This window comes from Phyllobates terribilis, unplaced genomic scaffold (genome assembly GCF_046119375.1).
Source record: "Phyllobates terribilis strain yellow unplaced genomic scaffold, ASM4611937v1 Scaffold_5__5_contigs__length_657084704, whole genome shotgun sequence".
In the NCBI taxonomy this organism is placed as follows: domain Eukaryota; kingdom Metazoa; phylum Chordata; class Amphibia; order Anura; family Dendrobatidae; genus Phyllobates; species Phyllobates terribilis.
Window position 1 is genome coordinate 16,605,779 of NW_027362765.1, and position 61,784 is coordinate 16,667,562.

Consider the following 61,784-nt stretch of genomic DNA (forward strand, 5'->3'; position numbering starts at 1 on the left):
CCCAGGTGCACCAAACGATCCTCTTAGTGCTTACATGCACTAGAGAAACACTCCGGGTTACATCACAGAGACCAGACATCTCTGTGATACATACCTCCCATCGACTATGAGACTATTAGCCACCTTACACTATTTATGCATGTACATAAAGTTCTGTGAAAAAAAAGAACCCCATTCTATTATGTTATCAAAAACGCTGAAAAAGTTACCTGCGTTTTTGGTGTGTTTTTTTTACCACTCATTGCTTCCTATGGGTGAAAAAACGCTGAAAGAAATGACATGCTCTATTATACAAAAAAAAGGCTGCAAGGCACAAAATACGCAACAACAAAAAAAAACATGATGTGTGAGCAGAAAATTCTGATTTCTCATAGACTTTGCTGGTACTGCAAAAGGCAGCTGAAAATTTGCATCAAAATCTGCTGCAAAAAAACGCTGAAAAAAACATGATGTGTGAACATAGCCTAAGACTGTAATGCAATGAACCCTGCCTAAATGCCTGTGATACTCTTCGTACTCCGCCAGCACTGTTCCTTCTGCAGCAGAAATTCTCTCTATGCTATTTCCGGGTATAATGCACCAAACATGGCGTCACCGGATCTTATATAGACCCAATAACGCTATGCGGCCAGCCAATCACAGTAACACCACAACTAACATGGCTACAGCATTACCATGATTGGCAGGCAATCGGCGCATGTTTAGTGGCTGAAAATCATCTGCGAAACATGCGGGGCGGGGAATCGAACATGGCGCCTGAGTACCTGGATACTCGATCGAGTACTGAGCAGTGCCAAGTACGCTCGTACTTCACTACTCATCACTCTTCTTGATGTGTATAAAATTATAAGCCCCTCTAAGGTCAAGATTAGAAAACCATTTAACCCCCAAAAGTTGATTACAGTCACAGCTCTGCTCCATACCCACACGGCTCCGCTCTGTAAACACATAACTCCACTCCGTACACGTAGTATAGACACAGCTCCGCCCAGTACACATTGTACATGCGCGGCTCAGCTGCGTATGCATCACGCACGCGCGGCTCCGCTCCCTACGCCTCGTACACGCGCGGCTCCGCTCCCTACGCCTCGTACACGCGCGGCTCCGCTCCCTACGCCTCGTACACGCGCGGCTCCGCTCCCTACGCCTCGTACACGCGCGGCTCCGCTCCCTACGCCTCGTACACGCGCGGTTCCGCACGCCTCGTACACACGCGGCTCCGCTCCGTACACCTCGTACACGCGCGGCTCCGCTCCGTACGCCTCGTACACGCGCGGCTCCGCTCCGTACGCCTCGTACACGCGCGGCTCTGCTCCGTACGCCTCGTACACGCGCGGCTCCGCTCCGTACGCCTCGTACACGCGCGGCTCCGCTCCGTACGCCTCGTACACACACACGGCTCCGCTCCGTACGCCTCGTACACACGCGCCTCCGCTCCGTACGCCTCGTACACACACGGCTCCGCTCCGTACGCCTCGTACACGCGTGGCTCCGCTCCGTACACCTCGTACACGCGTGGCTCCGCTCCGTACACCTCGTACACGCGTGGCTCCGCTCCGTACACCTCGTACACGCGCGGCTCCGCTCCGTACACCTCGTACACGCGCGGCTCCGCTCCGTACACCTCGTACACGCGCGGCTCCGCTCCGTACACCTCGTACACGCGCGGCTCCGCTCCGTACACCTCGTACACGCGCGGCTCCGCTCCGTACACCTCGTACACGCGCGGCTCCGCTCCGTACACCTCGCACACGCGCGGCTCCGCTCCGTACACCTCGCACACGCGCGGCTCCGCTCCGTACACCTCGCACACGCGCGGCTCCGCTCCGTACACCTCGCACACGCGCGGCTCCGCTCCGTACACCTCGCACACGCGCGGCTCCGCTCCGTACACCTCGCACACGCGCGGCTCCGCTCCGTACACCTCGCACACGCGCGGCTCCGCTCCGTACACCTCGCACACGCGCGGCTCCGCTCCGTACACCTCGTACACGCGCGGCTCCGCTCCGTACACCTCGTACACGCGCGGCTCCGCTCCGTACACCTCGTACACGCGCGGCTCCGCTCCGTACACCTCGTACACGCGCGGCTCCGCTCCGTACACCTCGTACACGCGCGGCTCCGCTCCGTACACCTCGTACACACACACGGCTCCGCTCCGTACACCTCGTACACGCGCGGCTCCGCTCCGTACACCTCGTACACGCGCGGCTCCGCTCCGTACACCTCGTACACGCGCGGCTCCGCTCCGTACACCTCGTACACGCGCGGCTCCGCTCCGTACACCTCGTACACGCGCGGCTCCGCTCCGTACACCTCGTACACGCGCGGCTCCGCTCCGTACACCTCGCACACGCGCGGCTCCGCTCCGTACACCTCGCACACACGCGGCTCCGCTCCGTACACCTCGCACACGCGGCTCCGCTCCGTACACCTCGTACACACGCGGCTCCGCTCCGTACACCTCGTACACGCGCGGCTCCGCTCCGTACACCTCGTACACGCGCGGCTCCGCTCCGTACACCTCGTACACGCGCGGCTCTGCTCCGTACACCTCGTACACACACACGGCTCCGCTCCGTACACCTCGTACACACGCGCCTCCGCTCCGTACGCCTCGTACACACACGGCTCCGCTCCGTACGCCTCGTACACACACGGCTCCGCTCCGTACACCTCGTACACACGTGGCTCCGCTCCGTACGCCTCGTACACACACGGCTCCGCTCCGTACACCTCGTACATACGCGGCTCCGCTCCGTACACCTCGTACACGCGCGGCTCTGCTCCGTACACCTCGTACACGCGCGGCTCTGCTCCGTACACCTCGTACACGCGCGGCTCTGCTCCGTACACCTCGTACACACACACGGCTCCGCTCCGTACACCTCGTACACACACACGGCTCCGCTCCGTACACCTCGTACACACGCGCCTCCGCTCCGTACGCCTCGTACACACGCGGCTCCGCTCCGTACACCTCGTACACACGTGGCTCCGCTCCGTACACCTCGTACACACGCGGCTCCGCTCCGTACACCTCGTACATACGTGGCTCTGCTCCGTACACCTCGTACACACACGGCTCTGCTCCGTACACCTCGTACACACACGGCTCCGCTCCGCACACCTCGTACACACGCGGCTCTGCTACATCCACACTGTAAACCCCTCCTGACCCCACACATAAACTTCAGCTCATCCAGCACCATGACAACCAGCACAGCAGAGTCCTGCATCCACTGAGGCCCCTGATCATGTGACCCCTGACTCCTCCCCTCCTGTGACCTCATCACAGGTCCTGTGTGCACAGAACAGCCATATATGTGGTGGCGGCTCTGCAGGTAGAGGTATGTGGAGATCCCGTTATTCTCTCTGTGTATTATTTATTCCTCTTCCTTCTATATCGCCACCAAACTCCGCAGCGCATTGGTGAGGTGATTTATACGCAATTCGTGCTCCTCTGTGAAATTAAATATGCTAATTGTCTCTTCAGAGAGGACTAGAACTCTAGTGCCACCTATTGGAAGGAGCGATCCTAAGGCTATGTGCCCACGATGCAGAAATGCTCCAGATTTTTCCTGAGCGTTTCTGCATCTCCTTGGCAGAAAAAACGCATGCTTAGGCTGCGTGCCCACGATGCGCAGCGTAAACGCTTGGGAAACGCTTGGTAAACCTTCCCCCATGGTCTCCAATGCAATTCCGCACTGTCAATGCCCATGCTGCGTATTTTTCCGCAGCGTTTATGCTGCGCTCAAAAATCCGCAGCATGTCCATTAATTTTGCGGACACGCAGCGTAATCGCCGCCATTGACTTGCATTACAACGCGCCAATTCCTCAAGACTGCATCTGTACTTGCGTAATTGGCGCATTCTAATGTGCGGATGGTACCCAAGTCTGGAGGAGAGGAGACTCTCATCCAGACCTGGGTACCTTACAATCTGTAAAGAAAAGAATTGAAAATAAAAAATAAAGCTTATACTCACCTTCCGGTGTCTTCCCGGTGTTTTGTCCACGCCGTCCGGTCTCTTGCAATGCTCGCGCTGTTGTGAAGGACCTGCCATGACGTCACTGAGTCATGTGACCCATCACATGACTCAATGACGTCACCGCAGGTCCTTCACACCACCGCGAGCATTGCAAGACACCGGACGCAGCAGAGATAACACCGGGAAGACACCGGAAGGTGAGTATAATCTTTTTTTTTTATTTTTTACCATTCTTATTCTTCTTTTTAACTATTACTTGGTCACACTATATAAATCCATGCCGGTTGCATGGATTTATATAGGGTGAACAAGTTGTCAAGCACTTTTCCAAGTGATGCTAAAATCGCTTGGGAAAGCGCTTGATAACCCGCATGCAGAAATGCATGCAAAGACGCTTGACAAACGCATCTACCTGGCGGGAAAAACGCATGTAAAAAACGCATGCGTTTTTCCTGCCAGGGAGAAGCGTAAAAAATATGCAGCATTTCTGCATCCTGGGCACTTAGCCTTATTGTACATGCGGATTGTACATGCGTTTTTCCTGCCAGGGACAAGCGGAAGTGAAGCGTTCTTCACATGCATTTCCGCATGCGGGTTGACAAGCGCTTTCCAAGCGATTTTAGCATCACATGGAAAGTGCTTGACAACTTGGTCACACTATATAAATCCATGCAAACGGCGTGGATTTATATAGTGTGACCTTAAAGAATGGTTAAAAATAAAAAATAAATCTATACTTACCTTCCGATGGCCCCCGGAGTCTTTATTCGATCCGTCCTGGCTTGCCGGCAGCTCGCAGTACACTACACTGAAGGACCTGCCGTCACATGACTATGATGTCAGCGCAGGTCCTTCAGTCCACAGCGATCTGCCGGCAAGTGAAGACAAGGACACCGGGGGCCATAAGAAGGTAAATATAATATTTATTTTTTATTTTATTATTTTTTTCACAGGTTCTATGGTACCCGGGTCCGGAGGAGAGTCTCCTGTCCTCCACACCTGGGTACCATCCGCACATAGAAACGCATATTATCCGTGTGTGCAAATGTGCTGACAGGGATAATATGCGGTTCAATGCAAGGATATGGCGGCAATTACGCTGCGTGTCCGCAAAATTAATGGATATGCTGCGTGTTTTTCCGTAATGATAATCCGCAGCGGAAATTTCCGCAGCATGTGCACAGCACATGTGGATTATTATTGGGGGACATGGAAGGCCTTCTACCATGCGTTTTTTAAGCGTTTCTGCAGCGCTTTTGCCGCTGCGGAAACGCTTAAAAAACGCTTCGTGGGCACACAGCCTACTAGTCAACATCGACCCTTTAACGAGCCTTGCCACATGATTGCTACTTCCAATAGGTGGCACTAGAGATCTAGTCCTTTTCTTCTCTAAAGAGACAATTTGCATATTTTTCCCTGAGGAGCATGAGTCTCCTCACTCTGACATGCCAGATATGACATGTCACTCTCCACTTGGAGAAACCTTGCACCTTAGACCCCAGTCCAGAGCCTCTCACCTAGCCAAATCAGATCTCATACTTTGCCCTGATGAGGGGAAACACCGTGTCTGTAAATTGTGATTCTGGTTTGGCTTTTATCCTCAGTCATGTAGCAAGGCTCGTTAAACAGTTGATATTTACTTTTAGGATCGCTGCTTCCAATACGAAGAGACAATTTACATCTGTGCAGTGATTGCAGTTTCCTCTTTGCCTCCAGATAGTAATGTCCTCCCCTTTGTGCGTACACACTGTAATAATTCTCCGTATATGCCCCCTTTGAACACCACATAATGATATTGCCCCTTTTAAACAACATGTGGTCATAATTCCTTCTATGAGCCCCTAATAGTATAATATTATAATAGTATTAGTGCCCCTTGTGTGCCTTTACAATTGTGATAGTAAAGCCACCTATGTGCCTCCATATATTATATATGACACCCAGAAAATGAGAAAATTGATATTCATCTTTTCATCGGTAATTCCTCTACATACAGTGGGTACGGAAAGTATTCAGACCCCTTTAAGTTTTTCACTCTTTGTTTCATTGCAGCCATTTGGTAAATTCTAAAAAGTTAATTTTTTTTCTCATTAAAGTACACTCTGCACCCCATCTTGACTGAAAAAAAAAACAGAAATGTGGAAATTTTTGCAAATTTTTAAAAAAAGAAAAACTGAAATATCACATCGTCCTAAGTATTCAGACCCTTTGCTCAGTATTGAGTAGAAGCACCCTTTTGAGCTAGTACAGCCATGAGTCTTCTTGGGAATGATGCAACAAGTTTTTCACACCTGGATTTGGGGATCCTCTGCCATTCTTCCTTGCAGATCCTCTCCAGTTCCGTCAGGTTGGATGGTGAACGTTGGTGGACAGCCATTTTCAGGTCTCTCCAGAGATGCTCAATTGGGTGTAGGTCAGGGCTCTGGCTGGGCCAGTCAAGAATGGTCACAGAGTTGTTCTGAAGCCACTCCTTTGTTATTTTAGCAGTGTGCTTAGGGTCATTGTCTTGTTGGAAGGTGAACCTTCGGCCAAGTCTGAGGTCCAGAACACTCTGGAAGAGGTTTTCATCCAAGATATCTCTGTACTTGCATTAATGTTTCCTTCAGTTGCAACCAGTCGTCCTGTCCCTGCACCTGAAAAACACCCCCATAGTATGATGCTGCCACCACCATGTTCCACTGTTTGGATTGTATTGGGCAGGTGATGAGCAGTGCCTGATTTTCTCCACACATACCACTTAGAATTATCACCAAAAAGTTCTATTTTCGTCTCATCAGACCAGAGAATCTTATTTCTCATAATCTGGGAGTCCTTCATGTGTTTTTGAGCAAACTCTATGCGGGCTTTCATATGTCTTGCACTGAGGAGAGGCTTCCGTCGGGCCTACTTTGCCATAAAGGCCCGACTGGTGGAGGGCTGCAGTGATAGTTGACTTTGTGGAACTTTTTCCCATCTCCATACTGCATCTCTGGAGCTCAGCCACAGTGATCTTGGAATTCTTCTTTACCTCTCTCACCAAGGCTCTTCTCCCACGATTGCTCAGTTTGGCTGGATGACCAGGTCTAGGAAGACTTCTGGTGGTCCCAAACTTATTCCATTTAAGGATTATGGAGGCCACTGTGCCCTTAGGAACCTTTAGTAATGCAGAAATTCTTTTTTAACCTTGGTCAGATCTGTGTCTTGCCACAATTCTGTCTCTGAGCTCCTTGGGCAGTTCCTTTGGGCTCATGATTTTCATTTGGTCTGACATGCACTGTGAGATGTGAGGTCTTATATAGACAGGTGTGTGCCTTTCCAAATCAAGTCCTATCAGTTTAATTAAACACAGCTGGACTCCAATGAAGGAGTAGAACCATCTCAAGGAGGATCACAAGGAAATGGACAGCATGTGACTTAAATATGAGTATCTGAGCAAAGGGTCTGAATACTTATGACCATGTGATATTTTAGTTTTTCTTTTTTAATAAATTTGCAAAAATTTCTACATTTCTGTTTTTTTCAGTCAAGATGGGGTGCAGAGTGTACTTTAATGAGAAAAAAAAATAACTTTTTAGAGTTTACCAAATGGCTGCAACGAAACAAAGAGTGAAAAATTTAAAGGGGTCTGAATACTTTCCGTACCCACTGTATTTCCCCATCATAAGTGGTTCAACAGGAGGCCGGTATAGACAACAAGATCACAGACCCGTGTAAAGTCTATTGATTGGTCTAGTACAGAGCTGAGCATATCCAGCCCCCTTGCTATTCCTGCCCAGCCCACTGACCGAGACAGCCGAAGGGCTGAAAATAGGCCCACCTACCGCCTGCGCCCCGATCACCGCCATCTGCATCTGTCACGCAAGGTGTAGGAAATACTTAGTGCAGCACAAAGGGAAGAGGGAAAGGGAGCCCAGACTCTAGGGAAAGGGGGGAAATGGAGACCTCCTAGGTTGATCTAGCGTCACCCTGTCTCCCCTAACGTCCATGTATTGGCTTTTCACCAATCGCGTGCCTTGCCCTGTCTTTCCCTGGCGTATGGCTATGGCTAGGGAAGGGATGATATGAGCACTAGTGAATCTCCACTAAACACTATAGACAACAGGGGTACACAAACAGGTGGAAATTGCTTAGCTTTAGACGACTCCAGACAAATGCGCACACGTCCTCAAGCTCCAGCTGCTCTTCCTAAAGCCTTCACAAGTAGTAATGAATATTGCCGGCACCTCCCGCTGATACACAGCAGGTATTTATACACCCAGACCAGAGAATTAATTAGCCAGAGGAAGGTAGCCGCTGGGTCCTAGAGGCAGCCTCTAAGAAGATGTCTGTAATGCCCAATGTAGAGATCTCCTGCAACCAATTGCAGGGCAACTGTCTGTCACTTCTGACACACCCGTGACAGCATCCTCATGATACAGATAGCAGTGAATACATGGGTTGATGGCGGAGCTGCTGGCTCCTTCTTCCACCAATCAGTGTGTGTGTGACTGAGACGGCAGATGAGATGACATCACTACATTCTGCTGTACGGACAGCCAGTGCTACGAAGACCAGAGCAGAGTTCTAGGGTAACGGGAGCAAGGTGAGAATGTGTTTTTTTTTTTGTATAGGATGATTGCCTGTATATAAGAGGACTGTGTGAGCTCATACTGTACACACGGGTTTATGTGAGGGCCCATACTGTATACGGGCGCTATGTGAGGGCTCATACTGTATACAGGGGGCTATGTAAAGGCTCATACTGTATATAGAGAGGCTATGTGAGGGCTCAAACTGTGCATAGGGAGGCTGTATGGGCTCATACTGTATATGGGAGGCTCTTACTATATTTAGGGAAGCTATGTGAGGGCTCATACTGTATATAGGGAAGTGTCAGCATACATAATTCTGTTCAATATTAATAATAATAATAATTTTTATTTTTATAGCGCCAACGTATTCCGCAGCACTTTACTTATACAGACAATACAGAATAAGCATATCACATATCGAAAGGAGTGAGGGCCCTGCTCACAAGCTTACACTCTATGAGGAAATGGGGGAGACACAAAAGGTAGAATGTACATATATTGTATAATGCAGCCTTGATATACTAAATAGGATAAATAATACATGGACTGGTCGCCTGCCAGTATGTGTACAGTCCTGACAGAGGCTATTATGTGCATGGTTTGTATGAACCTGAAATTGAAGAAGATTTTAATATGGGGGAAAACTGGGACGGACAGATAGTGTGTTTAGGTGATACGCCAGTCTAAAGAAATGGGTTTTTAGGGTCCGCTTGAAACTGTGGGTATTGGGAATTAATCAAACTGTCCTGGGTAGTGCATTCCAAAGAATTGGTGCAGCACGCAAGAAATCTTGGAGACGGGAGTGGGAAGTTCGGATTATGGAGGATTTTAGTTTTAAGTCACTGGCAGAACGGAGGGCACGTGTAGGGTGGTAGACTGAGGCAAGGGAGGACATGTGGGGGGTACTGAAGCATGGAGCGCTTTGTGGGTAAGCATGATAAGTTTAAATTGAACTCTATATTGGATGGTTAACCAATGCAATGACTGGCACAGGGAAGAGGCATCGGTGTAGCGTTTGGCGAGGAATATGATCCTGGCTGCTGCGTTAAGGACGGATTGGAGAGGGGAGAGTTTAGAAAGAGGGAGCCCGATAAGTAGAGAGTTGCAATAGTCCAGACAAGAATGAATAAGAGCTGCAATAAGAGTTTTTGCCGAGTCAAATGTGAGAAAAGTCCTGATTCTTGAGATGTTTTTGAGGTGTAGATGACATGAACGAGCGAGTGAATTGATGTGAGGAGTGAAGGAAAGATCTGAATCAAAAATGACCCCAAGACAGCGGGCTTGTTGCTGGGGAGTAATGGATGAGCCACAAATGGAAATGGCAATATCGGGCACAGGTAGGTTAGTGGAGGGAGGAATATTAAAGTATACAATAAATATAAAATAATTATAATTTAATATGTTAATATTATTATTTCCATAGCAGCAAGGACCATCTCCTATGAAGCGCAGCCACATAAAGTAGAAATATAGAGATTATTACAAAATGTTTCTCACAATTCCATAATCACAGTGGAGACAAGCTTAACGATAACGTCAAAGTGGTTTCCCTTATCGGCCTTGTCTGGGGTCAGATGCAGAATAGATGTTTTAAAGCCGAAGGAAAGTATGACCTGAACGATGCACCCATAACTTACATCAACTGGGAAGAAAAGCAATATTCTAGAGCACATCAAAACGTAGAATAGTAGCTGGAGCTTGTTGTAAAGGGACGAGATATATACAAATGAACTGGTACCATATTCTATTGGTGGTACGAAGACTGTTGTGCCAAGTGTTATTATTTATATTGCTAACTGTGTCCATAATTTTCTGAATTTGTTTATAACACCTGTAATTCCAACTGATAAGATATAGGTATTCTGTGTCTGACCTCATAGAATCATAGAATGTTAGAGTTGGAAGGGACCTCCGGGGTCATCGTGTCCAACCCCTGCTCTATATGTATGAAGAGCTCTATCACATTATTGCTTTATGCCGGCATCACAACTCTAGTGATTGTATTTTTTAAATGGTATGTTTTTACACCGACTCGTCTTCTTCCCATTTAGGTTCCTACAGTATAACATACCAATAATTGATCTATATAATTTTCATGACCAGTGAAGGATGAATAGGGACAGGGACAAGATGGCAGAGAGGATGTTACACCTCACCCTAGAGATCCTCTTCTGGCTTACTGGAGAGGTGAGAGATTCTGATGAAGTCACATTACATCATTCTTATCTATGGGAATAACAAATGGACAGAACTGGAGAGGTGAGGACTCTGGAAAAGTCTGTAGTGAGATTTATTAATGTGTCTCTCCATAACCAGGATTACACAGTAGTGAAGAAGACCTCTAGTGAACGCTGTCAGCCCCCTATGTCTGAGGGATGGGGAAGACCCCTGAGCCCAATCACGGGGCCTCCACCTCACCCCCTGATACATGAGGACATCAATGGCCAGAAGATCCTAGAACTCACCTACAAGATGATTGTGCTGCTGACTGGAGAGGTGACACTGCTGGGAATGCTGGGACATTATACAGTAATGCTATGAAGAGATTGGGGGGATGATGGTATCATTGTATGTGTCAGGTTCCTATAAGGTGTCAGGATGTCACCATCTATTTCTCCATGGAGGAGTGGGAGTATTTAGAAGGACACAAAGATCTGTACAAGGACGTCATGATGGAGGTTCCCCAGCCCCTCACATCACCAGGTAATAGACAGGATTAAATACCCACAGCCTATAATTATCTGTATGTAAATAATGAATTCAGCCCCTGTATGTGTTTTCTCCAGATCTATCCAGTAAGAGGACAACACCAGAGAGATGTCCCCGTCCTCTTCTTCCACAGGACTGTAAACAAGAAGATCCCAATGTTTCTCAGGATCATCAGGTAGATGGAGAGAAGGTGTCATGAGTTCTACCCTATGATGTGTAGATGACTGTGAAGGTCTTGTGTTCAGTCTTGTTTTATCCACCAGTATTATATGTTTTATACTTGTCTAATGAGAACAGTGGACATGGCAGAATTAGAGCTGATCATAGATGTGACTTCTCCTTCTGTCTGTGACTTTTACAATATTTGTTTCAGAGTGAAGATCTGACCCATATTAATACTACAGTGACATATGTAAGGGGTGATGAGCAGTGTAAAGAGGAGATTTCGACAGGTAACCACCTAGGTGAGTAGTGACCACACAAAAAGATAAGTTGTGGATAAATAATTAAAATCTGTTTTTAATCATATCTACACAGCCCTATATCTGGCTGACACCGCTCTCTAAAAAAATGCTCACGACAAAAGAATACAGCAAAATTACTTGGGCAGGAGGGTGGCAGCTCTTCAGCTATTGTACTTGAAGACGACAATCCCATCAGACTGCAGCAGTTTTCATATCTGAATTTCCCTCTTCTCTCTCCTCCGATTACAATCAAGATACATCTTCATTTGAGTAGAAAAATGTCTTTACGGTCATCCAAATCTTCCCAGTTAGTTTTGTCTCATAACACACTCGAGCCTTCCTTATAATTAAGAACAAAAAAGCACACTAATTAAACAACTGATAGGAGCTATTTTTAACCACTTTCTGCGATGTACGATACATGCATAGTGCAGTGGGTGTCAGCTGTATAAATTAGCTGACAGTGCCGGCACTCATGGTGGCTACTTTCCACTTTGGATGTCACTGCCAAGATTAAGTTGGATTTTAGATGGTTGTGAACAGGAGGAGATCTCTCCTTCACCCAATCGTTCCCTTCAACTAATTTGCTGTATCAACCATACTTCAAGCAATTGCCTCCACAATTGCCTGTTAGACGTACTTAAAACAGGGTCTAAAAGGCTGTTTGCGAGTGTGAAACTGGCAGTTCTAATGAGCAAATCAAGTCATCTGCTTCTCTATTTCTCAAACCCATCAGTTATTCATTGCTTCTGTTTTAGTAGAGTTGATTTTAAAAGAACTATTCATTAATCTCTCCTTGCCCGCGTTTCTTTATATGAAATTGGCTGATTCTTTTTTCATCAAATATCTGGAGGTTCATGTCTCGTGTTTGTGGAATTACATTCCGATTCTCCACTGAGCATTTGAACCATGAATGTTGAACTTATGTGTAACACACGCAGGTGGCGCACGTGGTTTGTGGACCCACTGTCCCACAGGGCCGGGCCCATCTTCTTTTGGTGCATTGTTTTGAGGTCTATTATTAGATTGTGTTCTGCTTCATTGCATCACTGTCTTAGTTAAAATGCAGATTTTGCTTGCTGCATATCTCATAGTTTGTTACGGAAATTTTGATATACATAAATGTCATGAATTGTCAATATTAATTTTTGATAACATTCAAAAATGATAAAAATCGGTTTTATTTTTGGCAGATAACTGTCCCAGGAGCTCAGAGGAACATTGGGTATCTTTAGATTGTAAAGCAGATGATTGTGACATCTCACAGGATGCCTATAAGGAGCATGCCATAATTCCAAATCTAGCCCATGACAGCAAAAATCTGTCACCTGATTCTTTAGAACAGGTCTCACCTTCTGATTCTTCAGAGAATGCTAAGAAAATGACATGCCACAGAAGCAATGTTATAAGTCCTCACACAGGGAAAAAAACATTTTCATGTTCAGAGTGTGGAAAATGTTTTGACTGGAAATCAAAACTTATTTATCATCAGAAACAACACACAGGGGAGAAGCCATTTTCTTGTAAAGAATGTGGGAAATGTTTTAGAGAGAAATCAGATCTTTTTACACATCAGAGAATTCATACAGGGGAGAAACCGTATTCATGTTCAGAATGTGGAAAACATTATAATAATAAATCAAGTTTTGATAGGCATCAGTGGGTTCACACAGGGGTGAAGCCATTTTCATGTTCAGAATGTGGGGCGCTTTTTACTGATAAATCGTCTCTTGTTACGCATCAAAATATTCACACCGGAGAGAAGCCGTACTCATGTTCAGAATGTGGGAAACGTTATAATAATAAATCACATCTTGTTAGACATCAGTGGGTTCACACAGGGGTGAAGCCATTTTCCTGTTCAGAATGTGGGGCTTTTTTTGCCGATAAATCATATCTTATTATACATCAAGATATTCACACAGGGGCAAAGCCATTTTCATGTTTGGAATGTGGGAAATGTTTTAACCGAAAATCAAATCTTTCAAAACATAAGAAAATTCACACAGGAGTGAAGCCGTTTTCTTGTGAAGAATGTGGGAAATGTTTTAGCCACAATTCATATCTGGCTAGACATCAAAGAATTCACAAGCAGTGAAACCATTTTTATGCCCAGAATGTGAGAAATATTTCACAAAGGAATCATGGAGACTCTAGATCACGTGAAGTAATTATCCCACTCTACTCCTCCTTGGTCAGACCTCATCTGGAATACTGTGTTCAGTTCTGGGCACCACATTTTAAAAAAGACATTGAAAAACTGGAACAAGTTCAGAGAAGAGTTACTAGGATGATGAGCGGACTGCAAACTATGTCCTACAAGGAAAAGAATCTGGGAATGTTTAGCTTGCAAAAACAAAGGCTAAGAGGAGACTTAATAGCTGTCTACAAATATCTGAAGGGATGTCACACTGTAGAGGGATCATCCTTATTCTCATTTGCACATGTAAATAAGAGAAGCAATGGAATGAAACTGAAATGGAGGAGATACAGATTAGATATTAAAACTTTTTGACAGTGAGGGTGATCAATGAGTGGAACAGGCTGCCATGAGAGTTGATGAGTTCTCCTTCAATGTAAATCTTCAAACAGAGGCTGGACAAACATGAGATGGTTTAGTAAATCCTTCATTGAGTAGGGAGTTGGACCAGATGACCCTGAAGGACCCTTCCAATGCTAAAATTCTATCATTCTATGTCTTAATAACTATCAAAAACCCACATAACAGAAGCCACTTTCATGTAACATATGGAAAGCGTTTTAAACAAAAGCCAGCTCTAATTGCGCATCAGAAATCTCACACAGGAAAAACTATTTTATGTCCTGAATGTTCGCAGTGTTTTACATAAATAACATCTGCTTAAACTTCAAAGGAAGACACGGAGGTTTTTGTTTTTTTTCATAAAAGTACTACTCCGGGTTTGTTTGTTTTTATTTCACCACCGAATGAGTATCAGTAATGTGTATTCCCTGTGTTTAGCAAAATACTTACCAATCGTCATCTTCTGCTGTTCCCAGCACCTCTCTGATCCTCTTCTGTACCACGTGACCAGAGTTGTGACAGGCCAGATTACTCCAGTGTTTGCTGGGTGGACTAGAAGTCACTACTCAATGTAAGTTTATGAGACTAAGGCCGGCTGCAGATAAGCTTATGAAAAATCGTCCAATATTCATCCAGAAAACTAACTTGGACAATTTATACTTGTATGTCCATTTTTTTTTACATCTGTGTGACATCCGGTTTTATATATGTAATTAAAAAAATGCACATGATCAAATACAGTTTAATAATGGAAATGTATTCGTAAAAGCCGTATAGCACAAGGATGTTCTGTCTGTGAGCTGATTTTTTTTTTTTTTTGCGCACCCATAGACTTGAACGGGTGAGTCTCATCCGATATACGTAGAAAAGTAGCGCATCCAATTTTTTTTCTTACAGATGGTCAGAGAAAAATCGTTCATCTGAACATCCCTATTGAATAACATGTGTCTGCAAATGTCTGATTTATATGATCGTCTGCATGATCTATAAGAGCAAGGGTCTCATAGACTTACATTAAGGGCACAGTCACACAGGCGAATTATGCGAGGATCGTATCACAATGCTCACACGGCCGTCAGCTCTCCTTACCTGAGCGTGACCAAATGTATTTCTATGAAGATGTCACACTCAGGTCAGGAGAGCCGACGGCCGTCTGAGGATTGTGATACGATCCTTGTGCCATTAATACGCCTGTCTGACTGCACTCTAAGGGAGATAGTGACCGTTAGCAGTGATTTCTGGCCAGCCAGAGCGGTGGTCACAAGTTGGCAGATAGTGATCAGAGTGGCATCGGATACAGTAGAAGTCAGCTACCGGTTAGTATTTTACCTCATGCAGGGAATATTATTGATACTTGGTAGTGAAAAACCCGGAATGATACTTTAACCCTGTGTTACTTACAAGTAGTGCAATAAAAAATTCTTATAGTCAAAATAAAAGTCACTGAAGAGATGGGGAAAGCAATTTAGAACAAGAAATGTTAGTTAAGAACTTGCTTTTTTCACAGCATTGTACATTTATATTTTTCCTTCACTAAATGATTCAGATCATGCAACTAATTTTTAATATAAAATAAAGATAATTGGTGTAAAAACAAAATGTGGCTTTTTATTGATTATTCCATTTTTTTTTAAGATAAAGATTTATTAAAAAAAATCTCCAAACCAATGAACTTTGCGTTCACATGCAATGAGCATTTGACATTTCAGCTTCTTTTCTTTGCCAAATTGTTTTAATTCGGCTAATATTAAAGGTCTTTTCTATATGAACTGCTCTTTGAAATCCTTGGGGCAGAATCTCAGTAAAATGTAAATTAGGACTTTGAATTGGCCACTTCCCCACCTTTAATGCTTCTCTTAAGCTATTCAGAGGTGGACTTGCTTGCGAGATTTAGTGAAAGAGACCAAAATTAATTTCTGTCAATTAAACCAGGTCTTGTAGAAGCAAAGTGGCCCCACTCCATCACACTACTATTACCATGTTTGTTGATATGATGTTTGTGAATAACAGCTTTCTCTAAGTCCCAGAGCCTTAACAATGGCTTTGTTTGGTATCTGTATTTGAATCTTTTTAGAACATGGCATCATATCCTATTATTTGAGACCTTACAGTCTGTATAACATTGCCAGACAACTTCTATGTAAGTGATTATATTAATACTCTGTCAAAGTGGTCGCCTGGCATCTTTAAAATGGTACCATGGACAATCTTAGCACAAGCCACTCTACTTACCAGATTCCAGGGGGTTGCCCTGGCCTTCACCCTTTAACCCGTGTAAAGGGATCTGGACTTAATCAGGGGCCACTGAGCTGTATAGTTGTGCAAAAGTGGTCAGATAGCTGGGTCAGAACCAAGAAGGCAGAAAAAGTACAAAATCAGAAGATGCAATAATAGTTAATGAAACATACCGAGGTCAAAATCAGGAAACAAATACACTATACTGGAGCTGGACAGATCGGACTAAACCACAGGAACACAAGGCTACATGGTAGCTTCAAGCTGTAAGCTAAAATCTTAAGTAGGGTGTGGTGCTCTACAGTTAGCTGGAGCAGGGAGTAGATAACTCCAACTGGACAGCACACACTCCCATACTGCCAGACTTGATGGTACTGCATGTCCCCACCAACCTAATTTTGGTGGTTGGACTGAGCCTCCTCCGCCCTGAGCTTCTAGTTCAAAAGTCTCTTCTATCACCAGCGACGCCAGCAGAATGAATACAGCGGCAACTGGCGGAAGAGCCAGATGTTCCAGAAGCCGATCTTGGTGGAGATGTGACAGGGATTCTTAGATTCAATAAATGTGGCGTATTCATTGCTGGATGTGGCTTGTGAAACTGAACCTAATTGTCAAGTTCAATTTTGTTAACTGTTCGATTAGTTGCTAAAGTGGGAATTACTTTTAAGACCAGGTAGAGCTGAGCAGGATTTTTTTTCTTCAATACATTAAATAATTAAAAACAACATTTTGTGATTTGTGATCTTTGTCTAACATCAACTCCGTGACAACATATGACATATGCAATATGTTGTGTCCCTGACTTTGATGCGAGCTCACACACTGAGCCCGCTTCTTTCCCGACACATGATGGCTGATTTAATCAGCGATCATGTGCCTTTAACAGCCACGGAAGGAACAGAGCTCAGCTCGCGGTAGGTAACCTGCTAAATCCCTCTGTCAATCTCTGACAGCGTGATTTAACACCTGCCGACAGGGGCATGCATCATTCTATGCTCCCATTGGCACACCCATTACGTGATTACGGGGCACCTCTGGGTTGCCATGACAGCTAGGGATCTGCTGATGACCCCCGTGTCTGTCATTACAATCCTCCTGCGGACCATAACCAGCGTTCATCAGAGATTGTGATTTCTGCTATACATATCAGTGCTATGTATAGTATAGGCGATCAGGGGATTGCTGCTTCAAGTCTCTTAAGAAATACAGTAAAAAAAAAAAAGGTTTTAAAAATATGAAGAAAAAAAAAACAAAAGTTCAAATCACCCCCCTTTTGAAAATAAAACAATTTAAAAAAAATTGCTGCATTCAGAAATGTCCACTCTATCAAAATATAAAAAGAGAAAAAAATCAAAACGCCAGAATTACCGTATTTTTCAGGCTATAAGACGCACCTAAGTTTTAGAGGAGGAAATAGAAAAAAAAATTGAAGCAAAAAATGTGGTCATGATGCCCTATTAAGGGGGAGGGGGTCTGCTGCTGACACTGTTATAGGGGTAATGTCTCCCAATTCTGTACTAATATCCTCTATCCTGGTATATATATGGCCCCCATCCTCATCCTGGTATACATGGCCCCATCCCAATCCGGGTATATATGGCCCCCCATGCTGGTATACATGGCCTCCATCCTATCCCCATCCTAATATACAGTACATGGCCTCAATCCCATCCCTATCCTGGTATACATGGCCTCTATGATGAGGAAACAACTTATCTATTGTTTTTGGATTTAAATTATGTCATGAACTATTGAATAGTGATTTAAATACCGGGGAGGTCTATATATGTCTTATTTTTTAATAAGGCTTGGTTCATTGTGAAGGCTACATAGGTATTCCTGTGGGGAATATTACTGCAGGGGGTTAGTTATCCCTGATAAAATGCTGCTATAAGGGAATCTGCAATGCACTTTATACTGTCAGGCCCCCAAATTGGGGAGGCCTGTGAGGCCTTATATGCTGTGTCCTGGAGATATATCCTTTAAAATACCAATTAAGATTATTAATTCCTCTTAGTGAGGTGGATGTATCAACTTAATTAGGGGATCTGTGGTGGCCCATTGTTATTATAGAGTGTCTTTTTCTATGCTCTGTGGATAAAAGTGTACTATTCCCTTTATGTATTGTGCTATGGTGATCCTATCTGGATACGTCCAATCTTCTGTTATTAGGTGTTCCTGGGTTGTACTAATGGATTTTTAAGACACCCTCACAGAGTGAATATTAAGATTGGGGTGATTTATATAAACAGGTTCGGATCACATGCCTATATTTTAGGTCTTTTTCTTGTTACTTAGTATTTGTTGTGAGACTCTTAATAGTTTTAAACGTCAATATTAAAGGTTATTTTTTAATGGGTATTTATTGTAAAAAGGTTTCTAGGCTACCCACGTTATTTATCGATTTTTGTAAATTGATCGGATTACACTGTGCCAACTAGGGCACATGTGATTATTCTAGAATATTCTTCACAGCCGGCCATGGGCAGGTTTTTCACAGGAGTACAGTGATGACAGACACAGGGGTATTCAGCAGATCGAGCGATGTAAATCGAGCGACGCTCCCCTTGCCGGTGTGCTATTACAGTCACAGATTGACAGCAGCATCTAACAGGTTAACAGCAGCGGGCCAAGCTTCACTCTACCTGTGGCTGTTAAAGATAGATAATGCCTGAATACTTCAGCCATTATCTGCAAGGAAAGATTTGGGCTCGGTATGCCCATAAGCCGTCCATCCATGCAGTCTGTCAGTTTCTTATTCTATTGACAGTCAACTTTTTGGGGAGAACCAGCCACAACCTCCCAGATACTGATCAGAAAGGCAACTGTTCTCTTTCACCGTAAATCTCCCGTTTAAGAAGCGTCCACAAATTCTCTCTAGGGTTTAAGTTAAGTGATGACGGGGCAGTCATTATTCTTTCATCTTTTAGACCTTTACTGGCACTGAGCAGTGGAGACTTCAATGTTGCGATGGAGCCTTGTATTGCAGAAAAATCAGGGTTTTCTGGAAAGATGCATAATTTTTCCTGTACCACTGCTGGAAGAACATTTCTTCTAAAAACTGGCAGTAGGTTTGGGAGTTGATTTTCAGTCCATCTACAGCCCCAAAAAGGTCCAACTAGTTTGTCTTTAATAATTCCAGCCCATAACAGTGCCCATCTCCTCCCTCCTGGCGTCAATACTGATCCAGCTACAGGCATATACATCTGCTCTATCAAGAGTCGCTTTCAGCTCTTCAGTCCATAAAATGTTTGCACAATCTGTCTGCAGATATTTTTTTGCCCAGTTTTGACATTTCAACTTTTGGGTCTTGTTCAGTATTGGTCAGGTTTCAGCCTCCCTCATCTCGACTGTGTCTCTGAGTACTGAACATGTACTTTTGTGTCTTGCTCAGTGGTCTTCGGGCTCAGCCTCCTCACCTTGGCTGTATCTCTGAGCACTGAACATCTTGTACTTATGTGTCTTGCTCAGTGGTGGTCGGGCTTAGCCTCCTCACCTTGGTCGTGTCTCTGAGCACCTTGGACTTCTGTGTCTTGCTCAGTGGTGGTCAGGCTCAGCCTCCTCACCTGAGCTGTGTCTCTGAGCCCTGAACACCTTGTACTTCTGTGTCTTGCTCAGTGGTGGTGAGGCTCAGCCTTCTCACCTCAGCAGTGTCTCTGAGCACTAAACACCTTGCACTTCTGGCCTCTAGGGTGTGGTAGATCTTGAATATGACAGCCACTGGAGGATAATGGCTTCCTGGTCGCTTCCCATCTGATACTTCTTATATCTTTGACAGTTAATGTGCGTCTTTTTTTCCCAACACATTTTTGTTCCAAGATCTGAGCAATTTTCAGAGTGCTTCTCCCTCTGTAAGAGGTGTAACAACAATTTGTGATATTTTTGGAGTCAGTAAAATCTTTTTTCAGGGCCCGTTTCCCTGATGAAAACAAGCGGTCTAATAATTCTACACAACCTGATATAAAGCGTTGCATCTTTAGGCCACAATCCCTTCATTACACAAATACACATCATCTGATCGGTTTCATTCAATCAGCATTCCCGTTTACACAGCGCAGAGGTGAAAAATCTGCATAAAAATTAGTGTTGTTTGTGCAGAGACACAATGAGTAGATTAATGATGTTATTCCAGTAATAAGGGCTTGTCACTATAACACTCACAAAGTGTAGGGCAGTTCTGTATTGACTAGACACACCTGCCCATCCTGTAACACCACTACCAAAGGCTCGTCTGGTGACAACAGTGACTAATGCATAGCGCTCTCCTTGAAGTCTCCAACATTGTTGGCGACCAACATTTTTGCTCAGCGTGAATCGACTTTCATAAGTGAACAGCACGAAGGCCCACTGGTCCCTTGTCCAGCATAGATGCTCCCTGGCCCATGCAAGACGATGACACCTTTGCCTGGTGGTGTGGTCAGGTACCCTTGCAGGTCTTCCAGCACGCAGACCATGCTGATGTAAACGATTTTGAATGATCTGACGTGACACTTGGTTGCCTCCCACCTCCCTTAAATGTGCCTGGAGTTGTGTGGCATTCATCATCCAGTTCTGAAGGGCATTATTCACAATGAAGCGGCTAACAGTGTGGGGTGTGGCCAAATACTGATAGTGGGGCCATGGCCTTAGGTCACCTGAAAAGCTTAGAGTGCATTTTAGATTCATCCTGAAATTTCGCCTGAAAGTCGAATATCACTAACTTTAGTAGTGTATATACAGTGTACTGTACGTATATATTCTGTACTATATGTATACATCTATAAAGATAAGTGATAGTTACGCAAGGTGTCGCTCCTTACATGTTGTACATATGAGGATCTGCTTTGTACACAGGTTACCAGTACAGGTTACCGTTCACCTCAAACACCGCTCCGCTCCAAACACCTCGTAAGCGCACGGCTCCTCTCCGTACACCTCAAACACACAAAGCTCCACTCCAAACACCTCGTAAACGCGCGGTTCCGCTCCGTACACCTCAAACACACAAAGCTTCGCTCCAAACACCTCGTAAACGCGCGGCTCCGCTCCGTACAACTCGCACACGCGCGGCTCCGCTCCGAACTCCTCGCTCACACGCGCGGCTCCGCTCCGTACGCCTCGTACACACGCGGCTCCGCTCCGTACGCCTCGTACACGCGCGGCTCCGCTCCGTACGCCTCGTACACACACGGCTCCGCTCCGTACGCCTCGTACACACACGGCTCTGCTCCGTACACCTCGTACACGCAGCTCCGCTCCGTACACCTCGTACACGCAGCTCCGCTCCGTACACCTCGTACACGCGCGGCTCAGCTCCGTACGCCTCGTACACACACGGCTCCGCTCCGTACACCTCGTACACACGCGGCTCTGCTGCGTACACCTCGTACACACGCGGCTCCGCTCCGTACACCTCGTACACACGCGGCTCTGCTGCGTACACCTCGTACACACGCGGCTCCGCTCCGTACACCTCGTACACACACGGCTCTGCTGCGTACACCTCGTACACACGCGGCTCCGCTCCGTACACCTCGTACACGCGCGGCTCTGCTCCGTACACCTCGTACACACGCGGCTCTGCTCCGTACACCTCGTACACGCGCGGCTCTGCTCCGTACACCTCGTACACACGCGGCTCTGCTCCGTACACCTCATACACACACGGCTCCGCTCCGTACGCCTCGTACACGCGCGGCTCTGCTACATCCACACTGTAAACCCCTCCTGACCCCACACATAACCTTCACCTCATCCAGCACCATGACAACCAGCACAGCAGAGTCCTGCATCCACTGAGGCCCCTGATCATGTGACCCCTGACTCCTCCCCTCCTGTGACCTCATCACAGGTCCTGTGTGCACAGAACAGCCATATATGTGGTGGCGGCTCTGCAGGTGGAGGTATGTGGAGATTCCCCCTATTTTTCTATGTGGATTATTTCTCCCTCTTCCTTCTATATCGCCACCATACTCCCCAGCGCTGTACACAGATTATTGTCACACTCACTATAGTCCTTATTCACACCTGCGATTTCTATCTGTGTCTGTGCAGTGATTGCGTTTTCCTCTTTGCCTCCAGAAATAATTCCCCCGACATTACCCCCCCCCCCACATAACATTATTGCTTCTTTTCACCTGCACGCAGCCGAAATGCAATGCTCTGCAGCCTATCACTGGTATATATTTCTCACTCCTCTACGTTGTTTAATCCATGATACTTTAAGGTCATCACACTTACTTTAAGAGTTTATGATCCATGTACAGTCATGGCCAAAAGTATTGAGAATGAGACAAATAGTAATTTTTCCAAAGTTTACTGCTTCATTTTTTGTAATGGCAATTTGCATATACTCCTGAATGCCAAAGAGTGATCAGCTTAACAGCAATTACTGTACTTGCAAAGTCAATAGTTGCCCAGAAAATGAACTTTAACCCCCAAAACACATTTCAACATCATTGCAGTCCTGCCTTAAAAGGAGCAGCTAACATCGTTTTAGTGATTGATCCATTAACACAGGTGTGGGTGTTGATGAGGACAGGGCTGGCGATCAATCAGTCATGATTAAGTAAGAATGACATCACTGGACACTTTAAAAGGAGGCTGGTTCTTGGTATCATTGTTTCTCTTCAGTTAACCATGGTTATCTCTAAAGAAACACGTGCAGCCATCATTGCACTGCACAAAAATGGCCTATCAGGGAAGAGTATCGCAGCTACAAAGATTGCACCTCAGTCAACAATGTATCGCATCATCAAGAACTTCAAGGAGAGAGCTTCCATTGTTGTCAAAAAGGCTCCAGGGCGCCCAAGAAAGACCAGCAAGCGCCAGGACCGTATCTTAAAACTGTTTCGGCTGCGGGATCGGACTACCAGCAGTGCCGAGCTTGCTCAGGAATGGCAGCAGGCTGGTGTGAGTGCTTCTGCATGCACTGTGAGGCGGAGACTCTTTGAGCAAGGGCTGGTTTCAAGGAGGGCAGCAAAGAAGCCACTTCTCTCCAGAAAAAACATCAGGGACCGACTGATATTCTGCAAAAGGTACAGGGAGTGGACTGCTGAGGACTGGGGCAAAGTCATTTTCTCTGATGAATCCCCTTTTCGATTGTTTGGGACATCTGGAAAACAGCTTATTCGGAGAAGAAGAGGTGAGCGCTACCACCAGTCTTGTCTCATGCCAACTGTAAAGCATCCTGAAACCATTCATGTGTGGGGTTGCTTCTCAGCCAAGGGAATTGGCTCACTCAGTCTTGCCTAAAAACACAGCCATGAATAAAGAATGGTACCAGAATGTCCTCCAAGAGCAACTTCTCCCAACCGTCCAAGAGCAGTTTGGTGCCCAACAATGCCTTTTCCAGCATGATGGAGCACCTTGCCATAAAGCAAAGGTGATAACTAAATGGCTCATGGAACAAAACATAGAGATTTTGGGTCCATGGCCTGGAAACTCCCCAGATCTTAATCCCATTGAGAACTTGTGGTCAATCATCAAGAGACGGGTGGACAAACAAAAACCAACAAATTCTGGCAAAATGCAAGCATTGATTATGCAAGAATGGACTGCTATCAGTCAGGATTTGGTCCAAAAGTTGATTGAGAGCATGCCAGGGAGAATTACAGAGGTCTTGAAGAAAAAGGGGCAACACTGCAAATATTGACTTTCTGCATTAACTCATTCTAACTGTCAATATAATCTATTGGTACTCATAATATGATTGCAATTATATTTCTGTATGTGATATAAACATCAGACAAACACTAATAAAAACCAGAGGCCAGCAGATCATGTGAAAATATAATTTTGGTGTCATTCTCAAAACTTTTGGCCATGACTGTAGAGTTGCCAGTCTGTTTTTTTTTTTTCTGCAGTTTTATTGTCTCCTGTTGTCTTAAATTAGTTGATTGATTGCTAACGAGTTAAATCTGTGTAGATCTAAGCAGATACGTCCCTATATATTGAGACATAGCCAAGGGGCAGCATTTATGCATACTTTATCGAAGTGCCACGGCAGTTAGAAGATGGCAGTTGGGCAGGAGACAGGTAAGACATGCAAGACAATTAAACAAACTTGCTTACAGATCATCTGTTTTGCAAACAGTATTCACCATTTGTATCTGTGCCATTTATATTCTGGCTGCTAAAATCATCCACATTCACCGTTCTCCCACAAATTCGGCACACTTCATCCATATTAACCCCTCTCTCCTCTCTTCTCCTATGTACAGTTGTCATGCTCTCTTCACAATGTTATACCACGCAGATCCATTCATTCCCACCATACAACACAGGAAACGCTCTCACAAATCACTCAACCATCTGCTCACTCTCTGTATCTTCCTTCTATTAGTCGCAGGTGATATTTCTCCCAACCCAGGACCCTCCAGTAATAATAACACTAATTCTTTCCCTGTTACATTCAGAAACCCTGCTAATCTCATTAATATTCCCTGCATATCTTCTGTCTCATTCAACTGTGCCCTTTGGAATGCGCGCTCAGCTTGTAATAAACTCTCTTACATCCATGACTTTTTCCTCTCTAATTCCCTCAAACTTCTGGCTCTCACTGAAACCTGGATCCAGCAGTCGGACACCACCGCCGCTGCAGCTCTCTCCTATGGTGGCCTATATTTCTCTCATACCCCGCGACCTGACAACAGATCAGGGGGAGGTGTTGGTCTGCTTCTTTCAACAAAATGTACTTTTCAGGTTATCCCCCCTGTACCCTCCATTATCTTCCCGTCTTTTGAGGCCCACACAGTCAGACTCTACCGGCCCTTCTCCCTGCGAGTGGCGGTTGTCTATCGCCCTCCAGGTCCCCCCCGTCATTTCCTGGATCACTTTGCTGCCTGGCTTCCAAATTTTCTATCCTGCGACATCCCCACGATAATGATGGGAGATTTTAACATCCCAATTGGCGATTCCCTTTCCCCATCTGCCACGCAGCTTTTATCACTAGCCTCCTCCTTCGGCCTTTCACAGCTTGCTAATTCTCCTACACATGAAGACGGGAACACATTGGACCTGATCTTCTCCCGGCTTTGCTCAGTACATGACTTTACTAACTCTCCCCTTCCACTCTCTGACCATAATCTTCTTTCATTCTCTGTCAAGAACTGTGACTCTACTCAAGACCCCCCCACTTTCCACACTTATAGAAATATACGCGCCGTTAACACCCAGAAATTTATAAAAAGGTTGCAATCATCATTGGCCCCAATCTCCTCCCTCTCATGTCCCAACTCTGCATTGAAGCATTATAACAAAATAATGCTATGCGCCCTGGATGAAGCCGCACCTCCTACACAAAGAAAAATTCAGCATAGACGGCGACAACCCTGGCACACGCCTCAAACACGTCTTCTCCAGAGGTACTCCAGGTGCGCTGAACGGCTGTGGAGAAAATCAAATCTGCCCAAAGATTTCCTCCATTATAAATTCATGCTGAAAACATATAACTCTGCCCTTCACCTCTCCAAACAAACCTACTTTAACAACCTCATCATCTCACTTTCCAATAATCCTAAACCACTCTTTGACACGTTTCATTCTCTCCTCAATCAAGCAACACAGGCCCTGACCACCGACCTCAGCGCTGACAATCTGGCCAATTATTTCAAAGAAAAAATTGACCATATCCGACAGGAAATTTTCTCCCAATCCCTAAATGTTATGCATACTCTCCCCGCCACATTGTATCTTGCTCACTTTCTGACTTCGAACCAGTCACGGAAGATGAAGTGATCAGGCTCCTTGCATCTTCTCGCCCTACCACCTGCACCAGTGACCCTATTCCCTCACATCTCCTTCAGTCCCTAGCTCCAGCTGTCACCACTCACCTAACCAAAATTTTCAACCTTTCCCTCTCATCTGGTATCTTTCCCTCTTCTTTTAAACATGCCAGCATACAACCATTACTTAAAAAAACATCCCTTGACCAGAACTGCACTTCCAACTACAGACCTGTCTCCAATCTTCCTTTTATCTCTAAACTCATGGAACGCCTGGTCCATTCCCGTCTAATCCGCTATCTCTCAGACAACTCTCTTCTTGACCCTTTACAATCTGGTTTCCGCTCTTTACATTCTACTGAAACTGCCCTCACTAAAGTCTGTAATGATTTACTAACCGCTAAATCTAATGGTCACTACTCCCTGCTGATTCTCCTGGATCTCTCTGCAGCATTCGACACTGTGGATCACCAGCTCCTCCTCACTATGCTCCGCACTATTGGCCTCAAGGACACTGTTCTCTCCTGGTTCTCCTCCTATCTCTCTGACCGCTCCTTCTCTGTGTCTTTTGCCGGCTCCTCCTCCTCTCTCCTTCCCCTTACTGTCGGGGTTTCTCAAAGATCAGTCCTAGGCCCCCTTCTTTTCTCCTTATACACTGCTCCTATTGGACAAACAATCAGCAGATTCGGTTTTCAGTACCATCTCTATGCTGATGACACCCAACTATACACCTCTGCTCCTTACATCAACCCTGCATTACTACAAAAGACCAGTGATTGTCTTTCTGCTGTGTCTAACATTATGTCCTCCCTCTACCTAAAACTGAATCTGTCAAAAACTGAACTACTCGTATTTCCTCCCTCCACTAACCTACCTGTGCCCGATATTGCCATTTCCGTTTGTGGCTCAACCATTACTCCCCAGCAACAAGCCCGCTGTCTTGGGGTCATTTTTGATTCAGATCTTTCTTTCACTCCTCACATCAAATCACTCGCTCGTTCATGTCATCTACACCTCAAAAACATCTCAAGAATCAGGACTTTTCTCACCTTTGACTCTGCAAAAACTCTTACTGTAGCTCTTATTCTCATCTTGACTATTGCAACGCTCTACTAATCGGTCTCCCTCTTACTAAACTCTCCCCTCTCCAATCCGTCCTTAACGCAGCAGCCAGGATCATATTCCTCGCCAACCGCTACACCGGTGCCTCTTCCCTGTGCCAGTCATTGCATTGGTTGCCCATCCAATATAGAGTTCAATTTAAACTTATCATGCTTACCCACAAAGCGCTCCATGCTTCAGTACCCCCCTATATCTCCTCTCTTGTCTCAGTCTACCACCCTACACGTGCCCTCCGTTCTGCAAATGACTTAAAATTAAAATCCTCCATAATCCGAACTTCCCACTCCCGTCTCCAAGATTTCTCGCGTGCTGCGCCAATTCTTTGGAATGCACTACCCAGGACAGTTCGGTTAATTCCCAATACCCACAGTTTCAAGCGAACCCTAAAAACACATTTCTTTAGACTGGCGTATCGCCTGAACACACTCTGTCCGTCCCAGTTTTCCCCCATATTAAAATCTTCAACTTCAGGTTCATACCAACCATGCACTTAATAGCCTCTGTCTGGACTGTACACATTCAGTCCATGTATTATTATTTATCCTATTTAGTATATCAAGGCTGCATTATACAATATATGTACTTTTTACCTTTTGTGTCTCCCCCATTTCCTCATAGACTGTAAGCTTGCGAGCAGGGCCCTCACTCCTTTCGATATGAGATATGCTTATTCTGTATTGTCTGTATATGTCCCCCCTAAAATTTGTAAAGTGCTGCGGAATATGTTGGCGCTATAAAAATAAAAACTATTATTATTATTAATTCCTTCTATGAGCTCCTACAGGGTCGGACTGGGACACCGGAGAATTCTCCGGTGGGCCTGAGTCTTCAGCGGGTCCCCGAGCAGGACGCACGGAGGCCCCTGGTTAACATGGTGGCCGGTGCTTCGCACTGCAAGGGCCCGGAGGGTCAGGAGGGCCCTTGCAGTACCGCTAATGAGGGCAATCTGGCTTGCTTCTTGGACCCCCAGGCTCCTGGGGGCCCATGGCCAGATTACCCTCATACTGTGGGGCAGGCAGGGAGTGATCCCTCCAGCTCCGCTGCCATTTCGGCAGAGCGAGCCTGTGTCAAGGAGAAAGATGCCGGGCAGGAAGCAGAGGACGATGCTGTGGGGAAGCGGGCTGAGAGGTAAGTGTTTGAGGGAGAGCAATGGTGATGGAGAAGGTGGGGGGAGATGAGGGAGAGCAATGGTGATGGAGGAGGTGGGGGGGAGATGAGGGAGAGCAATGGTGATAAAGGAGGTGGGGGGAGATGAGGGAGAGCAATGGTGATGGAGGAGGTGGGGGAAGAAGAGGGAGAGCAATGGTGGGGAGATGAGGGAGAGCAATGGTGGGGAGATGAGGGAGGGCAATGGTGATGGAGGAGAAGAGGGAGAGCAATGGTGGAGGTGGGGGGAGATGAGGGAGAGCAATGGTGATGGAGGAGGTGGGGGGAGATGAGGGAGAGCAATGGTGATGGAGGAGGTGGGAGGAGATGAGGGAGAGCAATGGTGATGGAGGAGGTGGGGGGAGATGAGGGAGAGCAATGGTGATGGAGGAGGTGGGGGAAGATGAGGGAGAGCAATGGTGATGGAGGAGGTGGGGCAGATGAGGAACAGCAATGGTGATGGAGGAGGTGGGGCAGATGAGGAACAGCAATGGGGATGGAGGAGGTGGGGGGAGATGAGGGACAGCAATGGTGATGGAGGAGGTGGGGGAGATGAGGGACAGCAGTGGTGATGGAGGAGGTGGGAGGAGAAGAGGGAGAGCAATGGTGATGGTGGAGGGAGAAGAGGGAGAGCAATGGTGATGGTGGAGGTGGGGGGAGATGAGGGAGAGCAATGGTGATGGAGAAGGTGGGGTGAGAAGAGGGAGAGCAATGGTGATGGAGGAGGTGGGGGAGATGAGGAAGGGCAATGGTGATTGAGGAGGTGGGGGGCAGAAGAGGGAGAGCAATGGTGATGGAGGGAGATGAGGGAGAGCAATGGTGATGGAGGGAGATGAGGGAGAGCAATGGTGATGGAGGGAGAGCAATGGTGATATAGGAGGTGGAGGGAGAAGAGGGAGATCAATGGTGTAGGAAGAGGTGGGGGGATAAGAGGGAGATCAATGGTGTAGGAGGAGGTGGGGGGATAAGAGGGAGATCAATGGTGTAGGAGGAGGTGGGGGGAGAAGAGGGAGAGCAATGGTGTAGGAGGTGGGGGAGAAGAGGGAGAGCAATGGTGATGGAGGAGGTGGGAGAAGAGGGAGAGCAATGGTGATGGAGGAGGTGGGGGGAGATATGGCATGGCAATGGAGGAGGTGGTGGGAGATATGGCATGGTGATGGAGGAGGTGGGGGGAGATATGACATGGCAATGGTGATTGAGGAGGTGGGGGAGATATGGCATGGTGATGGAGAAGGTGGAGGAGATATGACATGGGCCCGGGTCTTCAGCGGGTCCCCGAGCAGGATGCACGGAGGCCCCTGATTAACATGGAGGCCGGTGCTCCGCACTGCAAGGGCCCGGAGGGTCAGGAGGGCCCTTGCAGTACCGCTAATGAGGGCAATCTGGCTTGCTTCTTGGACCCCCAGGCTCCCGGGGGCCAATGGCCAGATTACCCTCATACTGTGGGGCAGGCAGGGAGTGATCCCTCCAGCTCCGCTGCCATTTCGGCAGCGCGAGCCTGTGTCAAGAAGAAAGATGCCGGGCAGGAAGCAGAGGACGCTGCGGGGAAGTGGGCTGAGAGGTAAGTGTTTGAGAGGGAGAGCAATGGTGATGGAGAAGGTGGGGGGAGATGAGGGAGAGCAATGGTGATGGAGGAGGTGGGGGGGAGATGAGGGAGAGCAATGGTGATAAAGGAGGTGGGGGGAGATGAGGGAGAGCAATGGTGATGGAGGAGGTGGGGGAAGAAGAGGGAGAGCAATGGTGGGGAGATGAGGGAGAGCAATGATGATGGAGGAGAAGAGTGAGCGCAATGGTGGAGGTGGAGGGAGATGAGGGATAGCAATGGTGGGGGAGATGAGGGAGAGCAATGGTGATGGAGGAGGTGGGGGGAGATGAGGGAGAGCAATGGTGATGGAGGAGGTGGGGGGAGAAGAGGGAGAGCAATGTTGATGGTGAGGGAGAAGAGGGAGAGCAATGGTGATGGAGGAGGTGGGGGAGATGAGGAAGGGCAATGGTGATTGAGGAGGTGGGGGGAGAAGAGGGAGAGCAATGGTGATGGTGGAGGGAGATGAGGGAGAGCAATGGTGATGGAGGAAGTGGGGGAGATGAGGGAGAGCAATGGTGATATAGGAGGCGGAGGGAGATCATTGGTGTAGGAGGAGGTGGGGGGAGAAGAGGGAGATCAATGGTGTAGGAGGAGGTGGGGGGAGAAGAGGGAGAGCAATGGTGTAGGAGGAGGTGGGGGAGAAGAGGGAGAGCAATGGTGATGGAGGAGGTGGGAGAAGAGGGAGAGCAATGGTGATAGAGGAGGTGGGGGGAGAAGAGGGAGAGCAGTGGTGATGGAGGAGGTGGGGGGAGAAGAGGGAGAGCAATGGTGATGGAGGAGGTGGGGGGAGATATGGCATGGCAATGGAGGAGGTGGTGGGAGATATGGCATGGTGATGGAGGAGGTGGGGGGAGATATGGCATGGTGATGGAGGAGGTGGGGGAGATATGGCATGGTGATGGAGGAGGTGGGGGAGATATGACGTGGCACTGGAGATTGGAGGAGGTGGGGAGATATGGCAATGATGATGGAGCAGGTGGGGGAGATATGGCAATGATGATGGAGCTGGTGGGGGAGATATGGCAATGATGATGGAAGAGATGGGGGGAGATATGGCAATGATGGTGGAGGAGGTGGTGGGGGTAGATATGGCAATGCTGATGGAGGATGTGGTGGGGGGAGATATGGCAATGCTGATGGAGGAGGTGGTGGGGGGAGATATGGCAATGATGATGGAGGAGGTCGTGGGGGGAGATATGGCAATGATGATGGAGGAGGTCGTGGGGGAGATATGGCAATGATGATGGAGGAGGTGGTGGGGGAGATATGGCAATGATGATGGAAGAGATATAACAATGATGGAGGAGGTGGGGGAGAAAGGACAATGATGGAGAAGGTGGAGGAGATATGACAATGTTGGAGAAGGTAGGAGGGAGCAATGATTGGGATGGAGGAGAGCAATGATGGAGGTGGGGGAGAGAAATGATGGGGAATTATTTGGACGCTATATGCTGTTAATATCTGGTCTGGTCACGGTGTGGTGGTATTTCTCCCTTGTATGTGGTATTATTCGGTTACTATGTGGTGGTAATATGTGGTCTGGTCATGGTGTGGTGGTATTTCTCCCTTGTATGTGGTATTATTCAGTCAGTATGTGGTGGTAATATGTGGTCTGGTCATGGTGTGGTGGTATTTCTCCCTTGTATGTAGTATTATTCGGTCACTATGTGCAGGTAATATGTGGTCTGGTCATGGTGTGGTGGTATTGCTCCCTTGTATGTAGTATTATTCAGTCACTATGTGGTAGCAATATGTAGTCCATTCATGGTGTGGCAGTATTTCTCCCTTGCATGTGGTACTATTGGTGTTGGTATAGTGGATTGTGTTGTGTACGGCGGTCATTTGTTCTCTCTGATATTAATTAGGAGAAGATTCTTTTTTTCCATTAGTGATTAAATACTTGGAACAATATGCACTTACAGGGCTTCTCAGAAGAAAACAAGTAATCACCTCTCTACAGGATAAGTGATACATTATTGATTAGTAGGCGTCTGACTGCTTGGACTCACACCGTTTGGTAGAATGTATAGCTTTTATCCCCATTAGACTGGAGCTCATGTGCGACTTGACCACTGATCCATTTGTGGCACCCCAGGGGTCTGGTTTCCACAGTAATGTAATGTTATGTCTGAGAGCAGGTGGGAGGTCCTTTGGTCAGGGATCCTGTGCATGCCACACCTCCTGCCCAGTCTTGGGAGGGGAAGAACTTCCCCTATATAAACCCGGGGCTGAAGCAGGGTGAGTCAGTCAAGGAGAGTAGAGACAAGAAACAGTCATAGGAAGAAACAGCAGAAGCTCAGTGGGAGCAATACTACTACGAGTCAGGGGCTGGCAGCTGCAGAGCTCGCCCTGACTGAGAAGCTTTCTTACCGGACCCGGCGTCCGAGGCTGTGGGGACTAACTCTTACCCAGCAGCAGAAGCCGACCGGCAGGGGATTTCAGGTCCTCAGGCCCAGAAACCCGAAGGCACGGTCACACGCGTGGGACCAGCACCGCCATCGTGGAGCGGAAGCCATTAGAAGGCCCCGAGTCACCGGCCATACGGGTGAGCACCACACGGTACACTCAGGGACGTGGGCTACTTATATCCGCTTCTAGCAAGGTAGCCAGAAGAGTACAGTCAGTTTGGGAGGCCTACAACTCCGCCTGGCCAGGGGAGATCCCATCTGCTCAAGGACTGACCAGGCCCCGTTCGCTAGCAAGTACTCCGGGAGGGTCTATCGTTGTTACCAGTAAAGACCCTGAATTACACCGCACCGTCTCTGAGTGGTTCCTGCTACCCCCATTTTCCACGTCGGCTGCCCTGAGGCCATACCCCTCCCGTTGGGGGTTATACTATCACGCTGCACAATTCTACACCGGCCTCAGCGGTCTGCCCTGCAGCGGCAGCTCCATAGCTGCAAATCAACGGGTGGCGTAGTCGACACTCAAATAACATCTATCAAGACTGCCACACACTGAGTTTGACTCCCTGGGCACGGACCGGGTCCCCGCCACTCGGAGACTACAACCCTCATCTGATCCGGTTCCGGGTAAGCCCCCGTGCGCGAGACGCTGCGCGACACAGCAGGCCCAGGGGCGCGTCACATTCATTCCTTCAGTGGCTGTTCTTGTTTTTTTCTGGAAGCCCCAAAGAGAATGAATGAACCTGCGATCAGACGTCCCACCTGTTGCTGCATTTTAAAATAGAGATAAGTGTCCTGACAGGGATAAAACTTCCCCATTCTTCTGATAGGTGCGTTTTCCAATGTTCGGACCCAAACGATCAATAAGTGATCACCTATCCTGTGGATCCCATGGATCGGTGATAACTTGTTTTAACCAAAGAACCCCTTTAATGCAAACTACCGTAATTGCACATCCCAGCATGTGATTTACAGTCGACGCTCCACTATAACAGGGATAACGGCTAACAGTTATTTGCATATTGCTGTAGGGTGGGCCCCGAGGATCAATTCCTCATGTGGGCCCCAGACACCCCAGTCTGACACAGAGCTCCTAAATAGTATTAATGCTCCTTGTGTGCCCCCATATATTAGTAAAGTCACCTATGTGCCCCCATATATTAGTTATGTCACCTATGTGCCCCCATATATTAGTAATGTCACCTGTGGCTATGGTCACTATGGCTGACCAACTCCAACCTCCAGCTAACCATAACCCTAAAGAGGCTCATGGCTTGCTGGAGTAAGAGGCTGAGCAGGAAGCCAGTCGTTCTCTCCTCTGTCGCAGCTTTCTCTTATGATCATGTCCCGAGGAAGCAGATAATAGTGCAAGCCATGTCTGCCCTCTACAGCCTCAGACGAGAATGCAAATGTAATGCCACTCTATGTGGACCATCGTACACAAACGCCATGGAATATCATGTGCCTTCTTGACATCATATGGGCGTAAAACAGTGATATGTGTATAAGGCCATACTGAGAAATATTTTTATCAATAAAGGAAACCACCAAAAATGAGATATTAGTGAACCCATTCTTAACAATGTGGCATACATACACGTCAGATGTGGGTGGGTGCATGTGGCGGGCTCAAGTGCTAAACCCGCTCCATACAGGTCAGATGCTGGAACGATTATATTTATTTTATTTATTTGACTCACTTATATAGCGCCATTAATTAATTATTAATTATATAGCCGACCCTGCTTCTAATAGCTGTTTTCAGCTGCCATATTTCCCCCTACAATGAACCGTCATATAATACATACTAATCATGACCAGGTAGTATATGTCTTATCAAATATTATAGACCTAAGTGATTACTGTATTCAATACTACCCCATTACGGACATCATAAGGCTCCATCGCCATAAATTCACAAAACAAACCAGAGAGAAACGAAAAAGGAGCCCATAGTATTGCAAAAATATCAAAATGTATTAATTAATACATAGATGATCGGACTGATACAGGAATCAGTGCATAAAAAGAATGAGGCGATAAAAGACCGCAACAACCCTCTACACACGACAGACCCAATTCAGGACACAGAAAGTGTTCAATTATATATATGAAAAATGTCCAAATACACATAGTCGCCATACAAAAGATACTGTTACCTATCCTCTCTATGGAATTTGCAGAGAGGGTAATTTATAGATGCATAGTTCTATAGTACAGCATATATGCAAGACTACCCACACTGTCCTATACGTGCTGGATGTAAATTCCCTATCATGTACTCAATATAGCTAGGAGTGACTTGCTAGAGTCACCATTGTATACGTACCAGGGATGTCAGGCTTCAGCGCGGAACAGTCAGAGGGTAGTCAGGGAGTAATAGGTCCGTCTGGGGTCGGCACGTGCGGACCTATTACTCCCTGACTACCCCCTGACTGTTCTGCGCTGAAGCCTGACATCCCTGGTGCGTATACAATGGTGACTCTAGCAAGTCACTCCTAGCTATATTGAGTACATGATAGGGAATTTACATCCAGCACGTATAGGACAGTGTGGGTAGTCTTGCATATATGCTGTACTATAGAACTATGCATCTATAAATTACCCTCTCTGCAAATTCCATAGAGAGGATAGGTAACAGTATCTTTTGTATGGCGACTATGTGTATTTGGACATTTTTCATATATATAATTGAACACTTTCTGTGTCCTGAATTGGGTCTGCCGTGTGTAGAGGGTTGTTGTGTTTTTTTATCGCCTCATTCTTTTTCCGCACTGATTCCTGTATCTGTCCGATCATCTATGTATTAATGAATACATTTTGATATTTTTGCAATACTATGGGCTCCTTTTTCGTTTCTCTCTGGTTTGTTTAATGAACCGTCATAGCAGCGACAGCCAATTAAAGATCCTTATCCCTACCATCTCTATTCTCCTATAAAGCGCAGCTACATAAAGTAGAAATATAAAGATTATTATGAAATGTTTCTCCAAATTCAATTTTGTATCATCTATGTCCGTAAAGTTATCATCTATGAAAGAACAAAATTCAGTTACCCATGTGATAATAGCGTAATAAAAAAAATTAAAAACAGAATTGTCAGTTTTCAGTCACCGCACTCCAGTATGCAATGTTTTTTTCAGCACCATAAAAAAGTAGACTGCAGAATAGAGATCATTAATGGCCCCCAAAATGCAAATATGGACATGCAGCGGGCAGAATAAGTATTAAACACGTCACTAATTTTCTAAGTAAATTTATTTCTAAAGGTGCTATTGAAATTCTCACGAGATGTCGGTAACAACCCATTCAATCCACAAAGGCAAAGAAATCAAACTATAGATGACCATAAATTAAGTTGTGTGTAATAATGAGAAATGACAAAGGGAAAAAGTATTGAACACTCTGAAATGTATTTAATACTTCGTACAGAAGCCTTTGTTGGTTGTGGCAGCTTCAAGACACCTCCTGTATGAGGAAATGAGTCACATTCTTTGCTCAGGTGTGATTTTGGCCCATTCTTCCACACGAACACTCTTCACATCCTACAGGTCCCGTGGTCTTCTATGAACTGTAAGCTTTAGTTCCTTCCATAAATTTTCTATTGGATTCAGGTCAGGTGAAACCAATTGATAGTTTTCTTGGCTGTGTATTTGGAATCACTATTTTGCTGAAATGTCCACCCTCGTTTTATCTTCATCGTCGTTTTATCTTCATCGTCCTGATAGTTGGCAGCAGATTTTTTATCAAGAAAGTCTCTGTACATTTGTCCAGTCATCCTTCCTTCAATCGTATGACGTTTTCCAGAGCCATATGCTGAAAAATAGCCACACACCATGATGTTTCCACTTCCAAACTTCAGTGTTGTTATGGTTTTGGAATAATATGCAGTGCCTTTTGGCATCCAAGAGTTCAATTTTGGTCTCATCTGACCAGATTATATTGTCCCAGTATTTCACAGGCTTGTGTAAATGTTGTTGATTAAACTTTAAACGTGCTTGAACATGCTTTTTATTCAGCAATGGAGTCTTGCGTGGTGAGCAGTCATACAGACCATGGAGATTGAGTGAATTACTTATAGTTTTCTTTGAAACAATTGTACTTACTGATTCAAGGTCTTTCAGTAGCTCTCCACATGTGGTTTTTGGCTGTTGGACAACTCTTCTGATCCTCTGTCTGAAATCTTGCAGGGAGCACCTGGTCAGGGCCAGTTGATGGTGAAATGATGTTCTTTCCACTTCCGGATTAGGAACAGTGCTCACTGGAACCTTCAGTAGTTTAGAAATTCTTCTGTAACCAATGCCATCAGTATGTTTTGCAAGAATAAGGTTGCGAAGGTCTTGAGACAGATCACAGGTTTTACCCCTCATGATGTATTTCTTTTGTGGCACTTTGGTAATGAGAAACCTTTTTATAGGCAATCAGTTGAACCAGCTGTTATTATTTGTAACACTGTTGAGTGTTGACCCACTGTGCCAGGAGTCACACCTACCCTGCAGGGGCATGACTAAGTGTTTACCAGGTATTTACTTGAGCCTCTGATGGTGAGGATAGGCTGGGCCTTCGGTAGACACCAGTTAAAACTCCAGGGCAGTCCCTGGGACTGCAGCAGCTGACTGGATGGTCAGAGACTCTGGTACGAGGTACATGTGGGCAAGGCAGAAGCGTAGTCTGATGGTCCGAGGTCAGGGCAGGCAGCACAGGTTCAGAATTGATAGCCGAGGTCAGGAGCAGAGAGATCAGGATAAACTATATGCTCTCCCCTATTTTGGCCAGACTGATTGACTCTCCTGAAAAATGGCATGTCACGGGGATACCGTGATAGAGAGGGCCCAGAAGACCACAGTGTCTGGTTTCATGAACTCCTTCACTGGTTAGAAGCACTTCACCATTGTATTAAACAGTGCAGGTTTTTCCTTGCTATCAGTGCAAGGTTTAATCAGATCAGTTTAAGCTCCTGGAGCTTTTTGCTGCTTCGATGGTCTCAGCTATTCAGAGTTGGCTACTCCATTCTTCTATATATGCTCCCACCTGGCACTTAGGGATTCCTAATGTTAGTTCTTCATGCTTGGTTTGAAGTTGAAGTTGTAATTCGTGGTTTGATTTGGCATTTGGAGATTGTTCAGGAGATTGTTGCTTGGAGTTTTGTATGTGTGCATATCTTCATCCTCTCCTATTTGGTTTCTCCTTCCTTTAACTCCCCTGTGTCCCACTCTGTTGTTTGATGTGTGTATTTTCTATGTTTGGTATTTTCATTTATCACTGTCCGTCTTCCCTTCTTTCTCTGATTAGTGTGTTCCTATACATTTTAGCTTCCCACTACCCTGGGTGGGGGAGGGAACAGATCAGGGTAGATATGGGAGCATAGCAAGGAACGAAAACCTGGCATCTCCTCCTTCAGGAGTAATCTGGGGGACAGGAATAGACTATGGCGCCCCTAGTTCTAGGGACCTGTTTAGCGCCCAAAGTCCCAACACCATCGTGACATTAACACTGGCCCATACCTTTTTTGATCCATCATAGATCCGGTGGCTGCTTTGGTAGGACAACTCCAGCAATCCAGCCTAAAGGTGGCAGACTTACACACCATTGTTTTGCAGCACCCTAACACCTCAGGTTTAGGGCCACGGTTCAATGGCAGCCTCAAATCTTTCTGACCTGGACACCCACATTGTGAGGATTAAGGGTCTGTGAGCCTGAAACGCATAGAACTGTGCCTCCCCTGTTGTCCTTCTTCCCGCCCCTTTTCTATTTTATTTTTCAGATGTTTTGATCTTAGATATTTTTAATGTCGCTATTAAAAGTCATGTTTTAATATTTTTACCTTCTGTGAATGCTGGAATTTCTTTCCTTGTGCTGTTCCTGCCCAGAAGTCAGTCTGGAGCCCTGGTACCGCTTCATTTATAGAGGTAACATTTTTTCTGCACTTGGTGAGCCGATCTCCCTTCACCCCCCCCTTTTACATATGATGGGATACAAGGACTGAGGAGAGTTTGGCCTGAATGATGCACCCATAGCTTACAGCAATGAAGCAGAAAAAGCACTATTCTTGAGCACATCAGAAAGTAGAGTAGTAGCTGGAGTATTTCCAGAACTTGTCGTTGATTGACAAGATGTATTCAAATTAACTATTAACATACTCTATTGGCTGTATGAAGACTTTTGTGCTGCATGTGGAGTTCATGATATTGTTAATCATCTCCAAAATTATGGTATGTCACTCTCCACAAGGAGAAACATTACCCCTTAGACCTCAGTCCAGAGCCTCTCATCTAGCTAAATCAGTTCTCATACTTTGCACTGACGAGGGGCGATACCCGGAAACACAGTGTCTGCAAATTGAGATTCTGATTTGACTTTTATCCTAAGTCATATTGCATGACTCGTTAAAGGGTTGATTGTGACTTGTAGGATTGCTGCTTCCTATAGGTGGCGCTATAGAGTTCAAGTCCTCTTTTTCTCTGAAGAGGCAATTTGCATATTGAATTTGTTTATAACTCCTGGAATCCCAATTGACAGGACCTACAGTGGGTACGGAAAGTATTCAGACCCCTTTAAATTTTTCACTCTTTGTTTCATTGCAGCCATTTGGTAAATCCTAAAAAGTTCATTTTTTTTCCTCATTAAAGTACACTCTGCACCCCATCTTGACTGAAAAAAACCCAGAAATGTAGAAATTTTTGCAAATTTATTAAAAAGGAAAAACTGAAATATCACATGGTCATAAGTATTCAGACCCTTTGCTCACACTCATATTTAAGTCACATGCTGTCCATTTCCTTGTGATTCTCCTTGAGATGGTTCTATTCCTTCATTGGAGCCCAGCTGTGTTTAATTAAACTGATAGGACTTGATTTGGAAAGGCACACACTTGTCTATATAAGACCTCACAGCTCACAGTGCATGTCAGGCCAATGAGAATCATGAACTCAAAGGAACTGCCCAAGGAGCTCAGAGACAGAATTGTGGCAAGGCACAGATCTGGCCAAGGTTACAAAAGAATTTCTGCATTACTCAAGGTTCCTAAGAGCACAGTGGCCTCCATAATCCTTAAATGGAAGAAGTTTGGGACCACCAGAAGTCTTCCTAGACCTGGCTGTCCAGCCAAATTGAGTGATGAAGCAAAATTAACTGATGAGACGAAGATAGAACTTTTTGGTGATAATTCTAAGCGGTATGTGTGGAGAAAACCAGGCATTGCTCATCACCTGCCCAATACAATCCCAACAGTGAAACATGGTGGTGGCAGCATCATGCTATGGGGGTGTTTTTCAGCTGCAGGGACAGGACGACTGGTTGCAATTGAAGGAAACATGAATGCGGCAAAGTACAGAGATATCCTGGATGAAAACCTCTTCCAGAGTGCTCTGGACCTAAGACTGGCCGAAGGTTCACCTTCCAACAACACAATGACCCTAAGCACACAGCTAAAATAACAAAGGAGTGGCTTCAGAACAACTCTGTGACCATTCTTGACTGGCCCAGTCAGAGCCCTGACCTAAACCCAATTGAGCATCTTTGGAGAGACCTAAAAATGGCTGTCCACCAATGTTCACCATCCAACCTGATGGAACTGGAGAGGGAGAGGATCTGCAAGGAAGAATGGCAGAGGATCCCCAAATCCAGGTATGAAAAACTTGTTGCATCATTCCCAAGAAGACTCAAGGCTGTACTAGCTCAAAAGGGTGCTTCTACTCAATACTGAGCAAAGGGTCTGAATACTTATGACCATATGATATTTCAGTTTTTCTTTTTTAATAAATTTGCAAAAATTTCTACATTTCTGTTTTTTTTTTCAGTCGAGATGGGGTGCAGAGTGTACTTTAATGAGAAATTAAATAAACTTTTTAGAATTTACCAAATCGCTGCAATGAAACAAAGAGTGAAAAATTTAAAGGGGTCTGAATACTTTCCGTACCCACTGTAGGTATCCTCTGTGTGACTTTTAGATGTATAAAGTGCTCTAATGCATTATTGCTTTATACCGGCATAACAACTCAAGTGATTGTATTTGGAACATACATTTTGTATGATTTTACACCAAATTATCTTCTTTCATTTTAGATTCCTAGACTATAACATACTAAAAATTGATCGATATAATTTTCCTGACCAATGAAGGATGCATAGGGACACAGACAAAATGGCGGAGAGGATATTACACCTCACCCTAGAGATCCTGTTCCGACTTACTGGAGAGGTGAGAGATTCTGGTGACATCACATTACATCATTCTTATCTATGGAAATAACAGACAGAACTGGGGAAGTGAGGACTCTGGAAATGTTTGTAGTGAGATGTATTAATGTGTCTCTCCATAACCAGGATTACACAGTAGTGAAGAAGATCTCTAGTGACCGCTGTCAGGACCCTGTGTCTGAGGGATGGGGAAGACCCCTGAGCCCCATCATGAGGCCTCTACCTCCCCTGATGCATGAGGACATCAATGACCTTAAGATTCTAGAACTCGCCTACAAGATGATTGAGCTGCTGACTGGAGAGGTGACACTGCTGGGACATTATATAATAACACTATGAAGGGATCGGGGGATGACGGTATCATTGTATGTGTCAGGTTCCTATTAGGTGTCAGGATGTCACCGTCTATTTCTCCATGGAGGAGTGGGAGTATTTAGAAGGACACAAAGATCTGTACGAGGACATCATGATGGAGGTTCCCCAGCCCCTCACATCACCAGGTAATAGACAGGACTAAATACACATGGCCTATAATTATCTATATGTAAATAATGAATTCAGTCCCTGTATGTGTTTCCTCCAGTTCTATCCAGTAAGAGGACAACACCAGAGAGATGTCCCTGTCCTCTTCCTCTACTGGACTGTAAACAAAAAAATCCCAATGTTCCTCAGGATCATCAGGTAGATGGAGAGAAGGTGTCATGAGATCTCCCCTATGATGTGTAGACTGCTGTGAAGGTCTTGTGCTCAGTCTTGTTTTATCCACCAGTATTATATGTTTTATACTTGTGTAATGAGAATGGTGGAGATGGCAGGATTAGAGCTGATCATAGATGTGACTTCTCCATCTGTCTGTGACTTTTACAATATTTGTTTCAGGGTGAAGATCTGACCCATATTAATACTACAGAGACGTATGTGAGGTGTGATGAGTGGTGTAAAGAGGAGATTCCTATAGATAACCACCAAGGTGAGTAGTAATTAAAGATGAGAGAACATGTTCAGAAAACGTTCATTTATTTTAAATTTGGCACGAACATTGCACATTCGGATTCGTGATCGGACACCCTATTTTACTGAAAATCTACAAAAGTGTTTTAAATGGATAGCGTTTCCACTACTGTATTTTTTAGGACTTTGGCTATGATAGTGGTGCTGTATGATGAGTGGGGTGGGACTTGTTTGATGAGAGGAGGGGGTGGGGAGAGGTAAGAGTAGTGTTGGACTGTTAATTTTTTTTTCTTCTTAACTTAATGTGTGGAGATTCCGACAGCCGATCAGGGCACAGGAATCATCCACAACGTCCAGACACAAGGGCTTGTGTCATTGGCTGCTGAAGTCACATGTTCCTCTCCATATAAAGAGCAGACATTTTGTTTTAGCTACATTTTGTCAGTGTAACAGCGCAGAGAGGCTGCTCCTGCTACCGGATAGTGAGCTAGTTAGCTAGACGGTTGCTTGTCATTCAGCTAATTTAGATAGATAGGGTCCTGTGTGGCTGTGAAATCGACCTTCCAGCAGATCAATCCTTTTTGCTAATAGTGTGGTCCAGAGACACCAGTCACATTTCAGCATATAACTCTGTTGTGCTGCTAATATTGTGCTCCATGCAAGAGTACACCTTCGAAACTCAATTCTTTTGTGGTTCTACCTTGCTACATAAAGCAGGCCACTTCTGAGCTTGTAATTCTTTTGCGCTGAGATTCACCTGTATCCAGGGCTCTACAGTAAAAAATCAAATTTCTTCTGTTATTACCGTGATACATAAAGCACGCCACGTATCGGCTTGTAATTCTTTTGCGCTGAGATTCTGTTGTATACAGGGCTCTTCCATAGTAAAAAATCTAATTTCAGAATATAAAAAGCTATAAAACAGTCACAGAATTAACCTGTCTGTCATAACAAAAATAATTAAAAACTTGTCAAATTGCTATTCTTTCATCATACCACCACACAAAAAGTGGTAAAAAAAACAATCAAAACTTGAATGTAAAAATAATGTTATCACTGAGGATGCCAATTGAACTCAAAAACAAACTTTTATATGGTCCTATTGGCAAATAATTAAAAATATAGTTATGTTATAGTGGTAAAAAAAAATCATTCACTATGCAAAAATGCCAAGACATAAAAAAAAATAAATCTTGCATTGCTGTAATTGGTGTAATTGTGTTGACCCCAAGACAAAAAAAGTTGAAAAAAAATACATTGAACAGTGTTAAAAAAAAATTATTCCTGAATTTCTATTTTTTGTTCATTTTGTTTCCTTAAAGTCGAAATAAAAAGCGATTAAACATTATGTACCATAAGATGCTGCCAGTAAAAACTTAGTCATCCTGCAAAAAAAACAAGCCTTAGCTTTGGTTGGTCATCTGTTGATGCAACAATAGGGGATTTCCGTGGTACTTGTAGCGGAAAGGTGCTGGAGAAGTAATAATTTCCAAAAACCATTCTAGCAAAATTGGCCCTCCCAAAGCAAAATGCTACTCCCATCTGAGCCCTGCGGGGTGCCCAAACAGAAGTTAGTGTTCACATGTATTGGCACTGCTGTCGTGGGGAGAATTTGCCTAACAGTTTAGGCCTAGCATCATCTTCTGGTGCTTATTTTTAGACAACAGTTAGATTGTGATCTATTTTGCATCACCCTCTGCGTAGAGCGCAAATTCTGTTGCTTGCCTCCTAATTATTATGGATATTTTTTAGATATAAAGGTTGTAAAATATCAGTATAAATTTTAGGTGATAATATTCAAAACTAATGAAAATCTTAATTTTACTCTTGTCAGATGACTGTCCCAGGAGCTCAGAGGAATATCGCATATTTATTGATTGTAAAGCAGATGATCGTGGTATGACACAAGATACATGTGAAGAACATGTCATAATTCCAAATATAACCCTTCACAGCAAAGATCTATCATCCTATCCTTTTGAACAGGTCCTATCTTCTGATTCAACACATAATTTTGAGAAAAATAAATGTCACAGTAGAGGTGTCATAAACCAAAGAGGTCACACAGGGGAGAAGCCATTTTCATGTTCAGAATGTGGCAAATCTTTTGACTGGAAATCAAAACTTATTAAACATAAGAAAGCCCACACAATGGAGAAGCCATTTTCTTGTGAAGAATGTGGGAAATGTTTTAGCGACAAATCTATTCTTTTTAGACACCAAATTAGTCACACAGGGGAAAAGCCGTATTCATGTTCGGAATGTGGAAAATGTTTTAAACAGAAATGGGGTCTTGCAACACATCAGCGAATTCATACAGGCGCAATGCCATATTCATGTTCAGAATGTGGGAAACCTTTTAATAATAAATCAAATCTCGTTAGACATCAGTGGGTTCACACCGGGGTGAAGCCATTTTCATGTTCAGAATGTGGGACGCTTTTTACCGACAAGTCATCTCTTATTAAACATCAAAATATTCACACAGGGGCAAAGCCGTATTCATGTTCAGAATGTGGGAAATGTTTTAACCTGAAAGGAAATCTTATTAAACATAAGAAAAGTCACATAGGAGAGAAGCCGTTCTCTTGTGAAGAATGTGGAAAATGTTTTAGCGAGAAATCTATTCTTCATAGACATCAGAGAATTCACACAGGTGCAAAACCTTTTTCATGTTCAGAATGTGGGAAATCTTTCAACCAGAAATCATGTCTTGTTACACACCAGAGAACTCACACAGGAGCAAAGCCGTTTTCATGTTCAGAATGTGGGAAATGTTATCCTGCAAAGTCAAATCTTGTTAGACATCAATGGGCTCACAGAGGGGTCAAGCCATTTTTATGTTCAGAATGTGGAAAACGTTTTATTTATAAATCTTCTCTTGTTTCACATCAAAATATTCACACAGGGGTGAAGCCGTTCTCATGTCCAGTATGTGGAAAAAGTTTTAGCCAGAATTCAGATCTTGTTAGACATCAAATAACTCACACAGGGAAGAAGCCATTTTCATGCCCAGAATGTGATAAATGTTTTTCCAAGAAATCGAGTCTTAATAACCATCAAAAAACTCACACAGAGCACAAGCCACTTTAATGTACCATATGCGAAGTGTTTTTAACCAAAAGCCTTGTTCCCCTCAAATCAGATGCTCAAGAAAACCTTCCCCCTACACTTTCCTGTGACACAATCCCCGTTACCTAATCTAGTAGACCATACCGCTCTTGTTTTTTTTTGGCAAAGATGCTGTCTACGTCAGATATTAAATCTTTTGACGCTGTTCTGGTGAAGTGGTTGAAGGCTTTGGTTGGTCTTAAAGGCAGTGACTCGCTTCAGTAACTTCCACAACACTGTTGCATCCAGCTTCAAGCACCTCCTCTGACAGTTAGCATCATCTGGTCTCCAGTTTATCATGCTTAAATTATCTCCAAACTCCCAAGGTCAGAATATACACATTCAGATCTGCTCTTTTCTGCAGAGCTACTCACAAAATTCACCATCTGGAGACCTGCTCTTCATAGTTGTTTGCTAGACCTGGTGCTAATGCACCAAGCTGGCAGGCAGCCACGAGCCACACGGCTTGGGCCCACGAGCCAGAGGTTGGGGCTCCTGCTGTAGAGTATACTACACCCAATTAAACAGCAAAGAATGGGAATCTTTGAGTTGGATATTTACTTTTTTATGGTCCGACCCTAAATTGTCCTGGTCGGGAATGGTCCTTTTTATGCACACTTAACTTGAGTATCCTAGGATCCTCTCTCCATAAGTTTGTCTTCTTATGCACTTTAAATGATATTGTCCAGGCTTCATACAAAAGGCTGTTCTTTCGTATACGTCTTTTTTCTGCCACAAAAGTGGTTATAATGGTGTGGAAAAGGGCTGATACTCCACCATTATCCCACCAGGTCAATTTGATTAACTAATATCCCTTTATATAAATAATAGTGATGAGCGAGCATGCTCGTTACTCGAGATTTACGAGCATGCTCGGGTGTTTTCCGAGTATCTTCAGCGTGCTCGGGTGTTATGTTTGAGTCACTCAGTGCGTATGATTTGGGACTGTTTGACAGCTGCAATACATGTGAGGAATTCCTGTTTCTTAGGCATTCCTCACATGTATTAAAGCTGTCAAACAGTCTTAAATCATGTGCACGGAGTGACTCAAACATAACACCCGAGCACGCTGAAGATACTCGGCAAGCACACGAGCATGCTCGCTGAAAGGGTTAGCAGAACGTACTCGCTCATCACTAATAAATAACTTAATATGTCCAGATAAATCTCAGGAAATCTGGTTGTTTTAACTTGAGACAGAGGTTACTGTTGTTTCTGAGACATCTTCCCCAATTGACAATTAACTAGGTTTACTGTTGTCATTCAACGAACTCTCTACACTACTTCTTTTGGTTTGGACTGGATGAGGAGTATGGGAGTAAATGTAGTGTTATTGTTGTGTAAGGCATAAGTAATATTTGGGCCTGGGCTTTCTGGGGCCCTTGCTTTACACCTGCGCTAGGACCAGTCCTTTTAAGTGGTGACGTTAATTTTCTAAGTGTTCTACTCAATCATCTGTCTGTTCGTCATTATAAAAGTTGTGTTCTCATTTTCACGTGTTTAAAAATGACACTTTATTTGCTTTATCTACATGTTGTCTTGTTCTTTACCGTTATAAATAAAATATAGCTTATAAAAAATGAAGCAGAAAAACATTTTCATGTCCCTGAGTTTTTGAAATGTTTTATGCACGAATCACATCTGCTTAAATATCAAAGGATTGACACAGGAGGGGGGTAGACTTTTTTAAGCTTGTGCTACTTACAAATGGTAAAATAAAAATAGACCAGTTGGTCAAAAAAGTCACGTCTTTCAAGAAATGGGAAAAGCAATTTAGAACACTTAGGTCACGATTCCTCAAGACTACCAATGTCGTTCACGCCAGTCTTGATGAGGAGGCGTGGTGGAGTCAGATGCAACTTGCCACAAATCTTTTTCCAGTTAGGGACTGGAGTAAGGTTTGTGGCATAAGCTCGCCCCTGTCCTGCCCTAGATGAGCCCATTTTGGCCGAACTTTGTGAAAACACCAGTAATAGAAAACTGCAAGCCAATAATAATAAAACACTTAAAGCACCACTCCAGCATTTTTTTTTATTACATCATTGGAGTGGTGCTTTAATAGTTAGTCCTGTCATATACTCACCTTCCGCCGCCTTCATCGGTTTCCCCGCCGCTCCGGTCTGTCTCCTGTGAAAAATTACCTGCCCTGTAATTCCAGTGTATGCTGGAGCACGTCAAAGGTCACTTTTCAATACAAGTCTATGAGAGCCTCACTCTGGCTCTCATATACTTATATTGAGAGCTTGTGAGTAGTGTTGAGCCACCCCCGTAGTGTTCGAGTTCGGTTCGGTTCGTCGAACACCCGTGTGTTCGCCGAACTGTTCGTCGAACACCTTCGAACACCGTTAAAACCAATGGCAGGCAAACAAAAACACATAGAAACACATAGAAAACACCTTCAAAGGTGTCCAAAAGCTGACAAACTGCTCAGAAGACACAACTAACACATGGAAAAGTGACAAGTACATATAGTCATGCGAAAAGAAAAGAGGTGGAGGAGTTAAAGGAGGGGGAGACACAGATATAGGCATGTCATGCCCTTCTAAAATCCAAAAAGTGAGAAGCCGACACGTTCAGTCCGCTCCTGCCCGTGCCACCTCCGTGTCGCCGGGTTTGTGCCAGAGCCGCGGTGAACCCTGACGGCCAGCCCCCCTCTCCCAATACTGGTGCCTGTCCGCTGGTGGGTCGAGCGAGCCCCCCTGTGGTGGAGGCAGCTCTAAGCTTTTTAATTTAAATTGTCTCTCTAATTTGAATAAATACACTTTAAATCCATTTACAAGGATCTATTGGAGGGCAAGTCTCATGCCAGCAGCCGCGTAATTCCAGCTCCAGTAGCGTCCACTAAAGCTGCTGCAGTTAAAAAGCTTTTATAAGGATCGAGCTCGGCTGTCCACCGCAAGGCATCCTACTGCCAGTCCGAGCCCCTATGCCTTGGGGTGCCTCCTGATGCTCTTCACTGAGTATCCCGTGGTCCCGAAGCATTTCCTTTGAAAAAATGAAGTGTCCAAACTACAGGTGGTGTAGCTTGCTTAACAGCCGGGATAATCCGCTGACTAGCAGACCCTGCTACTAGGCACAAAGTATTTCCTGGGCTAGATGCAGTTAAAAATTTGTAATTAGATACTCTCGTTGGATGCTGAGAAAGCATTCCATAGAGTCTCCTGGCACGCCATATATGATTCTCTTAAAAAGCTTGGGGTAGGGGTCTAGGGGACCCTTTTATAGCCAAAATCACGGCCCTGTATCGCAATACGTCACCTAGGCTGAAGATAAATGGAACTGTAGCACCCTGAGGGCTCGGTTGCTACAGAGGTATTGCACCTCACCCAGAGGTGTGATATCTCACTCTCAGGTAAGGATGTAGTGTGGATCAGGACCCGACACCTGCATGCATTACACCACATTGCCGTGGGGCAGGGCGACCAATATGTCCCTGTCCCTGGCTGGAGTGGGGGGAGGGAACACTGAGGAAGGGGAACCCTGTAGTGCAGGAGCAGGGAGGAAGCAGTTCCTGGGTGCATTGAGAAGGGAGTATAAAAGGTGGGCACCATCTTAGTTCAGTGCAGAGAAGTCAGCAGAAGTGGCAGGGAGCAGGGGCTCTGCATGAGCTCTGCTCCGGAGGCGGGCCTAGTAACAGAGGCCCAGGCCTGGAAGAGGGAGAAGGAAGAGGAGCGGAGAAGGCTCCAGGAACGAGGAACGAAGGGATCTCAGTGGTGCGGACGGGCGAGTCGCCACCGCACGACCGAATCCACCTGCGTGGAGGGGTCAGGCCAAAGGGGGAGACCGGTCCCCGAAACTAGTGGAGGCAGGAAACGACCCTCAGCTAGAAACAGGAGGCTGTGACATTTTATGTGGCGCAGCCCCTCGCTACACCCGCTAGGAAGGCACCACATAGGGTCAGGGAAACTGGCGCCAAGTTTACCAAGAGGAGGCCCGAGGCAGCCGGACAGAAGGGTTGGTAAGAAAGGCCAGACAAAGGACACACAAAAGGGGTCCTGTGAAGCACTCCAAAGTTATCTGGGAGTTGTCTGAGCCCCTCACCTGGTGAGCACAGTACGACGTGGGCAGCCGTTACCTGCAGACGTGGTCTGGATAATAAGAACTGTGAGTAAAGGCCCTGGACTGCATCACTGACTCCGTGTCATTACTGCTGCTGCCCTGCACCATCACCCCCATCCTCCGCATACACTGCCCTGAGGCTATACTCCTCCCGTGGGGAGTTATGCTACGCTCTGCTGCACCCACAACACCAGCCTCAGCGGTCTGCCCTGGAGCGGCGGTTCACTCTGACCGCAATCCACGGGTGGCGTAGTCGGACATTTAAACATCAAAACCACATAAATAGTTCCGCCACTGGTTTGACCGCCCTGAGCCACGGAACCGGGTTGCCGCCACGGAGACTACAACCACCAGCATCCACCAAAAAGGGTCCGGCTCCGGGTGTCCCAAGGCCCAGGGGGCGCGTCAGAACATTTTCATCACCTTTCACAATCACCAATGGGACAAGGCAGGGATGTTCTCTGTCCCCTCTCTTATACATCCTAGTGACGGAGCACCTGCTCTCATCAATTCGCCATAACCCCAATATTAGGTGGATTGAGGTGGGAGGCACCGAGTACAAGTGCTCTCTATTTGCTGATGATGTCCTAGTATATATCACTCAATCACATATATCCATCCATGCTGTTATGGCTGAAATAGATCACTTTGTTACATGGTCAAATTTTAAAATCAATGCAGCGAAGTCTGAGGCCCTCGATGTCTCCCTCCCCAAATCCATATAGGATTCCATCCAGTCCAACTTTCCCTTTGCCTGGCCCTCACAGGGTATCAAATACTTAGGAATTCCTATTCATAGAGACCTCTCCCATCTATGTTATCTTAATTTTGGGCCCTTTATTGAACAACTCCATACAGACCACGGTTGGCAAGTTAGAACTGTAAGATTCACTACGTGAACCACTGGTGTTTTGTGGAAAAGCACATGTACACTGTGTTCCAAATTATTATACAAAAAGTGTTTAGGAGTGATAAGGGAAGAATTTGTTTGTTTGTCAGTTAAACTCATTGATGGTGATGTGTGTCAGGGCTCTTTATATCACTGTAAGCAATTGCAGACACCTGTGCTAATTAGTTTGGCAGGTGTGTCCAATGAAAGGCAAGACTACTTAAGAAGGCTGTCTCACATTATTAAGCAGCCTACATTTTCTGCCAAAATGGGAAAGAAAAAGGATGTGTCGGCTGCTGAGAAGCAACAAATTGTGGAGTGTTTAGGTCAAGGCATGACTACAATCAACATTGTGCGATGATCAGGATGAAGTGTCTTGGCAATCAAGAAGTATGTAGCTGATTCACAGTACACACGTGTGCGTGCTGATAAGGGCAAATTGAGGACTCTTTCCTACAGGCAATTACGTCAGGTTGAAAGAGCAGCGGCAAAAATGCCTTGTCATAGCAGCAGACAAGTTTTTGAAGCTGCTTGTGCCTCCAACGTCCCCCGAACAACAAGATGCAGGGTCCTTCAGAGGTTTGCAGCTGTGCATACGCCATCCTGTCGACCTCCTCTATCCACTTCACACAAGCAGAAACGGCTCCAGTGAGCCAAACATTACATGAAGACTGATTTCAAAACTGTTTTGTTCACGGATGAGTGCCGTGCAGCGCTCGATGGTCCAGATGGATGGAGTGGAGGATGGCTGGTTGATGGACACCCCACGCAAACACGGCTACAGCGCCAACAAGGAGGAGGTGGAGTAATGTTTTGGGCTGGAATCATGGGGAGAGAGATTGTCGGCCCCTTTAGGATCCCTGAAGGCGCTAAAGATGAACTCCATAATGTATGTGGATTTTTTCAAACAGCACTTCCTGCCATGGTTCAAGAAGAAGAACCGTGTATTTCACAGCAAGATCATTTTTCTGCATGATAATGCACCATCTCATGCTGCACATAAAACATCTGCATCTCTGGCTGATATGGGCATAAAAGGGGACAAACTTATGGTGTGACCCCCATGCTCCCCTGACCTCTACCCCATTCAGAACCTTTGGAGCATCATTAAAAGGAGTGTCTATGATGGCGGGAGGCAGTTCACATCTAAGCAACAGCTCTGGGAGGGTATTCTGTCCTCATGCAAAACAATTGAAGCAGAAACCATCCAAAACCTGACAAATTCAATGGACGAGAGAGTTCAGAAGCTCCTTTCGAACAAGGGGTCCTATGTGAAAATGTAACATCACCTAGAATAAAGTTTTGAGTTGAAAACTGTTTGATTTCAGTTTCTAACAACCTGCTAATGCTTATAATTTCAAAAATGACCATTTTTTTGGTCTTTATTAAAATGAAAAGGTTGATCGAAAAGTTTGGGGGATCTAAGAGTGTGACAATATGAGGGTCATGCTGCAGGTAGTGCAGCAAGAAGGCACTTATGTGTCTTGCGCATCTCGGAGCCCCAAAATTATTTTCCGGGCTAGATGCAGCTAAAAATTATTATTGATTTTAAATCTGGTGAAGCTTTAGTATAGATGGCCTAGTAGGATCAGTGCTGCACACTGCTACAAAGCCCAAATTATTTTCCAGTCAAGATACAGATAAACATGATTAGTAATTTTAAATCTGGTGGAGCTTATTATAGATGGCCTAATAGAATCAGTGCTGCACACTGCTACAAAGCCCAAATTATTTTCCAGCCAAGATACAGATAAACATGATTAGTAATTTGAAAGCTTAAAACGGTTGGTAGGGTGATTTTAACCAATCATCAAGCTTTTACTCTCCCCAGGATGACACAGGGGTAGAAAAGTCGTTTCGGATCCATGATTTGTTCATCTTTATGAACGTGAGTCTGTCTACATTATCAGTGGAGAGCCGCGTGCGCTTATCTGTCAGCACACCACCAGCAGCGCTGAACACACGTTCAGACAGAACGCTGGCTGCGGGGCATGACAAGATCTCCAAGGCGTAAGTGGCTAGCTCCGGCCATTTATCCAGATTGGAAGCCCAAAAAGAGCAAGGGTCCAGTGACACAGTCGTGGCTTCAATGTTTACTTGGAGATACTCCTGTACCATCGTCTCTAGGCGTTGACTATGTGTCAGACTTCTTGTCTCCTGTGGCCTTGCAAAGGATGGGCTAAAAAAGTGGTGAAATGATTCCGCAAAATTGATGTTACCAGCAGATACTGTGGTTCTGTTACGGTTTGAGTGCTGAACACTTGACGGTCCCACGGTTGGCAAGTTGGAACTGTGAGATTCACTACGTGCACCACTGGTATTTTGTGGAAAAGCACATGTAAGATTCTGCAACAGTCTCTGCTGATACTCCTGCATGCGTGCATCCCTTTCTATGGCAGGAATAATTTCTGCAAATTTACTTTTGTACCGGGGATCTAACAGTGTGGCAACCCAGTAGTCAGGATTATTTCTAATTCTCACAATTCGAGGGTCATGTTGCAGGTAGTGCAGCAAGAAGGCACTCATGTGTGTTGCGCATCCAGGAGCACCAAGTCCCTGTTGTGATGGTGGCGAGGTAACAATCATGCTTCCTTCCTCTGTCCTCTCCCCCCAACCTCGCACAACAGAAATGTGATCAAGGTCTCCCTCATCTGATGAGTCTTCCATCAGTTCGTCCTCCACTTCTTCCTGGGCTCCTGCACCTTCCTCACTAGTTTGGCTGCTACCATGCGCCCTGGTAAAACCATCTCCCCCACCCTCACATGCCTGCCGCCTTGGTGCTGCCGACCGTCTGGACCTTGCAGATGTTAGCCCTTCCGCATACAACTCCTCCTCCTCTACTTCCTCCACCTCCTCTTGTGCCACCACCTGACTCCGAATTCTGTTTAACATGTGCTCCAGCATGTAAATCACCGGAATAGTCATGCTGATAATGGCATCGTCAGCACTAAACATCTTCGTCGCCATTTCAAAACTGTGCAGAAGGGTGCATAGGTCCCTGATCTGAGACCACTCCTCCAGCGTGATTTGCCCCACCTCTGGATCTCGTTGGCCCAGGCTATACGTCAGAACGTATTGCACCAGGGCTTGTCGGTGCTGCCACAGTCGCTGCAACATGTGCAGAGTTGAATTCCACCGGGTAGGCACATCGCATTTTAGCCGGTGAAGTGGCAGGCCCAACGACTTCTGTAGAGATGTAAGTCGCTGAGCTGCGGGATGCGAACGGCGAAAGTGAGCACACAGCGACCGTGCCCTCTGCAGAAGGCCATCTAGTCTGGGATAGTGGGCTAAAAATTGCTGGACAACCAGGTTCAACACGTGAGCCATACAAGGCACGTGTGTGACATTGCCCCGGCGAAGGGCCGCACCCAGGTTTGCAGCATTGTCGCACACGGCCTTCCCTGGTTTCAGGTCCAGTGGAGACAACCATTCATGAAATTGGTTCTCCAGAGCTGACCACAACTCCTCAGCTGTGTGACTCACATTTCCCAGACATTTCAAAGTAAAAACTGCCTGATGACGTTGAGCCCTACTGCCAGCATAGTAAGGATGTGTGCAGGATCCCTTCTGTGCAGTTAGAAAGCTTGTGGCATGACCAGACAGGCTTTGGGTGCAGGTAGAAGACCGAGAGGAGGTTGAGGAGGCAGAAGCAGTGGAGGAACTTTGACATAAAGAGGATTGACGCACAACTCGTGGGGACGGCAAGACTTGGACAGCAGCCCCTTGTCCTGCTGTCACCATAGTTACCCAGTGCCCAGTCAGCGACATGTAACGCCCCTGTCCATGCCTACTCGTCCAAGTGTCTGTGGTGAAATGCACCCTGTCACACACAGAGTTTCTCAAAGAAGCGGTGATGTTGTGTGCGACATGCTGGTGGAGCGCAGGCACACCTTTCTTTGAGAAGTAGTGCCGACTGGGCATCTGGTACTGGGGCACTGCGACGGACATAAGGTCTCGAAAATCCTCTGTGTCCACCAGGCGGAAAGGCAGCATTTCTGTAGCCAAGAACTTGCAGATGGTGAAATTCAACCTCTTAGCTTTCTCATGGCTAGGAGGAAATGGTCTTTTACTTGTCCACATCTGAGGGACCGAGGGCTGGCTATTGTGCTTAGACGGGGTTGATAAGGGTGTCCCTGGCAAACTGCCGGTCTGTGAGGAAGATGCAGGCGGACATGTTAGGTTGCCTTGATCCAAAGGTGGTGCTATTGATGTCGGACAGCGCTCAACACCAGCTGGTGTTACCACCTCCAAAGAAAATGATGACCTGCCAATCACGCTGGCTGTTGCGGGTAAAGAGGTGGCAGGTCTGCGCCCCAAAACAGGTGTGACTGCTGTCCCCCCAGTCACAGAGGATGAAGAGGCCGCGGATGCACAAGATATGGTAGACGGTGGTTGGCCCGGCCGGCTAGGCCGCATTGTAGCACACTGAGCTTCCCACTGCAACTTATGCTTCATGTCCATGTGCCGGTTCATGCATGAAGTACTCAAACTATGTATTTTTTGGCCTCTACTTAGCTTTTGCTGACAAATGTTACAGATAACACGAGTTGGGTCATCTTTATCGATCTGAAAAAATGCCCAGGCTATGCAAGGCTTAGCACCCATGCGACCTGAAGAGCCACCACGACTTGTGGTGAGAGGCAGAGTTGTGTTTGAGGATGCAGTTGTTGACGTGCTTCCAGTACTACGTCTCTGTCCAGGAAGGCGCAACCTGACCTCGTCGTCACTAGCATCTTCCTCCACCTCCTCTGCTGACCTCATCTCTTGGCTGACTGTGGGTTGACAGTAAGTGGGATCTCCAACCTCATCATCATCACCCTGTGCGTTATCACACCCGTCGTCCTCAGAGCCAACCTGTTCCTGCCCTGACAAAAAACTAAAGTTGTTGCTCCAATCAGGTATTTGAGTCTTATCATCATCTTCCTCATTGTCTCCACCAACAGGAGTTACAGTTTGGGAATGAGGGTCTACATTATGGTCAGAACCTTCTGCGTCTGGTCCTGGATCCGACTCATAAAGATTCTGGGCATCAGTGCAGATCATTTCCTCGTCTGGATTCACAGAAGCGCTGGAGTCGACCTCTGATTCCCAGGCTATAGTATGAGTAAACAGCTCTGCAGACTCAACCATCTGTTCTACCTCATACTCAGACGGGCAGCTGGAGATTTGGGAGCTGTGAGGAAGCAAGTGCGATTGGGGTGACACCTTTGAGGACTGGAGTATTTGTGATGTTGAAGTTGATGTGGAGGAGAGCCCACTTAAAGGAGCACTTGATATCCGTTGAAGCACCTGCTGTTTTTGTGCCTCATCTGGAATTTGTAGCGATTGGCGTGGCCGTAAGAAAGGGATCTTATCACATTGTCCGCTAAAAGAAGTAGACATTTTAGTTTGGCTGGAAGATGGTCTTTCTTCTGCAGATGTTACTGTTGCTTTAACACCTACCCCACGGACACAACCTTTTTTCCCCTTCCCAACACGCCTATTCCCCTTTCCACCAGCAGCAGGCCTTTTTCCACTAATTTTGGTGGTTAACTAATTAACAACTCTGGAGTTGTTTGCACAAAAAAACAATGGATGGGAACCGAGCAGAGCTGAGTGGCCAAACTGTGGTATTAGGCCAAAACTATTGGCTGGGTTAGATGCAGAAAAAAATTATATTCAATTTGCAACCTGATGGAGGTCAGTATAGATGGACTAATAGAGAAAGTCCCACACACTGCTAGAAGGCCAAATATTTTTTCAGAGCTAGATGCAGAAAAAAATATATTCAGTTTGCAACCTGATGGAGGTTTGTATAGATGGATTAATAGAACAAGTCCCACACACAGCTAGAAGCCCAATATTTTTTCAGAGGTAGATGCAGAAAAAAATATATTCAGTTTGCAACCTGATGGAGGTCAGTATAGATGGACTAATACAACAAGTCCCACACACAGCTAGAAGCCCAATATTTTTTCAGAGGTAGATGCAGAAAAAAATATATTCAGTTTGCAACCTGATGGAGGTCTGTATAGATGGACTAATACAACAAGTCCCACACACAGCTAGAAGCCCAATATTTTTTCAGAGGTAGATGCAGAAAAAAATATATTCAGTTTGCAACCTGATGGAGGTCAGTATAGATGGACTAATACAACAAGTCCCACACACAGCTAGAAGCCCAATATTTTTTCAGAGGTAGATGCAGAAAAAAATATATTCAGTTTGCAACCTGATGGAGGTCTGTATAGATGGCTAAATAGAACAAGTCCCACACACAGCTAAAAGCCCAATATTTTTTCAGAGGTAGATGAAGAAAAAAATATATGCAGTTTGCAACCTGATGGAGGTCAGTATAGATGGATTAATAGAACAAGTCCCACACACAGCTAGAAGCCCAATATTTTTTCAGAGCTAGATGCAGAAAAAAATTATATTCAATTTGCAACCTGATGGAGGTCAGTATAGATGGACTAATAGAATGATGTTATGCCCAAAAGATTTTACTTCACTAGATGCAGTAAAAAAAAATGGTATTCTATACACAGGTGGTATATCTTGCAACACAGATAGGCTACTCCACTGACTAACACACTCTGCAATAGGCCAAAAAGGATTAGCTTTGCTAGATTCAGCCAAATGCTGTGAAAAAAACTTGCACAGCACTGGCACAGACCTGCCTGGCAAAAACTGATAGGAACTGATGTAACCTAGTCCTGAAAAGGACTCCAATTACAATTAGTCTTTACTCCCACAATCTATCTATTTAAGAGCACAGACCTGCCTGATAAAAGTCGTAGGAAATGCTGTAACCTAGTCCTTAAAAGGACTGCAATCACAACTATTCCCTACTCCCAAGCTATCTGTAGATTTGTGCGAAAATTGGCTTGAAATTAACAAGGTATAGCGCACACAGCAACAGCGGTGCCGTCTAACACGCAGCTGCAGCAGTGAGAAAATGGTGGCAACGGGGAAAATGGCTTGGTCTTATAGGGCAAGGACATGTGACATACACTGCCAATGACACATGCCCTTGCTTGTGTGAAAAAAAGCACTTCGCTCCGTGTGTGCGCTGCTGATAGGCTGACAGATTGCACCTCCCCATTGTAAATGCGGGAAAGAGAAAAAAAAATGGAGATCTTCATTGTTCCTGCAGAGATCCTTCCCCTGCCCCTCCCCCCACCCCGCTGTACACTCAAACTGCGTATTAACATTAATTTTCATCATTACTGAGAAAAAATCCAGTTATGATTTTGGTGCACGAACAGTTAACATAACCTCGAACAGCCGAATTTTTCTCAAATTGTTCATGTTCGCCGAACGGCTCGAATTTGAGATTGGCGAACAGTTCGAGTAGAACAACGCTCATCTCTACTTGTGAGTGGAGTTTCTGACTTCCGGCTGTCAGAAGCTGCACTCACAAGATTGCGCCGCGGGACTGGAGCGATGCTGAAAACCGGGGAAGATGCAGGAGGGTAAGTATATGACAGGGGTCAGGGGCCTTACACTTAAAGCGCCTCTCCAATGCTGAAAAAACAACAATGCTGAAGTGGTGCTTTAAATTTTGTTAAATATATAAAACAGAAACCACAAACACAACACAAATACAGTAAGAATAAAACATCACAGGCAGCGTATAGAGAAAAGCGGGGGTCACCTAGTGACTGATGAATAAAACCAAAGTGGAAGCCTTGCCAACTAGGTGGCATATGACACACAAAAATATATATATATATATATATATATATATATGCCAAATATAAGCTTTAGTAGAAATTGTACAGTATAACAACATCAAACAGATGAAAATGGTGACCAAACTAGGAAGTAAGGCAAACAAGCACACTTGTCAAACTAAGCCACCTAGAAAGACACCTGTACGTCTGTGTAACAACACAATATGGCAAATAGACACAATGAATACCACAAACTTCCAAGAGGTACAGGCAAGGCAAGGAACTAGGACCCACTGCATCTGACACGTGTTTCGCAGGAAATGCTTCATCCAGGGATGATGGGATGTTAAAGTGCAACATATTTGAGAGAAGCCATCCAATAAGGTGATTGTACTAGTTACTCCACACCAGTGTAGAAAAAAGTTACGACCTTCGGCTTATAGCCTGCAGCTATATACGCATTTTTAAACACATCCACTCACACAGTGTATTTGAATCTACATATGGGAATAACCACAAATGCCTGGAATGCACATGGATAGTTCAAAAGTTTAATACACATATATAGTAAGATCATATGAAAAAATGCGTGTATGTACGAACCCTCTCTAGTAAAAGTAAAAATATCACCACAAAAGCTGCAGTAAATTAATACACTTCATCTTTATTGAAAAAAATAATTAAAAACAACACACAGTTAAAAAATGGGAGAAACCACCAAATGGCACCATGACCCACATAACCATAAATACCCCATATTATCCCAGCAGTAACTCACAATATAATGAACTTAGGCTCTACTGCTATACATATGGGAGTATAACCTTGCCAAAATTACCATAAGTAACCTATATTGTCCCCACAGTGGCTCACATCCTTGTTCGGCCCCTTTAAAATGGGCCATAATACTATACATGTGAGAGCACAGAAACAGCCCCTGATAGAGGGGACAACATACACAGATCACCAGTGCACGCTATACCTGCTGTGGGCCATTGGGTGTCCGATATCCTACGTACGTTTCGGCTTCCGCAGCCTTCTTCCGGGGTACTGCCACACTCAGAGCAAGGTTCCATTAAATAGTCCCAACTGCCAATCAAAGCCATTCATGCACACCTGTCATTCATCCACATTCACACAGATCTGGAACTAGAGAGAGTGAACTCCCCATTTAGACCCATATAAAGGTCCATGTCTGTGTACTCCATAAAAATGGAGGACAGAAGTGGTGATCATCCACAGGGGAGGGCGGGTGGAGGAAAGCACACCGAAAAAACACAACTGCATCCTCACCACTCCTTCCTAAACATACTCATTCTAAACAGATAGGGCCGCGCGACCGCCCACCCGCCCAGAGGGGCGCATCCACGGGTCGCGTCAGAGGGAGGAGGTCCAACGACGCGGCACAGGGCGTGGTCCGAATCGCGTCATTGGAGCACCGCCCCAGGAGACCCCCCCCCCATCAGAGTAACAGGAAGTGCGCACACAGGCACCAATGAACGTCTTGCCTACCTGTGTCTTGATCGTTTCACCCTTGAGTGTTTGGTGTGGAGGTCCATGTAGTAAGGATACAGATGGGATGGAGGATGGTTCATCACCAAATGGCTCCATACACAGCCAATAAACATGCAAGGATTTCCTGCCAGTCACTGTAATGGTGTAGCCATCTTAGTAGTGGCATTGCTATGCTTGGCTGGCCGTATTACACCATCAGATTATCGCCATTGCACAACTCAGGAACAGTTCTTATTGGAGGGAGAGAGTCGTTGTCCAGGCCTGTGTGTGTACAGTTTAGCGACTTACAGTCCTTTAGTGTTGATACTGGTGCTGATGCTGAACCATCATATTAACAGTCCTTGTAAGGGCTAATCTTGTGCTTTGCTGTTTGTATCAGATACATTCTGCATTTAGCCTAGGGAAGGACAGTTGCAGGGAGAATGGCTAAATACAGTATCTAGACAGGGCTTAGGGCTTTGCAGTCCGTTGCTAAATATATACAGTACAGACCAAAAGTTTGGACACATCTTCTCATTTAAAGATTCTTCTGTATTTTCATGACTTTGAAAATTGTACATTCACACTGAAGGCATCAAAACTATGAACTAACACATGTGGAATTATATACTTAACAAAAAAGTGTGAAACAACTGAAAATATGTCTTATATTCTAGGTTCTTCAAAGTAGCCACCTTTTGCTTTGATGACTGCTTTGCACACTCTTGGCATTCTCTTGATGAGCATCAAGAGGTAGTCACCGGAAATGGTTTTCACTTCACAGGTGTGCCCTGTCAGGTTTAATAAGTGGGATTTCTTGCCTTATAAATGGGGTTGGGACCATCAGTTGTGTTGTGCAGAAGTCTGGTGGATACACAGTTGATAGTCCCACTGAATAGACTGTTAGAATTTGTATTATGGCAAGAAAAAAGCAGCTAAGTAAAGAAAAACGAGTGCCCATCATTACTTTAAGAAATTAAGGTCAGTCAGTTCGAAAAATTGGGCAAACTTTGAAAGCGTCCCCAAGTGCAGTTGCAAAGACCATCAAGCTCTACAAAAAAACTGTCTCACATGAGGACTGCCCCAGGAAAGGAAGACCAAGAGTCACCCCTGCTTCTGAGGATAAGTTTATCTGAGTCACCAGCCTCAGATATCTCAGGTTAACAGCAGCTCAGTTTAGAGACCAGCTCAATGCCACACAGAGTTCTAGCAGCAGACACATCTCTATAACAACTGTTGAGAGGAGACTTTGTGCAGCAGGCCTTCATGGTAAAATAGCTGCTAGGAAACCACTGCTAAGGACAGGCAACAAGCAGAAGAGACTTGTTTGGGCTATAGAACACAAGGAATGGACATTAGACCAGTGGAAATCTGTGCTTTGGTTTGATGAGTCCAAATTTGAGATCTTTGGTTCCAACCACCGTGTCTTTGTGGGACGCAGAAAAGGTGAACGGATGGACTCTACATGCCTGGTTTCTACCGTGAAGCATGGAGGAGATGGTGTGGGGGTGCTTTGCTGGTGACACTGTTGGGGATTTATTCAAAACTGAAAGCATACTGAACCAGCATGGCTACCACAGCATCTTGCAGCGGCATGCTATTCCATCCGGTTTGCGTTTAGTTGGACCATCATTTATTTTTCAACAGGACAATGACCCTAAACACACCTCCAGGCTGTGTAAGGGCTATTTGACCAAGAAGGAGAGTGATGGGGTGCTACGCCAGATAACCTGGCCTCCACAGTCACCAGACCTGAACCCAATCGAGATGGATTGGGGTGAGCTGGACCGCAGAGTGAAGGCAAAAGGGCCAACAAGTGCTAAGCATCTCTGGGAACTTCTTCAAGATTGTTGGAAGACCATTTCCGGTGACCACCTCTTTAAGCTCATCAAGAGAATGCCAAGAGTGTGCAAAGCAGTCATCAAAGCAAAAGGTGGCTACTTTGAAGAACCTAGAATATAAGATATATTTTTAGTTGTTTCACACTTTTTTTTAAGTATATAATTCCACATGTGTTAATTCATAGTTTTGATACCTTCAGTGTGAATGTACAATTTTCAAAGTCATGAAAATGCAGAAAAATCTTTAAATGAGAAGGTGTGTCCGAACTTTTGGTCTGTACTGTATATATTTTTTTGGGGGGTGAAAAAATTGCCTATATTGTCATTCATAGAGTATTACGAACTTTGTGGTACATTTCAGTGGTATATAACACTCCAAAAAAGAGTTAAAAAAAAATTCTGAATCCAGTTAGTCACCCCTAGACTATTACGTGCTTTCTGTTAAATTTCAGTGGCATATAACACTACAAAAAAGCATTCAAAATGTTTCATAGATTCAATTAGTCATCCATAGAGTGTTGCATGCTTTCTGTTACATTTTGGTGGTATGTAACATAAGAAAGTGGTCAAAAATTTTTGTGTATTCAATTAATTCTCTAAACATAGAGAATTACATGTTTTCTGTTAAAATTTGAGTGGCATATAACACTATAAAAAAGCATTCAAAATTTTTTCTGGATTCAATTAGTCATCCATACAGTGTAACATGCTTAGTGGGTGACAAAGATGGCAGAATCCCGCGAGACTCCCTAGGGAGCGACCGGAGGAATATCAGAGCCAGACCAAGATGGCGCGACAGCGAAGGTAGCAGGAGCCTGTGATGCAGAACAGGCCGCTTTCCCGGGAACCGTCAAGGCCCGAACCCATCCCGCAGCCTTCAATGCTGAGGCTCTTACAGACTGCAGATGGGAGAGCCAGGATCCAGCAAATAGAGAGTGGACTGTGTGGCCTAGGCTGGTCGGAAGAGAGAAGGAGGAGAGCAAGGGCTGGAGAAATACTAGTGGGCCCGCTAGCCGCAAGGTACCGGCATCCCGGGGGGGAGGTCATTGTGTACGACCGGAAGCAGAGATGGGGGCACATAGAAGAGTTTGGGAACCATCATCACATCTCATTCAACCAGCGGGCAGTAGACA

At 45.4% G+C, this 61,784-nt stretch overlaps 1 pseudogene; it reads left to right on the top strand.

The window, feature by feature from the left end:
* Positions 1 to 3,283: 3,283 nt before the first annotated feature.
* Positions 3,284 to 45,650, top strand: LOC141270841 (uncharacterized; annotated as a pseudogene).
* Positions 45,651 to 61,784: the final 16,134 nt, after the last annotated feature.